The sequence below is a fragment of the Pistacia vera genome, unplaced genomic scaffold (assembly GCF_008641045.1).
Source record: "Pistacia vera cultivar Batoury unplaced genomic scaffold, PisVer_v2 Contig78, whole genome shotgun sequence".
NCBI lineage: Eukaryota > Viridiplantae > Streptophyta > Magnoliopsida > Sapindales > Anacardiaceae > Pistacia > Pistacia vera.
In genome coordinates this window covers 2000336-2064794 of record NW_022196645.1, presented here as the reverse complement: position 1 = coordinate 2064794, position 64459 = coordinate 2000336, and the positions used below count along the sequence as shown (strand labels likewise).

General features: G+C 35.5%; 4 protein-coding genes and 1 pseudogene across 4 annotated transcripts; 2 read left to right on the top strand and 3 right to left on the bottom strand.

Moving 5' to 3' along the window:
* Nucleotides 1-6983: 6983 nt before the first annotated feature.
* On the bottom strand, nt 6984-9569 carry LOC116116722 (inactive protein kinase SELMODRAFT_444075-like). Its single transcript, XM_031402787.1, has 7 exons — nt 9516-9569; nt 8741-9355; nt 8262-8425; nt 8068-8144; nt 7731-7878; nt 7454-7603; nt 6984-7370 (listed from the first exon to the last, which is right to left on the bottom strand). The coding sequence occupies exons 2-7, from the start codon at nt 9351-9353 to the stop codon at nt 7023-7025; spliced, it is 1500 nt and encodes a 499-aa protein (XP_031258647.1). The 5' UTR covers nt 9354-9355; nt 9516-9569; the 3' UTR covers nt 6984-7022.
* Nucleotides 9570-22573: 13004 nt separating this feature from the next.
* LOC116116648 (probable serine/threonine-protein kinase PBL24) lies at nt 22574-24803 on the bottom strand. The gene is made up of 4 exons (XM_031402701.1): nt 24516-24803; nt 24234-24423; nt 23593-23984; nt 22574-23350 (listed from the first exon to the last, which is right to left on the bottom strand). Exons 1-4 carry the CDS (start codon nt 24801-24803, stop codon nt 22574-22576), a joined length of 1647 nt encoding a protein of 548 aa, XP_031258561.1.
* Nucleotides 24804-27406: 2603 nt separating this feature from the next.
* On the bottom strand, nt 27407-28867 carry LOC116116647 (zinc finger MYM-type protein 1-like). The gene has a single exon (XM_031402700.1). The coding sequence runs from the start codon at nt 28865-28867 to the stop codon at nt 27407-27409; it is 1461 nt and encodes a 486-aa protein (XP_031258560.1).
* A 7108-nt stretch (nt 28868-35975) lies between these two features.
* On the top strand, nt 35976-37808 carry LOC116116725 (putative F-box protein PP2-B12). Its single transcript, XM_031402790.1, has 3 exons — nt 35976-36369; nt 36788-36906; nt 36991-37808. Exons 1-3 carry the CDS (start codon nt 36088-36090, stop codon nt 37472-37474), a joined length of 885 nt encoding a protein of 294 aa, XP_031258650.1. The 5' UTR covers nt 35976-36087; the 3' UTR covers nt 37475-37808.
* Nucleotides 37809-61562: 23754 nt separating this feature from the next.
* Nucleotides 61563-63846, top strand: LOC116116724 (annotated as a pseudogene).
* Nucleotides 63847-64459: the final 613 nt, after the last annotated feature.

The following is a 64459-nucleotide window of genomic DNA, read 5'->3' as shown; positions in this document are numbered from 1 at the left end:
GGGTAATTAGGAGTGCAATGTCTAGATAATTGTAAGCCATATGATCAGCAGCTATATCTCCTTCTAATATTTTAAGTACCTGAACAATATTTAACAAAACTAACTGAGAATTAAATTCTAATTTCTGACTAATAGTATATTATAAAATTAGAAAATAACCTTAGACATGGTAGGTCTTTGTTCGGGAATAGGAGAAATGCATAAGCTAGTTGCATACATCATGCTTCAACTTCCTTCTCACATAAATTGATCCATCTGGGGTCTATTATTTCATTCACCATTTTCGTTTCTAGTAATGGTTTCCCCTGCTCACCATATTCAAATAAATTAGCTCGACAATGACAACATGATCGATGACCAAAATTATGTACAATATTAATCGTACATTCGTATTATTTCAGATATGTAAACAAGAGTAAAGAAACTGACCCAATCCATTACAAATTGTTTTCCTGTGTTCTCGAAAATCGGTTGCTTTGAACCACTTAATACTCCAACAAAACAACTCCGAATGCATATACATCAGCTTTCTCTGTTATGAGTCCAGTCTGAGTGTATTCTGGCGCTAAATACCTAAATTAAAAAGGTAATGAAAATTCAATAGTAAAACATAAGTAAATAATTGTTGAAAATTCTCAACCAAATATGTTTTTTAAGGTCTAATTCATTCCTTACATAAAAAACTAAAGAATTGAATCAATATCACAAATTAAATAGGCCTTAAAGCTATATCAGCAAGACTGAGAATATTTTTGTACCCAAGCACCTACGACACGTGTCTCCTCTGCTAACTGTCCATCGGCCTGCCACCTTGCCAAACCGAAATCTCCCACCTGTTTGTGATAGTTGATGACACATAACAATCAATGTTGGTATATATTTCAGGGTATTTCTTGGAAAAATTAAATGAATCAAAATTTAATATGAATTGCAGAAGAAATGGAACTGACCATTGGTCTGAAGTCATGGGTGAGGAGGATGTTATTAGGTCTAAAATCTCTATGTACGATACAACCCACTCTCAATCTTCATGAAGATATCTCAACCTCTAGCTGCTCCCTTTGCAACCTTCATCCTGTTAGTCCAGGACATCACCTCATTCCTCTCTCTCCCTGCAAATTTAGTCAGTGAAAGTGCTTTCTCAAAAAATAATATATAATAATAATTATGCTATTCATCTCAGTGATGTAGTATTGATTATGATTTGCATGTGGATTTTATTATTATATGTTAATCCTGGGTCCAACTGGCTTCACCCCAATGTCCTTCACCAAAACACGTTTTCTTAGTTGTGATCCGAACCTAAAAACTGAATCTTACTCATTCGCTAGATGATGTGGATGTGACACGCAACTTGGATTATAGCATAACTCTTTCCAATTGATTTTAGTTACTAAACAAAGTAAACTACCATACAAATGCTTGTCTAAGGAACCATTGCAAGCAAACTCATATATCAAAGCCATTCTGTCTCAAAGCAATAGCCAACCACCATCACCAAATTTCGGTGCTGTGCACAGCTCAATACCTCAACCTCAGACACAAATTCTGAGCTCCTTGTGCACTCAACGTCTTATGTTGCTTCACTGCAACAACCTGCCCATCAGTAAGACTCCCCGATATATCTTACCATTCCACCCTCAGCCAAGAAGTTCTCGTTCACGAACCACCAGTTGCACTTGCAATCTCTTTGTAGCTGATTTCCTCGGTGTTTGCCGAAAATAGGGCATTGTGCTTGCAATTGAGCAAAGGGGTGGTGGCATAGGGATTTTTGATGGAAATAGACATTGCTTTTCTAATGCTTGAGGTTCTTTCTATAGTTGAAGAATTTGGTGAATTCAATGCTTCACTTTTGTAACTAACAAGGACTTTCTTCTTGTTATAAGCTGATCATATGACTGCTTTTGCAGGCCTTCAGGTTTTCGCTGCAGGCACGTGATCTACCGATCTTCGTGCTTGATTATTAGTGTGTGTCTTCATTGCCTTGACACTATTGAAATTTGTCATTTCTGTTTCAAAATTGTGCAAAAATCAATAACATTATGACCTTCTCTAAGGTGCAGCTTAAATGTAGCCAGGCCTTACTCGTTTCAAAATTTATCAGCAACATATCCAAAAATCATGAAAGTTTTCATAAACCTCGTCTAAAATAATCAGAAATCTAACCACTTTTTGTCTTCAAAGGCCACTGTGGCTTTTTATTTTGTTGTTTTCAAGGAGTTTGCTGGTGATTTTCTAGTAGTCAAGAACATCAAAACTTGATGCCTTAGTGATTAATTCTTGAGATTTACTATAGGAAGCAGAAGTACCGAATGTGACTTGATCATCATTTTATGTTCCCGGTGGGAGTTCAAATGAAGGAACAACGTCGCCGGCTGGTTTTAGATTTTTGGGAGAGGAGGAACCATCTGTGAAGAAACTTGGACTCCTGGCTAAGAGTACTTGAACTAGTGTTGTCAGTTGCACCATTTTTAGGCAAACTGACTCCGAGCATATCAGCAACAGTTGGATCGCTTTCATCTTCACTTGCATAATTTTTTTGACTGTCATCGATTAACCGCTCTCAGGATTTTTGGGATAGGCGTGGTCTATTACAACAACATTGCAGGCTAATTGCTTGAGACGCAATCTCCTTCTTTCTTCAAGCGCCTGCAATTTTTTTTTTTTTTTTTTTGGTAATGAAACTGAGTCAACAGAAAATAAGAATTGTTTATTGTTTATATTGCTTTAGTATTTAATATTTTAGTATGAAGAGATTATCTGAATGTAATCTCTGAATGTTGGTTGTTCAATCTCCACATTTTTTAATATTATATGTGGTCAAACAATTATATCACATATGAATAAGTTATTAGGAATTTGTTTATTGATACTTAATTTGTTGGAGTTGTCGACTACTTCAGCATAATGGGTAACGGAGACGCACTCGGGGTCCCCTGTCCGACACGGGCGGGGTCGCGGGGGCAGCGCCCCCGAGCCCGTAGGCGGTTTTGGGCTTTTCCATGTATAACCGCTGTAGGATTCCTTTTAAGTTATTAATTCCTTTTGGGTTGGGCTTAGGAATAGGAATTCTGTAACTAGGTTTAATCTCTTAACCTAGTATATAAAACTACTTTTCTCTTGTTATGTGTGGGAGAACAATTCATTCATTGTAAACGAGAGAATGAGGCTATTGCAATAATATTGACTCAGCTGGACGTAGCCTACATTGGGTGAACCAGGTAAATCGTGCGTATTACATTCTTTGTTTACTGTTTGTTTGTTTATTATTATATTTTTGTTCCTGTTGCTTCTCTATTCGTTCATAATTTTGGGTGAAGAAATTTTTGAAGTTTTTAATGATGGTGGAAATTGGTTTTGTTATATATTTTCATGGTAAATTAACTTTAATAAAGGGGTGTAAACGTTAATTTAATTTATCGTTTATCTTGCCAGGGAACATAGATATTTAATCTTCTTATACAGTTTTTAGAAAATTATCTCAGGTCCGTAAAAAATAGGGTTAGCTATTGGTAAGATTTTTAATCGAGTAAACAACTTTTGCCCACCCAATTTTGCCTTAATGACACTTTCCACCCAAAAAGTTTCCAAATTCCGCTTTCCCCATCCAATGTTTATATCCGCTGCATTAATACCCAAAATCACTTCACTTCTCAGCTGACGTTTGGCAAGTTACCAGGACCATAATAAGAGGATTTTGTAGATTGAAGGCTGGTGGATTAAATGGCCGTGACCAATTGAATATTCGCCGCCAAAAATCAGTTAAGAACAAGAAAACCTAACTTTACGGTGGCCGACAATCACTTAGAAATTAGTGCGGAGTGAGAGGTGTTTTGTAGCGAGAAAACCAGAGGTTCAAATGAGGGTGAAAGAGAGAATTTTTGTTGTCGATATCAGCTTTGGATAGTAACGAAATATTAACTTTAGTGGAAAGTAGTATTTGAACTTTTTGAGTGGAACGTATCATTAAGGAAAACATCGGGTGGAAAAATTATTAGTCATAAAAAATCTTACCAATAGCTTTGGATAGTAACGAATATATTTTGGATGAAAAAATATCATTAAGGCAAACCTTGGGTGGGAAAAATTCGTTTACTCCCAAAAAAAGTTTAGATCAAGAAAATCATATACATAAAAGCAGGTATGCTTCGAAGATATATACCTATCTAGAATGACCCAGGTGGCTTCAAGCTCTCGGCATGAGATGCAACGGAGCCCAGCGGTGCATCACTCACAACTTTTACTTCTGTATGCACCTGTTTTCAAGCCAGAACTGTTAGCTTCAGAATCTAAAAATATAAAAAGAATAAATAATGAATTCAAGCTTTTTTTAAGCAAACTAAACCATATATTTTCACCTTCTTGACATTGTAGGGTGCGTAGTTGCTGCAACATATGTTCACAAACATTGCTTATTCTCTGCAAGACGTCCTGTTGAATGCTCTGGTAAGCCTGATGAATTCTCAGACCTCAGCTTGGTGTTTGGGTAAAAGTGTTTAAAGAAAAAGTTTAAATTTGTTGCTTGAATTGAAGTGTGTTGGGTTTGTGTGCAATTTAATGGAGTCTTGGAGCCATGTTTCTGGGGGGAAAGGATCTATTGCAAATGATACAATTTCACCTTCGGATTCTTCTGCAAGAAGTAAAAACATATTGATGGGCTGGGAATTGAAAAGTTTTGGTAATAACATATTAGTCTCAGGTCAACAACAAGCTATTGAGAACCAAGGTTTTAGTGAATTTGGTATTCAAGAATTGGTAGTATAGGGTGAAATTAAAAACTAAAATCTAGAGAGAGAAAATACGGATCCACCCGCAGGTTCACCCGTACCCATATAGGGTAGGGCACGGGTCCAACATTTTGGACCCGTATATCTCGACCCGTATAAGAACCCATACCCGTTTGACCCGGACCGTACCCGGCCCACCCACCCATTTTGCCAGGTCTAATTTTTAGGGATAATTTTGTTATTGCACAAAGTTGGTGAACGGTTATATTTAACAGCAAAATCTGACCACAGGAGAGGTTGTTGGAATATTCGCATAAGCAAGGGACCACTTGTCAATTTCAGAAACCACAGGGGAGGAAATTGGTTTAAGCCCTTATTTTCTTAGAAAAGTATGAAATTTGAACTAGGGTACTATACCCACTTCAATTTTTTTTTTTTTAATAGCCATAATCTTTTTAAATTCATCTTTAAATGATTACATCTTTGCCTTTACTCTCAACTCAAGGCTATGCTTAATTCCATTTTAAAACTATCTAAGCAAGTTTAATATTCTCTTCAAACTTTAAGATGGAATCCAAAGCAACTTTAAGATTATGATTTATCAAACATATTTCAGATCATATTTTAAGTTAATTATTTTAAAACTTAAAGCTTCAATAATCACATATCAACCCTTGATTTTTTTTTTTTTTCCAAATTCAACAAATTATGATTGAATTGGGACATGGGTTTCCTAATATGTTTCTTATAGAATTGTAATCTCTTTAGGAAAAGAGAAATACAATTACGAATAGGAATATAAATTGTATTAGGACTTAACATAAAAGTAATAAAAGATTTGAGTCCTATTAAAAATAGTACTCATGTATAACCTCTAAAAACGGGTTAAATCATAGAGATAGGTACAATAGAGTACAATAGAAAACAAGACCAAAATAAGAGAGTCCATTAAAGAGGGGTTTTGTGAGACATTTAATTCGTGAGACTTGTGAGAGACTCTTGTAATTTTTTTTTCTCTTTATAATGAAATTTTGTAGCGGCAAAGTGGATGTACAGAGAATGAACCATTATAAATCTTATGTTTGTATGTTAACTTTTCTGATAACGAAAAATATAAAAGTGTACTGTAGCAGCTCCTTTTAAACAAATATATTTTTTTTCCTTAAAGAGTCAGACAAATGTATAAAAGCATAAAGCAATTGAAGTACAAAATAGATGAAATTATTCCATGCTTTGCCTTGGCTCTTGAGGCTTCTGTGGTTACATTCATGCAAGGTTATTCTTTTCTTTTATAAATGTTCTAAGTTAGAATCTAATATATATTCTTGTTTCTGAAACAATTACTTTGACATGATAAATTTACTTATTTCCCAAAGCGAAAGCATGAAGTAAGGAATTTGAAAAATTAACCATGACGTGAGTAAAGAATTTGTTGGGATATGTGGTTCGTTTCCAAATAATTCTTATATAAAATTGTATATCTTCAAGAAAACTATTTAATAATGAAATACAATTATAAATAGGAATAGAATTATAAGAATCTTATTAAGAACTGAAACATGAATTCTATTAAAAATAGAATGTCTCATATATAACCCATAAATATAGAGGTGAGAAAAATTTCGAGGTTATGAAAGAATGTGAGGACAAAATGCATTTGATGTAAAAGTTATTAAACACCATAGTTAGAGTGTCTTAGAAATTGAGATTGTTTCCGCTCTAAGTACTAGATTGAGCATGATTAGAAACTATGATTGTTTTCGCTCTGTTAATTATGTATTGGGTTTATAATATTGTGTACTCTTGTATACCGTGTTCATAAAACTACAGTGAAATTCTCTCATTCTTGTACAATATGAAAAGGAAAAGAATAATTAAACAAACAAAAAAATAACAAAAGATAAAGTCTGTAAAAGAAGCAAAGAAAAGAGAATGATTTGAGCAAGAAAGATATATGTAGATATCATTTGAAGTGATTCCATCCTGAAATTAATTGCCTTTGCTCTTTTAACTCTTCTTGGTTCCATTCTTAATTGCAAGGCTATTCTATTCTTTTGTATGATATTGTCTTCAGATACAAACTTGGAAAATATAACATCATCCTGAATATAATCCAAACTTTAGTCGATTAATAATTCAAACCGCATGCCATGCATGTACATGTAATATACAATTTTCTAAACAAAAGCTATATACAAAATGCTTCAACCCATCAAAGATACATGTCAAAACATGAAGAGGATCAAATATAGACAATTCTTTTACTCTGCTCTTATTGCATCTTCAGTAAGTTTTTCACTTTTCATTCAAATTTTGAATAAACTTGGCCAATGACACATGTAAATATTCTTGATATTCTTCACTGACAAGCTCATCAGACTTGTTCAAATCCCTTCCATTGCTTACCACTTTATGTTGTTTTAACGTTGTCAATGGCATCAATCTGGGAGGACTCAGATTCATTTTGTTCTTCGCTTGCAGGAGTAAATTTTGGGGATTTCTAGAGTTTGGTGTCTGGCAAATCGGAGTCTCTTCACCGTAGATGTTGTTTATGTATTTTTTTGGGTAATTAGGAGTGCAATGTCTAGATAAATTGTAAGCCATATGATCAGCAGCTATATCTCCTTCTAATATTTTAAGTACCTGAACAATATTTAACAAAACTAACTGAGAATTAAATTCTAATTTTCTGACTAATAGTAATATTATTAAAATTAGAAAATAACCTTAGACATGGTAGGTCTTTGTTCTGGAATAGGAGAAATGCATAAGCTAGTTGCATACATCATGCATTCAACTTCCTTCTCCACATAAAATTGATCCAATCTGGGGTCTATTATTTCATTCACCATTTTCTTTTCTAGTAATGGTTTCCCCTGCATCATCCATATTCAAATAAATTAGCTCGACAATGACAACATGATCGATGACCATAAATTATGTACAATATTAATCGTACATTCGTATTATTTCAGATATGTAAACAAGAGTAAAGAAACTGACCCAATCCATTACAAATTGTTTTCCTGTGTTTCTCGAAAAATCGGTTGCTTTGAAGCCACTTAATAGCTCCAACAAAACAACTCCGAATGCATATACATCAGCTTTCTCTGTTATGAGTCCAGTCTGAGTGTATTCTGGCGCTAAATACCTAAATTAAAAAAGGTAATGAAAATTCAATAGTAAAACATTAAGTAAATAATTGTTGAAAATTCTCAACCAAATATGTTTTCTTAAGGTCTAATTCATTACTTACATTAAAAAACTAAAGAATTGAATCAATATCACAAATTAAATAGGCCTTAAAGCTATATCAGCAAGACTGAGAAAATTTTAGTACCCAAAAGCACCTACGACACGAGTCTCCTCTGCTAACTGTCCATCGGCCTGCCACCTTGCCAAACCGAAATCTCCCACCTGTTTGTGATAGTGATGACACATAACAATCAATGTTGGTATATATATTCAGGGTATTTCTTGGAAAAATTAAATGAATCAAAATTTAATATGAATTGCAGAAGAAATGGAACTGACCATTGGTCTGAAGTCATGGGTGAGGAGGATGTTATTAGGTCTAAAATCTCTATGTACGATACAACCCACTCTGCAATCTTCATGAAGATATCTCAAACCTCTAGCTGCTCCCTTTGCAACCTTCATCCTGTTAGTCCAGGACATCACCTCATTACTCTCTCTCCCTGCAAATTTTAGTCAGTGAAAGTGCTTTTCTCAAAAAATAATAATAATAATAATAATTATGCTATTCATCTCAAGTGATGTAGTATTGATTATGATTTGCATGTGGATTTTATTATTATATGTTAATCCTGGGTCCAACTGGCTTCACCCCAATGTCCTTCACTCAAAACACGTTTTCTTAGTTAGGTAGATCCGAACCTAATAAACTGAATCTTAAACTCATTCGCTAGATGATGTGGGATGTGACACGCAACTTGGGATTATAGCATAACTCTTTCCAATTGATTTTAGTTACTAAACAAAGTAGAACTTACCATACAAATGCTTGTCTAAGGAACCATTGCAAGCAAACTCATATATCAGAAGCCATTCTGTCTCAAAGCAATAGCCAACCAACATCACCAAATTTCGGTGCTGTGCACAGCTCAATACCTCAACCTCAGACACAAATTCTGAGGCTCCTTGTGCACTCAACGTCTTATGTTGCTTCACTGCAACAACCTGCCCATCAGGTAAGACTCCCCGATATATCTTACCATATCCACCCTCAGCCAAGAAGTTCTCGTTCACGAAACCACCAGTTGCTCTTGCAATCTCTTTGTAGCTGAATTTCCTCGGTGTTTTGCCGAAAATAGGAGCATTGTGCTTGCAAATTGAGCAAAGGGGTGGTGGCATAGGTGGATTTTTGATGGAAATAGACATTGCTTTTCTAATGCTTGAGGTTCTTTCTATAGTTGAAGAAGTTGGTGATGATTCAAGTGTTTCACTTTTGTAACTAGACAAGGACTTTCTTCTTGTTATAAGCTGATCATATGACTGCTTTTGCAGGCCTTCAGGTTTTCGCTGCAGGCACGGTGAATCTATCGATCTTCGTGCTTGATTATTAGGTGGTGTCTTCATTGCCTTGACACTATTGAAATTTGTCATTTCTGTTTCAAAATTGTGCAAAAATCAATAACATTTATAGACCTTCTCTAAGGTGCAGCTTAAATGTAGCCAGGCCTTACTCGTTTCAAAATTTATCAGCAAATTATCCAAAAATCATGAAAAGTTTTCATAAACCTCGTCTAAAATAATCAGAAATCTTACCACTTTTTGTCTTCAAAAGGCCACTGTGGCTTTTTATTTTTGTTTTCAAGGAGTTTGCTGGTGATTTTCTAGGTGAGTCAAGAACATCAAAACTTGATGCCTTAGTGATTAATTCTTGAGATTTACTATAGGAAGCAGAAGTACCGAATGTGACTTGATCATCAGCTTTATGTTCCCGGTGGGAGTTCAAATGAAGGAACGAACGTCGCCGGCTGGTTTTAGATTTATTGGGAGAGGAGGAACCATCTGTGAAGAAACTTGGACTTCCTGAGCTAAGAGTACTTGAACTAGTGTTGTCAGTTGCACCATTTTTAGGCAAACTGACTCCGAGCATATCAGCAACAGTTGGATCGCTTTCATCTTCACTTGCATAAATTTTTTTGACTGTCATCGGATTAACCGCTCTCAGGATTTTTGGGATGGCGTGGTCTATTACAACAACATTGCAGGCTAATTGCTTGAGACAGCAATCTCCTTCTTTCTTCAAGCGCCTGCAATTTTTTTTTTTTTTTTTTTTGGTAAAAATGAAACTGAGTCAACAGAAAATAAGAAATGTGTTTATTGTTTATATTGCTTTAGTATTTAATATTTTAGTATGAAGAGATTATCTGAATGTAATCTCTGAATGTTGAGTTGTTCAATCTCCCAAAATTTTTTAATATTTATATGTGGTCAAACAATTATATCACATATGAAATAAGTTATTAGGAATTTGTTTATTGATACTTAATTTGTTGGAGTTGTCGACTAATTCAGCATTAAGGGTAACGGAGACGCACTCGGGGGTCCGCTGTCCGGACAGGGGCGGGGTGCGGGGGCAGCGCCCCCGAGCCCGTAGGCGGTTTTGGGCTTTCATGTTAACCGCTGTAGGATTCCTTTTAAGTTATTAATTCTTTTGGGTTGGGCTTAGGAATAGGAATTCTTGTAAAACTAGGTTTAATCTCTTAAACCTAGATATAAACATACTTTTCTCTTGTTATGTGTGGGAGAACAATTCATTCATTGTAAACGAGAGAAGTGAGGCATATTGCAATAATATTGACTCAGCGGACGTAGCCTACATTGGGTGAACCAGGGTAAATCGTGCGTTTACATTCTTTGTTTACTGTTGTTTTTGTTAATTATTATTTTGTCCTGTTGCTTCTCTTTCGTTCATAATTTTGGGTGAAGAAATTTGTGAAGTTTTTAATGATGGGTGAGAAATTGGTTTTGTTTATAATATGTTTTCATGGTAAATTAACTTTAATAAAGGGGGTGTAAACGTTAATTTAATTTAATCGTTTATCTTGCCAGGGAACATAGATATTTAATCTTCTTATACAGTTTTTAGAAAATTAATCTCATGGTCCGTAAAAAATAGGGTTAGCTATTGTGTAAGATTTTAATCGAGTAAACAACTTTGCCCACCCAAGGTTTGCCTTAATGACACTTTCCCACCCAAAAAGTTTCCAAATCCGCTTTCCCATCCAATGTTTATATTCCGCTGCATTAATACCCAAAATACACTTCACTTTCTCAGCTGACGTTTGGCAAGTTACCAGGAGCCATAATAAGAGGATTTTGTAGATTGAGGCTGGTGGATTAAATGGCCGTGACCAATTGAATATTCGCCGCCAAAAATCAGTTAAGAACAAGAAAACCTAACTTTACGGTGGCCGACAATCATTAGAAATTAAGTGCGGGAGTGAGAGGTGTTTTGTAGCGAGAAAACCAGAGGTTCAAATGATGGTGATAGAGAGAATTTTTGTTGTCGATATCAGCTTGGATAGTAACGAAATATTAACTTTAAGTGGAAAAGTAGTATTTGAAACTTTTGAGTGAGGAACGTAATTAAGGAAACATCGGGTGGGAAAAAATTATTTAGTCAATAAAAAATCTTACCAATAGCTTTGGATAGTAACGAAATATTAATTTGGATGAGAAAATATCATTAAGGCAAACCTGGGGTGGAAAAATTCGTTTACTCCCAAAAAAAGTTTAGATCAAGAGAAATCATATACATAAAAGCAGGTAATGCTTCGAAGATATTACCTATCTAGAATGCCCAGGTGGCTTCAAGCTCTCGGGCATGAGATGCAACGGAGCCCAGCTGTGCATCCACTCACAACTTTTACTTCTGTAGCACCTGTTTTCAAGCCAGAACTGTTAGCTTCAGAATCTAAAAAATATAAAAAAAGAATAAATAAGAAATCAAGCTATTTTTAAAGCAAACTGAAACATATATTTTCACCTTTGACATTGTAGGCTGTGCGTAGTTGCTGCAACATATGTTCACAAACATTGCTTATTCTCTGCAAGACGTCCTGTTGAAGTGCTCTGGTAAGCCTGATGAATTCTCAGACTCAGCTTTATCTGCACAAACCCCATTTTTGTAACAGGCCTGCAATGCAATTTAATTATTAGAACCTGCAGTCACGCCTTGAATATTTTATCTAAAAATGTAAATGAATGGGGAACTGATTACAGGAATTGATTTTTTTTTATTTTCAAGATTCTTAAATTCTTTTTTTTTTTTCCTGAAAACAATATGATAATAGTAATATTACATACAAAAAAATATAGAAGCTGACATGGTACTATTTTTTATTGATACACCATTTATCTGCATTTAATAAATTAATTTTTAATATGTATCTCATTCACTTTACATAATTATAGATATAAAATTTTTTGGATGATAATAAAAGAGTTACTCTTAGACATTTGTTACTAATAATTTTTTATTCGTATTTTTATTTACTAGTTAAAGATTAATGAAAATCCCAAAAAAAAAAAAAAAAAAAAAAAAAATCTTTCAACACTATGAAATCTATTATTAACAGTTTTCTCATTTCCTTTGCAAAGTTTTTTAAAAAAAAAAGCAGTTAAAGAAAATATTTATGACTGAAAAAACGTAAATTCATTTCAGGAAACAATGACAAACACTTTTTTTTTTTTTTTTTTTCAGGAAAAGAATGCAGAAGAAAACTCACTGGATAGAAACTGAGTGACCTGGCTCCCGGAAGCCGGAGGACGACCTCTAGATCCCGGAAGAACAGCAAGAAGAACCAGAGTATCCATTGCTTTAATCACATTGCAAACAGACCTTCCAAGGCATAATCATTGATTTCTTTACTTGCATCAACCGCGACGATTATCACCCTCCCTTCCATTATGATCTTTCAGGAATCACATCTCCAGGAACCAAGAAAATTAAACTAAAATTTTCCTGAAGCTCCACCCATTAATATTGTTATAAATTATTGTTCTCATTTGCAACATCAGAATAAATAAATGTGTTTAGAATGGACCAAACCAACACAAAAAACAGGTGAGAAGCCTAGAGGGTGGGGATATTGAAAATGTCTTGAGGGTGATGGGGAGAGTACCACGGCAGAAACAGGGTGAAGCATTTGAAATTTTCTGTTGTCTTTTAGCTTTTGGAGGGACATGAAAATGATTTATAATTGGATATTGGAACTTGCATTCTTCAACTCTCGCACTCAAATATACCTGATCAATATATAATAAGGTGAGAGACTTTTTAGGATTCTGACCTTTTGTATTAAATAGGTTTGTCTAAATCAAAGTTTAGAGTACTTATAAGGTGTATCCATTGTGACCATTTTGAACTAGTCCTCAAATTTTAGTGCTTTAACATTTTAATCCCGTCAATAGGAAATAGAATAATGTTATATATACAAACTATATGTATAAACTAATTAACCACAAAAAAAAAAAAAAAAAAAAATCGAGGTGAATGGATAAATGAAAAATTAAAAACAATATAAAATGAAATATTTTAGTAATTATAGATATAGATAGTTTAAATGTGTAACAATACTTCAGCATATGATATGAAATAATCCATAATTAAGACACGGTGAATTTTTCAGCCATTTCTTAAGGTTTGACCCAATTGTTAGTAGAGCCCTCTATATTTAATTAGTTAGTAGAGAATTCTCCTATCAGTAAAAAAACATTTATATATTTATAATAATATCACAGTATAAAAATAGGTGTGTTATTTCTATAATTGATATATATATAACTTTTTTTTTTTTTTTTCAAATCAGAGGTATCCGGTACAATTGTTAGCCAAGCTCGCCTAATCCTCAGGGTCACGGAGCATCTTACAAACCCAATGAACCAATATAATTGAACTCGAACACAAGCTCTGAGTATAGCTAACCCCAGTAGTTAAGGACTTACCACCAGCCATAACCCATAAGGAGAGAGGTTCTACTACATATTGATGATTTTATTGCTATTTAATTAGATCGACATTAGAAAAGTTAGTGATAAATACAAATGCAACATGCAAATAATTTTATGCAACATGATGCAAGGATAATAGTTTAATATAAATATTATTCAACAGTCTCACTCGTTAAATAGTTGTTATATAATGGATACAACAAATCCAACAATAGGGTAAATCCCAATTATTTTGTGCTGCGGCGAGATAGATACAAAATAGAATATTGCTTTGCAGTGTCTTCAGGATTAAAATCTTACTATGGATCACAAATTCTCAATTTCAAGATAAAAGAATGTTGTTTATGGAGTTGGCTATTGTTAGATTTTACCATATTGCCTCAGTCTGTCAAATGCCAGCTGCGTTGGATTTGGACTCCATTTTACCTATTGAGAGTCGAATAAACACTTGAAATTTCATCTTTAGGTACATTGACTTTCTTAACTGTTATACTTCAATCCAGAATCAACCAGCTCACAAAACTCACAAACACAATCAAATCACACATAAGAACACAAGATTTATCGTGATTCACTTGCTCAAGATTTGAGCAAGCTACGTCCACGTTGAGTTCTGGAAATGAGAGAGTCGTGCACTATTTCAAACGTGTCAAAGAGTACAAATCTACAAGAACTCACGAATCTTTCTCTTAACATGAACTACCCGTTACTTGACCCCTAGAGAGACTCAACCCGGAATCCCTAGATTAAGAGCAATTACACCCTTACCGAATGACTAATCCGTAATCACTCAAGATCCACTCAAGTTACAACTGAAATTTCAGAAAACAATTGCAATCCTAGCAGAGAACAATTGATGTAGTAAAGACCAAATGAAAGAGAAAAAAAAAAAAAAAAAAAAACTATTTGCCCTCTTTTAAATTGTTGACTTGAAAGTGGAATTGCAGCCGTTGGATAAGCTTTGGATGGAAGGTCAGGATCCAACCCAACTAAACTTCAAAGCGACAGCGTTCCACTAACTTCCCAATGCAGCACCGTTTCAAGCCTTCACTTCAACAATCTCCATCTTGAAGGCTTGAGACTCCTTTAATGTAGCAAGCTCATAAACCAAGTCCCTCATAGCTCTTGCCACCTCTGCCTACTTCACAGATAATAGGTCCAAGCAGTGCTTGAACTTGGTAAGATTGACTATCTTTGTGCCCATGTTTGCAGGATTGTCCTCGGTGGCAACTTTCTTTAAATCAATTACTCCTTGGTTGACTAGATCCCTCACAAAATGAAAGCGAACATCTATATGCCCTTTCGTGATAAACTGGATTCTTACTTAAATGGATTGCGCTTTGGCTGTCAGAGTAGATGATTACCTTCCCTTCAGTCAAACCTGCCTTAGATAATATCCCTTGCAACCATAAGGCCTCTTTGAACACATCGGCAATGGCGATGTACTCTGCTTCAATTGATGAAAGGGCTACTACTGGTTGTGTCTAAGATTTCTAGCTTATGCAATTTCCACCGCGAGTGAAATAATAAGACGTGGTTGATTTTCTTGAGTCTTTATCACCTGCAAAATCCGAATCTACAAAACCAACCAAATCAAGTGAAGCACGTCTTTTACAAAATTCTAACCCAACATCAAGTGAACTGTTAATATACCTTAAGCCCACTTTAGAGCAGCCCAATGCTCACTACCAGGGTTAGCCATAAATCTGTTCAGCATAGAGATAGCAAAAGATAAATCTGGCCTAGTGCTTATCATAACGTACATCACAGATCCAACTACATTAGCATATGGGACAGATTCCATTCTTATTAATTCAGCTTTAGTTTTGGGATATTGGGTTTTACTCAATAGAAAATGGTTAGCAAGAGGCATAGAAACCAGTTTGGAATCAGCCATTCCAAACTTTGTTACCAGTTTGTTAAGATATGAATGTTGACTAATTTTTAATTCACATTTTTCCCTATCTCTGGTTATAACCATACCTATGATTTTCTTAGCATTTTCTAAGTCTTTCATGTCAAATTCAAACTTGAGTTTATTCTTCAAATCATGTATTCTAGACTTAGACTCACTAATCAGCAACATATCATCCACATATAGCAATAGATATATAGGCATGCTCTCATTCATGGTAAAATAAAAACAGATATCATATCTACTTCTAGTAAACCCTATGCTCAAAATAAAGGTGTCAAACCTCTTGTACCGTTGCCTAGGGGACTGTTTTAGTCCATATAATGATTTATGTAAGAGGCAAACATGGTTCGGCACCCTATAATCTACAAAACCGATTGGCTGACACATGTAAATTTCTTCTTTTAGATTTCCATGTAAGAAGCAGTGGTCACGTCTAATTGTTCTAGTTCTAGATTATGGTGGGCAATAAAAGATAGCATTAGCCTAATTGTCTTATATTTTACTACTAGGGAAAAGACTTTATTGAAGTCTATTCCTTCTCTTTGAGTATACCCCTTGGCAACAAGCTGAGCTTTGTACCTAAGGGGGTTAGTAGATAAAATACCTTCTTTTACACTAAACAACCATTTGCACTGGATAAGTTTCTGGTCCTTTGGCTTGGGAACCAAGGACCAGGTCTTGTTTACCTCTAATGACCTCATTTCCTCTTCCATTGTTGCCCTCCACTTGTCCTTCTCCTTAGACCTCATAGCTTCTTTATATGAGTCTGGTTTTGTTCTCTGCACCTCTATACCTGCAAGTAAAGCAGTGTAAATTAGTTCAGCATATGAAAATCTAGCAGGGAGCCTTACCTCTCTCCTGGTTCTATCCCTTACAAGCTGGTAGTGCTCCAATTCATCATGTTGGGGTTCTAGTGTGTCTCATGCAACTTCTTCATCTTCTTGTTCAGAACCATTTGGTCCTGGTTCAGCTTCTGGAGGCTACTCAACTTCTGGTTGGGGTGGATCAACATGTTGTGGCACCTAATCCTGGATAGGGCTTGGTGTTTAGATTTTAGGAGATAGACCCACACTTTCCTACTATAATCATCGACAATAGACAGGAAGTAACTGTTACCACCATGGGACCTAATCTTCTCAGGCCCCCAAAAGTCAGCATGAAGGTACTCTAGGCAGCTAGTGGCTAAGTGAGTTCCCTTTGAGAAATTCACCCTATGTTGCTTACCTAAAACACAAAATTCTAAGGTAGAAACAAAATCCTTACCAAACATTCCCAGGTTACTAAGGATGTTCATCCCTTTCTGACTCATATGACCCATTCTAAGGTGTCATTTTTCAGTAACAGACAGGTTAGTAGAGAATAAAGCAGTGTTAAAACACTCAGAGCAGAAATCACCACATAGGATATAAAGACCATTCCTTTTTGCTCCTTTCAGAATTAAGTTTTGGTTTCTATACACATTTAGTCATAGGGGTGTTTGGTTCTGGGTACCCTGCATTTTTTGAAAGAACCGGAATCGAAATTGACTGTTCCTTGAAATTTGGAATCGAAACCGGAACCAACAATTCTGGTTCCTAGGTACCCAGAACCGGAACCTATAACAACGGTTTCGATTTTGGTTCTTGTTCTGGGTACCCTATAAATTATAATTAACCCCCAAAAGTTTTTAAAATGGCAAAAAAAAACTTTAAAAACTTAGAAATACCCCCCTACCTGGCACTTGTTAACAAAAATAAAATTATAAATTATAAATTACAAATTACAAACTCCATTACTTTGTAAAGGTAGATTCTCAAAAGTCAAACTAACTTACTTTAAATGTTATGAAATATAAATATAAATGTATTCACATTACTTTTTCTACAAAAGTTTTTATTAACCCCCCTACTCTTTAATTTTATTTTATATTAGTCTCGGTTCCTAGTTCTGGTTCCTAACTATAGGAACCGTTTTCGGAACCACATAGTAATGGTTCCAAAAATTTGGAACCGGAACCTACCCATTCACGACCGGTTCTGAATAGGAACTGGAACTAGAACCAAACCTCAGGTACCCATCGGTTCTGATTCCAATCGGTTCTTTTGAACACCCCTATTTAGCCACCTATTCTCAGCCCTGTAGTAACAACCAGCTTCATGTAAGCTTCCTAATGAGATAAGGTTCCTTTTTAGTTCAGGGATAAACCTAAACTTAGTTAGATTTATCAGTTTCCCCCCTCTAAGCCTTAGGGTTATACTGCCTATACCCTTCATGTAAGCTTCCTAATGAGATAAGGTTCCTTTTTAGTTCAGGGATAAACCTAAACTTAGTTAGTTTTATCAGTTTCCCCCCTCTAAGCCTTAGGGTTATACTGCCTATACCCTTCATTTTACAAGCATGGTTGTTTCCCATAAAAACAGTTTCATTTTCGTAGGTTTCAAACTCCTGAAACCAGTCTTTATTTGGGCTCATGTGGAAGGTGCATCATGAGTCTAATACCCACTCTCTAGCACAGTCTGAAGTGGACAGAGTAAGGACCTTAGGATCTTCTACTAGGCTACTTGTGGAGGCTATGTTACTCTCTATGTTGCCTTGCTTTTGTTTCTTAATCCATTCAAAACAGTTCCCTTTTAGGTGGCCAGGTTTATTACAGAAAAAACACTTTCTTGTTTATGCCTTTTGTTTATTATTCCCTTTAACCCTTTTCTTGTTTCTGGACCCCTGATTGTATTGATTTCCCTTTCCAGATTGGCTAGATTCAAGTTTCCCTCTCACAAACAAGTTGTTACCATTTCGTTTTTGGACCTTTAGTTCTAACTCCCTAGCTTTGAGCCCTACTACTATTAAGTCCAAGCTAGGTATAGTACTTGAGTACTGTAGTGCATTCTTGACTACTTGGTAGTCATCAGTTAGTGAATTTAGTAATATCATCGCAAGGCTGGTCTCTTTTAGCTCTTGATCTGTGCCTTTTAGAATCAAGGTCATTTTCAGAAATTCATCTAAGTTACCCTCTATAGTCTTTGAACTATCCATCTTATAAGAAAATAAAGCACCTTTAAGAAAAGCTAAATTTGGTGCAGACTGCAAGGCATACAAGGATTCAAGCTTACCCTACAATTCAAGAGGAGTTCTGATTCCGTCAACCTTCCTGGGTACGTTGTCGAAGAGATTCATCACGATCAGGTTGTATGCCTCCTCGTCAATCTCCTCCTTCTTCTTTAATTTTTCTTCAGACCACTTCTTGGGATCCTTTTCTAGCGCAAGACCAACCTTGTTGTGGGAGAGAAGTGCCTTCATCTTCTTCTTCCAACTACTGAAGTCAATCTTCCCATCATATTCGGCAATCTCCATTCGGGTAGTATTGTTTGTCATGTTGAGGTGTTTAGGTTTGATTTAATGGATCAAATGATCTAAGAACACATAACTGTTCTTGGCATTCCAAGATTCGGTAGACTCTAGATTTTTCTCTAGTTTGCAAAAATTGATAACAATTCACTCTAATTTCTGATCTACGGACTCCTAATTAGGTCGAGGACCACCAAAATCAAGAAAGCCCTAAATATTTTTGACAGCCTTAGAACCCTAGAATTTTCAAGCTAATTCAAGACCCTAATCAACCTAAGTCTAGACATCACACGCTCTAATACCACTGTTATACTTCAATCCAGAATCAACCAACTCACAAAACTCACAAACACAATCAGATCGCACACAAGAACACTAAGATTTACTGTGGTTCACTTGCTCAAGATTTGAGCAAGCTACATCCATGTTGAGCTCCAGAAATGAGAGAGCTTGCTGCACTATTATCAAACGTATCAAAAAGAACAAATCTTTACAAGAACTCACGAATCTTTCTCTTTAACGTGAAACTACCCGTAACTTGACCCCTAGAGAGACTCAACCCGGAATCCCTAGATTAAGAGCAATTACACCCTTACCGAATGACTAATCCATAATCACTCAAGATCCACTCAAGTTACAATTGAAATTTTAGAAAACAACTGCAATCCTAGCAGAGAACAATTGATGCAGTAAAGACCAAACGAAAGAGAAAAAAAAAAATCGTATGAACTAAACTGTTTGCCCTCTTTTAAATTGTTGACTTGAAGGTGGAATTGTAGCCGTTGTATAAGCTTTGGATGGAAGGTCAGGATCCAACCCAACTAAACCTCAAAACGACAGCGTTCCACTAACTTCCCAATGCAACGCCGTTTCAAGCCTTCACTTCAACATTAACAAACAATGCTAGTTCCATTTGGATCAAATTTGGTCTAGCCTCTCTAATGAACCAGACCATATATTCTAAGGAGTAATACTTTGTGTACAAAGAAATCTTATATGGCTCTGTTTGGTTAATTATTTAGAATAGCATTCTATGCTGAATAGCATTTTTGGAAAATAGGATAAGATTCTGAGAAGTTTTTGGTAATTTTCTGAATAGCATTTTCTAAAAATATTTAGATTATATTTTAACCCCTTAGGTTTGTTAATTTAACTAAACACCCTCCACAATAAAAGTTTATAAATTAACAAAAACACCCCCACCTACCCACATATTGTCGACAGCCAGCCACCACTGTCGGAAGATGGGAATCTACCGGAGTGATGCACGACCAGTTGGATCTAGTCGATCGTGCGTCGATCTAGCCTTTTCTGGATCTAGTCAGAAATGGTCAGATCTACGACCACAGATCTAACCGTCAATAGACAAGATAAACAATGGCCAAATTTTTAGTCGTCGTTTGTTTGTTAATAACGACCAAGATATGATCGTCAACAAGGACCAAGATATGGCCGCCGTTGACGGCCAGATCTAACCAAATTTGGCCATCAACGACCAAATCTTTGGTGGTAGACCTAGTTAGAAACTGACAGATCGATGCATGATTGGCCAGATCCAATCAGTTGTGCGACATTACGGCGGTGGCGGCCGACAACAGTGGCTATTAGCGGGTGATAGTGGCTTAGGTTTGTGCGGGTGTTTTTATTAATTTTAAAACTTTCATTGAGAAAGGTAATTGTTAATGATTTAAGTTGAATAGAATATGATTGGATTAGATTTTGAAGAGAATTTTAAATATTGAAACAAATATGTATTTGGATAGGATTGGATATGAAAGTGGAATAGGATAGGGTGAAAATATTGTACCAAACGGAGCCTATAAAGTTTTTATACAAAGTAATGTGACAAAAAATTAATAGATGAGTGAATATGATGAGTTTGACTTTTTATAGTTACTCTTTTATTCATTTTCTAACACATTACTTTATATGGAAATTTTTGTAAGATTTTTTTGTACGTGTAATATTATTGTATTTTAAGTTATGCTAGGACAGGAAGTAGCCCGATTCGACCAATTTGACATCTTTAATAATAGTGAAGTTGGGGTACTTTGATTATTTCTGTGAAACCATATAGTTTTATTAAAATGGGTCCTACATTCTTAGAAAACATCTAAACAAACAACAATTTATCTTTAGTTTCAATGTGATTTTGGAGAATCTTTTCACATTTTGAGAAGGTTTTTTTTTTTTTTTTTTTCAAAATGTGGTACTAAACACCTTTTTTATTTATTTATTTAAATTTGTTTTTGAAGTTTAAAGAAAATATGTGTTTAAACCTGCTGAAAATTGTTAGGAATTAAGATAACTCATAGAATTATTATATAAAGACTTTGACCTGCAAATTAATCAAAATAATTTCATATAGTGTTATATAGAGCCCTAAGGCATGATATAATAACTAAAATCCCCCTAAGGTTTCTGAAACCTGACCCAGAATGTAACCCGACCAAGGGACCAGGTCTTGGGTTGACCGATTAAACCGACAGTCTGACCGGTGATCCAGAAATTTTAAAATCTAGCAAACACACCCCTAATAAATATCATCAATCCCTATAGGTTTTAAATGCAGTAAACACACCGTTGTAATAGTTAGAAAGTCGCCTTTCATGGCCACATTTCGACTAATTTCAGTGACCAAAATTCAATCCAACACTACCACCTGAACCACTGGCCTTCACTCTACAAAACCCCTCTAACCCCAGCACTTGGTATCCCCCCATTCGCCGATCATGACTCACGTATACCGTTGCGATTGGGTTGATTTCTCCGACCAAATTCCGACTGATTCCGATGTCCAAAATTCAATCTGACACCACCACCTAAACTACCGGACTCTACTCTACAAAACCCATCTAACCCCGACACTTGTTAGCCCCTCTTTCGCTAGTCATGACTCGCATATACTATCGCGATTGGGTTAAAAAAGTAGAAAGCGGTAACTCAGCCTAGAGAAGGCATCAAGTCTCGGTCCCCAGTTAAATCGGCTGGGTCAAGCCGGATTTCAGAACAATGTCTGAAATAATAAAAATTCTTATGTCATTAATGAACCATTAGTGAGCCGTTAAACTTTACATGCTGTTATAAGTTAGTTAACATTACCAAATTGCTTTTATAACATTTATTTTAACACCTAAAACTTAACAATAGGAGATATTCACTCTGTTATTTCTGAAACCTCAAAGGATGCTTTGTTATTTTATCATACCTGGGGGGATTAATTTTAATTCTTTCATATATTTTCTGATTCTCGTATTCTAATGTATGATATTCACCATTGTCTTCTCTTCAATAAATTTCATTGCAATAACATTATAAATCTGCAGCAACATATAAATAAACAGAGTTTTCTCTTTTCTTCTGAGCAAATTAAGGAATTTTTTACAAATAATGAACAATCAACGATGTAAGTTTCTGAAACTCAAACATACGTGCAACAAACATTGAACTGAATTAAGCCTTTCATTTTTGTAACATGATCATCTTGTAACATCATTCTTAATTTGACTTCCTATCAATGTTTGCGCTCAGCACAAAATAATTTTACATTTTCTAATCACCAAGTTGAAGTGTATATGTACTGTTATGGTGATCGCTCGTTGGAATTCCTTGCTTGCTCCTATGGATAAAGAAGAGTAACTTCACTCAACGGATCTTCTGACATTCTTGAATGTGCAGATGTTGCTGTGTCATCTAAACTTTCGTAGGATTTCCTGACGCCTTTACGCCTGGAAGACATGGTTCTATCTTTTAATTTCATGCTTCTATGTCTTGAACCAATACTTCCCTCCTGTGATATTCTGGTGCTTATTTGTTTCGCTAAAGAAACTGTTTTATTAATTTGTTTCCTGCTGCCCAAGTAATCGCTTCCATTTCTCTTCAAAGTAAATGAACTTTGCAACTTTTTACTACCATTTTGGCCTGAAATGCCAAAACCTGATCCCTTGCTGCTTCTGTTACTTGAAATAACACCAACATCATTCGATTTGCGGCTGCTTTCGCTGTGTAAAGGAGCATTTCCCTCCTGTAAACTCTTGCTGGCTGCAAATGATCTTGAAGAAACACTTCCTTCGCTAATTTCAGGACGATTTGAAGATTCTCCCTTCGAAATTTCTTCATTCGAATAATCTTGTTCCTGATCGATCCCCGAATATTCACCATCCTGATCAAAATTCCTTTGCTCATTCCTATTTGAGCACATCTTTTCTGTATCTTCTGAAAGGAAACTTAGAGTTGTCACAACATCACTTATCAAAGGGCGAGTCGATGGTTCGTCTTGCAGGCACATGGCTGCTATTGCAACTGCTTGATTCAAACTTCTCTCTGGGAATTGCTTTTTAAGATGAGGATCTGCCATATCCGGAAATCTCTTGGGGTCCTTGAATATGGGTTCGGCCTGTTCAAACAAAAGCATACAAAAAGGGTCTAATTAGAAAATCTCAGTAAAGGAAAAGCTACATGAACCAACGCGAAGCCCGACACGGGTACCGAACGCCCAGTGCAGTTGCAATACGCCGACACCACCATGGCGTCAGGGTACATATACAATACCTCAACGTCATCTGGTATCGGCTTAGTGATATTCCCCCGACACAGGCACAATAAAATAGAGGTGATGTAGATGGATATATTTTTTACCCACGAAATTAGATTTTGTTCTTCTACTGGTCTTGTATTGTCTATGACTCTTCTTCCAGTAATGAGCTCTAGCAAAATGACTCCAAAACTGTAGACATCAGATTTGATAGTGAATTGGCCTGTTTTTGCATATTCTGGAGCACAGTAACCATATGTCCCCATCACCCTTGTAGAAAGACGAATATTGTTCCCAACAGGGCCAAGTTTTGCCAACCCGAAATCAGAGAGTTTCGGCACAAAATTTTTATCCAACAAGATGCTTGAAGCCTTTAAATCATGGTATATTACAGGAGGGTTGGCCTTGGTATGTAAATAATCCAAACCCTGAGCAGTTCCCAATGCTATTTTGATTCTTGCTACCCAATCTAAAGGCTTTTTGTCTTCTGTTAAATCTGCAGCATATATGAATTTCAATCATCAAAATGATAGGGAAGAATAAGGATCCTGTCTAAATCTGAACTCTCCTGAGCTTTCAACTATTTAGTGATAAGTGTACATTTATTTTCTGTATTTATACTTTTTACTAACCACTAATCACAACAACGTATTTTGTTTAGGTAAAGTTCAAATCAGGAGTGAATCTTGATCCAATAAGGAAGATCCTGGAAGGGAAAAAAAGAGAGAGCATTGAAGAGAAGTACCTATCAAACGGTCTTCTACTGTACCTCCTGGCATAAATTCATATACCAAAAGTCTCTGATCTCCATCAGCACAATATCCAATGAAATTTACTAAATTCGGATGATTCAGGAGACTCAGCCTCAAAACTTCCACAAGAAACTCCCTGTTTCCATGCTGGCCATTCCTGTCTAGTTGTTTCACTGCTACAACCTACTCGCATTGAATTCAATTCCAGGGCTTAATTTTTTTTCTGACCGAAATTTAAGCAAACAAAAAAGATGAAGTGGCTCAAATTTTTTTACCTGGCCGGTCGATTGAAGTGTCCCCTTATAAACTCTTCCGAATCCTCCTTCCCCCAACAAACATTCCTGCCGGAAGTTGTTTGTCGCAGTGGCTAACTCACGGAAAGTGAAATATTGGGCATTGATTTTTTTGCTGTCAATTTTTATAGTTTCCTCCATTTCGTTTCCATGAGCTTCTGCAGCTTTTTGTCTCTTAGTGTCTGCATACCAGAGGGTAAATAAGGTTTTAATATCGGCAAGTATGATCAGATTATGCGCAAAAGTAAAAGATCTTCGTTCTGATACCATGTTAAGTAAAACCCCAAATTTTTGAGAATGTTAAAGGATTTGGCTAGCATTAATCACGTCAAAATCCTTGATCATGATGCTTGTTCGAGTCCAATTATGTTGTTTAAGAAGCAATATTTAGATTTATAAACAAGTCATTCGAATTAATCAATTCCATTAAAGAATGCTTAACCAACACAATTTTTTTTCGATTTTAAAACATGTACACTAGACAAATATGACACAATTAATGATCGGATTGGTCAAAAATCTATCTTAAAATTTGTCAGAAATCTTTGTTACAAAAGTAATTCGATGAAACCAATCAAGTTTGTTTATTATAAACAAAAATATAAAGATATGATCAACTCCTTACAAATAAGAATGGACAATAATAAGAAGAAGAGATGAATATTAAATTGAAAAAAATGCATATATACAAAGGCTTACCAGGAGCTTTTGATTCATTAAAAGAACCTACACTCTCCGCATGATTTCTATTTGTTTTCTTGCTTCTCTGTGACTGCAAACAGGGAAAACAATAATTCATCTTCGCCTGATCGATCTTCCTCTCGAAAAATAACAATAATTATTCAGAGACGAATCTGTCAGCTCAAATGGCCTGCAGATGATGATGAGCTAGCCAAGGGAACACCTCCCCAAAAAAGAATGCATGGAAGGCCCCTGAAGGTGGACAGAAAGGTTGAAGAAGATTAAAGTCTAAACATGCAAGGAATGATATTCTAAACATGCATGCATATGATCAATAATGGAAGTTGGGGTTTTGAGATGAGAAAAAGGAGGAGAATTAAGTGGGCAAGATGTAATGTGTCCTTTGAAAGGACAGCATAAAAATGAGAGGATATTCAAAGTTTGTTTACATGTTTGGGGAGATTTCTTGAGCTTACAGGCTATTAGAAAAGGTGTTCAAACCAAATTGCGGTTATCAGTTAATTTAATTAACTTAGATTATTATTTTTTTTTTTTTTTTTTTTTTTTGGTAACAACCCATTTCAGTCCCATATTGCTAAGCAAAGATTTGGTGATTGACTTATAAACACTTGGGCACCTTTCCTTTAAAAGTTTGTCTTTTTAAGCGAATTCAATTCAATGTGTGCCTAACATTCTTTTATGGGTAGTGGAGCCAGTGGCGGACCCATGATTTTTGCCTAGGGGGACCCGTCGCTCCGCCACTTTTTGCCAATCAACTAGTGAAAACATAAGAAAATAACATCTAATTCACAAGGAAACACAAGAAAATTTTTACATGGAAAAACCTCTTCAATGTGAAGAGATAAAAAAAAACCACAGGAATCTAACGATCCATTTAAATCCAATATAATCAAAAGAGTTTACAATAACCGCAAATCCACTAAAAATATTCTACATAAATTTAGAGCTCAAGCACAACTCTATCAAAAGTAAAATACACAAAGGTTTATAAAGAGATAGATTACAATCACTCCAAATCCAAATCCAGATGTTAACATTCTAACTCAATCGTCTAGATTAAAGATCCATACATCCTTTGCGTATTGACCCAAAAATCAAGTTAGAATGGTATACCTAAAGATCTAAATAATATGAATATTGATTATTTAAAAATGAAAGCAAGTTAGAATAGTATACCTGAAGATCTTCAATTTAACACGATTTTCTGCTTCATTATGTTCTGAAAATGTTCAATGATATCTTCATTTTGAATTGTAGCAAAAACTTCATTTTCAATGTAAACTGCTAAGCAATTGTTCATCCACTCATCTCCCATTCGATTACGCAAAGTATTCTTAACGAGATTCATTGCAGAGAACACCCTTTCAACTGTTGCAGTAGCCACGGGCAAAACCAGTGCTAATTTAATAAGCAAAAAAACTTTGTCGTAAGCAACGTCCTTCTTAAACTCAACCATTTTTTTTGCAAGATCGGCAATCCCATCATCATGAGTGAAATTGGCGTTGGTGCTAACATCCTTATAATAGTTTTCAAGTTGATTATCGAGCAACCAAATATCGTGTTGAGGAAAATCAGCAGGATAGAACTTTGCAAACTCAAGTAATTTGTCTTTATTAAATGCAGCAAAAGAGTTACTTGGATCAAGAGATGTCATACGCTAAAGCAGCCTCATATTTACTTCATGAAAACAATTATTGAGTTCTTCTTAAATGTTATCTAAAACTGTGTACATCAATTCCACCTTAAAATGATGTTTATTCGTAATTGGCGCAATCCCTCGTTTTGTCCTCCCAAAATTATCTTATGTTCTCCCGGATTGGTATGTCATTATCTTTACATAGATCATAAGGTTCTTTCAACAATATGTCGAAGCAAGTGTCTTCATTTCTCTATTTATGCGATTGACGCTTCGAAATTTGTACAAACTGCATGGCATTAAGAAGATCTTGATCTTTTCTTTGTAATGCTTATGACAGTTCATATGTGATTCCCAATACTTTCTTCATCAAGAATAACAAAAAGACAAATTCAAAATTCTCCATGATTCGTAATAAAGTTCTTGCTTGACTTTTGTTTTGCCAATTATCTCCTTCAATCTCAATCACTCTGAGCACACCAACAACAAAAGAAAATAAGTTTATGACACTATGAATTGTCCCTATGTGTGAACCCTAACGTGTATCTCCTGGTCGTTTAATGGTGCATTCTTGATTCAAACCACGTCCTGTCAGAATATCACCATTAGAAATCAAAGATATCACATATTCATACTGTTTATCACGTAGAAGATCTCTGCGCTTGCAAGATGCTGCTATAGTGTTTGATAACATAGAAAGAGTTTGAAAAAATTCACCTAATGCTAAATGTTTGCTTACAACTTTGACTAGCGCCAATTGAAGTTGATGAGAGAAACAATGAATGTAGAAAGCAAATTTACTTTCTCTCAATATCAAAGTCTTCAAACTATTGAACTCAACCCTCATATTGCTTGCTCCATCGTAACCTTGCCCCCGTAAACTTGTCAAACTCAATCCATACTTTACAAAAAAGGCATCTATTGCAATTTTCAAAAACTTTGCAGAAGTATTCTTAACATGCACAATCCCAATAAAATGTTCAATAACACAACCTATTTTGTCCACATAGCAAAAAACAATAGCCATTTGTTCTTTCACTGCCACATCACGAGATTCATCAACTAGTAAAGAAAACAGTTGTTTATCTCTCACAATTTCTGCAATAATTTTCTTGGTCATCAAATAAGCACAAACACTAGTTAGTTGCCTCTGGATTTTGGGGGCCGTCATTTGATGGTTTTTCGGAGCATTTTCCAGTACAGCTTTCTTTATGTCATCATTGTGATTAGATAGAAACTTCAATAGTTCCATAAAGTTACCTTGATTTTCAGATTCAACCGACTCGTCGTGACCACGAAATGCTAATCCTTGATGTAAAAGGAATCTAATGCAATCAATTTCAATTGATGCATTCAAGCTAATACGATAGTCCAATTTGCTCTTTTTCGACATGCAAGCAAGATTCACATCGATGTGTTGCCTTTGGTTCATCAAATCAACACACTTGGCATGACATTGATTATGAGTACTAGAATGATCATCAACATGTTTTTTCACATTTGCTTTATCTTTCCAGTTATTATATCCCTTATTCACAAAAACTTCACTACCTGCTTGGTCACCATAATCGGGTTTGAAAATATAACAATTCAAACAGAAGATTGCATCTTTTGCCACACTATATTCCATCCAACGTGAACCTTCTTTGTACCACTCTGATGTAAACCTATGCTTTTTATCTCCAAAAAGAGTGAAAGGAAAGTTATGATCTTTAAGTTGGTAAGGACCTTTCAACAAGTATGCTCTTCGAACTTCCTCTTTTTGTTTGTCAGTACAAAAAAGCTCGTTAATTGGTATCCTCAATCCTGGGTCAGTTTCAAGCTCATCTAAATTGAACACCTCGATTAAAGGTTGAGCTTCTTTTACTAGGTGTTGTTGTCGCTGTTGTGGGGCTTCCTCTTCTAATGGGGTTTGATTAACCTCAATATCAGTAAAGTCTCCATCAACATTTTTTGCTGGACTTTTCTTCAATCTCTTGAAATAATTCGATATCATAATCTTATTTGTTAATGCTTTGGATTCCAAATCTGATAAGCATATAATGAGTTAGTACCAAAATGGGATCCCAAAAATAAGAGTCAAAGAGAGAAAAAAAAAAAAAAAAACTAATTAATTTAGCAACTTAATTAACTTTCTCTTGAATAAGATACATGAACAAACTATGATACATTTAAATACATGATACACGATACATAAGATATTTTAATTTAACACACCATACATGATACATTTATATATTTAATTGCATCCAATGAGAGATGGAGACCATTCGTTTTTATAGATTAGGCGCCCATAATTTGTGTGGTTTAGAAAGGAAGTTTTAAAAGTGATAATGATAATCCTTTTTCTCACATACAAACAAGAGCCATGAAAACAAAGATAAAAGATAAAGATTTCTTTAACCTATTCTTTGTCTCACCTCACTAAAACTTTTCACCCAAACAACCAAACCTAATACTCTAAAACTATAGGCGTTAATAATATTCTTCAAAAACAGTAGTTTGTCATTTTCTTGCATATTTTCCAGTAGTTTTCAATATAATTTTAACATCAATCTTACATACTTATTCCCTTGCCCTTTCTCCGCATTTTATAGCTTAAAGCACCCAAAATGATTAGCAGCAAAGCAGCCAATTCTTCATCTTCTTCGTTGTTCCTGCAAGGTTGAAACAATATAAATATTCCTGTAAAATTATAGATTTAACCATCTAAGGAGCTTATTTAAACTTAAAACTTCAATATTACTAACCTTCAGGAGACGTGAATGAGAAAAGTTGAGAGGGAGATTTTTTTAATTTCTAGTTGCAGGTTGAACCCAACAGTCACATGTAGTCTATAGAACTTTTACAGTAAAAGAGAATTGGGGAATTGGGGAAGAAAAAGTGGAATACGGAAAAAGACAAAACCTCACTTTTACATTTTTTAACTTTTTCTTTTTCTTAACCTTTAGAAAAAAAACTTTACATATTTTTTTTAAAAGTTGAGGGCAGGCCTAGGCCTACCCTCAAAGGGCCTGGGTCCGCCCCTAAGTGGAGCTATATGAGCCTACAAAAATGTATTCCAAAAACCATATATATATATATATATATATATAGGTAAGCGAGGGTATCCAAACCAATTTGCACATACTTCAACTAGTCTCTTGAGCCCCTGAAGTTAATGACTAGGTAATCCTCTAATGGCCACACTTATTAGCAACCAAAAGAAATCAAACTCATGACCTCTTAAGTAATACACTCAAAAGTCTCTATTACACCATTACTCAACTAAAACCTATCAACTGAATGCTCTAAACTATTCAACTGATTCAAAAGAGTCACACAAGCAACTACACGCAAATTCTCTTCAAATTTAAGGAAAAAAGAAAACACCTTATAAGTGACAAATGAAATGAAGTTCAAACATGATACATACAATTAGAAACTAGCCATTCTTGTATTACAAATATGGTTTGCCTTCGGCGAACACACAAAGCTATGGAAGGCAAATGAATTGTGAAAGGATTCGGGTGGCGATCGATAGGCACTTTGGGTTGGGGTTGTTAGGGGTTTTGAGTGAGGATGATAGTGATTCTATTTGTGGTCTCGAGGGTGATTTCTAGTGTTGAGATCGACTAAAATTTGTCTTGAAACCCATGAATCAACAATGAGCGGTGGCCGACGATTGGAGGTTGTAATCAGGCAAGAGTGAGAGGGGTTTTAGTGAGGGGGTTATAAGGAAGTTGTTGGTGGTGACAGGGAAGTCAGCGGCATCGGATTCAAACCAATTTTGCCTCTCTCTTTTGCTTTTGGTTGTTTTCAATATTGGGATTAAAAGTGGTTTTCAATATTGTGAGAGAATTAGGCTCTACTCTTTAGCCTTGAAAGGTTTGACAGGAGCCCAAGCCCTAAAGTCTGAAGCTAGCCGCTTGCCAAGTTCCTGATCTTGACACTTGAATTCTATCTAGTCGGCACTGGGTAAGGGTGTCGTTGTGAGATCTCAAACTTGTAGGTGTCGACAGGGGTGTGTTTATCATTTTTACAAATAGGTAAATTACATATAAACCCATAATAGTTGCAAAACTAGCATATATCCCCTCGATCTCGTTGAAGCTTGTGAGCTTGTGAAGTTAAATATTGGGCTGATCGAACTTAGCCCGAGACTACAGTCGAGCCACTTGAGCCGAAGCAGCTCGACTTAACTAACACCCCTAATCATCGCAAGCAGTAAGCTCTTAGGTTACCGCCTCTCTTTCACTTTTTTTTTTTAAACAAATTTTTTGCAGTTATTCTCTTTCTTTGATTTGTGTTATTAATCAAGATTTGAACTTGAATAGTACTGAATTATAGCCTATCACTTCCTAAAACTATGGGGGTGTGATTGATTTTTTTCCCATTTATATATAAATTGTAAATCTTGCTTAGCTAGAGTGACACCTTATAAAATGATATTATAGAAAATAAAATGAAAATGACATAACATGTGAAGGTGAAACGAAACCATTTTTTTTTTTCGAAATGAGTAAAGCTAAACTAACCAATCACATGCAAACCAATTACCATATCTTGCCACCTCATAAAGAAGATCTCCAACACCCATAAAGAAAAACCCCCCACATTCAATCAATTCAGGTGGCACACAACTTCTATTACTTTTGACGTAATTTTATCCACTACCACTACTTTTTCTTTTATTATTCTTTATTCCTCTTCTTATTTATAGTAATAAATTGTAAATTTATTATTGTTAGAACCCTAAAACTAATATATATATTTATCAATATACTTTTTTTGCCTTTTATTTTGGAAATATTACATTTTATCCCTTTTAATCTTAAATAAATTGTTTACCTCTAGTCTTTTACGTTCAATAATATTTATATTTCAACCCTCAAACATATTTTCTTGATTTTGCCACGATTAATGCTCCCGTCCTCTATAAACCCAACAGCAAACTGTTAATACACTAGTACTTTCTGAAAAAAGTAAGCACAAAAATACTTTTGAAAACAGTAAGCACATTTTTGTAAGGGCATAAATAACCTTTTATTTAGCATCTTATTCCTTTTAGGTTTTTATTTAGATTTACTTTTTAATCCTTTTATTTATTTATTTACTTAAAAAAGCCCCTAGTTTTTCGTCATCTACTCTAGCCTCGAGTCCTACATTTTAAGATACTGATTTCCCCCCATGATTTATAAACATTAACTTAATCAATTAATAAAAAGTTTTTTAATTTTTAGATATCAGAATACCCTCATTTGATATATCGCAGTTTAAAAACCCAAATTTTGTCTCTAATTATCTATTTTTTCTTAATATTTATTAAAATTAGAGGATATATATAAATACTTTAAACTTCGGGGCTTAGAAATAGTGAAGTTAAACTCCATGGGGGAAATAAAACTACCCTTTTTAGGTGTAGCGGCTAAAGAGCTTTTAATCTTTTCCCAAGATCTAGATTGAAAGTTGACGTGGAATCTTAAAAGCTTTCTACTTTTAATTTCCGCTGCTTTCGACACATCTTAGTAAAATCCACCGACCTACGTGTAAATTATTATTTTTTTATATTTAAATATATTTAACACCTCTTTTAAAAGCGCGCGCGCTTAAAACTTACTACGACTTTTTAAATTTTGAATCGGAATTTTAGTATGCTTTTGTTTAATATTTTTATCCCTATTCGGGATCCTATTTTTCAAATTGCGTTTGGTACAATTCTCAAAAATTACCCTATTTTTTTTAATTACTTTTAACCCCATAAGGTTATTAATTTCACTAAATACCCCCTGAAAAAAAAGTTTAAAAATTAACAAAAACACCCCCATCAACCCAACTTGTCAGATTCCGGCAACCACCGTCGGTGATAGCCGGAATCTGTACAACGGCCAAACTTCCGACCAGAATGGCGGAATTCACCGCTGTGGCCTTTTCCGGCCAGATCCACCACATCTGGCCGGAAAGGCCAGATCTGGCCGTCAGCGACGCCAAGAAAATGGCCGTCGTATGCGTCAACGACGGCCAAATATTGCCCTCGTGACCGAAAACGACGGCCACATCTTGGCCGTCGCTGACGGCCAAAGATGGCCGTCGTTTGGCCTTTTCCGCCGTCGACGGCAAAACAAACCGTAGATCTGGCCTTTTCCGGCCAGATCCACCATGGATCTAGCCGAAAAGGCCATAATTACGTTTTACGGCACAGATCCGACAAGTCTGTGCCGTAACGAAATTTTCCGGCCAGATTCCGGCGGTGGTGGCCGGAATCTGACACTGCAGATGGTGGGGGTGTTTTTGTCATTTTACATGTTAGGGTCTTTATTTAAATTAGTAAACCTAAGGGCTTTTTTATAAATTTTTAAAATTTACCTCGTAATACTCCCATATCCAATAACCTAATACTATCCCTAAAATCCTATCCAAAATACTAAACCAAACGCACCCTTAACTTTTGCGCTTACACATTCCTTAACTCTTAATCCAATATGAAACTTTTGTAACTTATATACAAAAATAAAATATCTCTATAATGATATTTTATATAAGAATAAATTCTACATAATCATAAAAAATTATAATCTCAATTTATGATAGTTATAAATAAGAATAAATTCTGCATTATAATAAGTAATATTTTTTCTAATTCTTACCTTAAAGAAAGTTGTCTCCAAATAATAATAATTATTTGTATATTATAAAAAATATATTTTATATTACATTAAAGGTTTTAGAGAAAATAAAATATTTATCTAAAATTGTTTGAGACAATAATTTATGTCTTGGAGTTGTTATCACATATTTTAACTTGCAAATACGTAATAATTCGCTAGCATGGACATCTTCTTGTTGAAACCAAAATATTTTTAGCTTCTCAAGCATATTTAGTGTTTAATGGCATAAAACTTTTTGTATTTCCGTACTATCATCCTCATGATTATTTACTTTCTCTTCTTGTCTAATTGTAGTAATGATTTCCTCAATTAAAGCATACACGAATTGATGCTCATTTGGATGATCGAGGAAAAAATTAATACTCATATGATTAGTGTAGAGAAGTTGTCGAATCTGATCACTCAATTCTGTAATGATTCTTTTATTCTTTTCATCCACTTCATTTGTAAATTGTAATTCATCGATATTAGAGGTCCTAATTTTGCAATGCTTAAAACCATTGACAATTGTCTGTGGCTTCACATCAATTAACTATGCATCAACTATATTTGCAGTTTCATCAATGACACTTATCTTTACTAGTTCCAAGACACGATCTTTTATCCATTTAAAAAATAGTCAATTGAAGTACTGAATTGAAATCTTAATACTACTAAAATATGAATTGAAATCCTAATATTGTATTACTAAAACATGACTTATAAAATAAGAAATCAAAATAATAATTTTTGTAACTACACCTCTAGTAGGTTATAACTTCTTCATAGTAATAAAATTAGTTGATCTCACTATTATGACTATAAAGAAGTTTTACTATATATGTGTGTTATTATGTAAATGGTTGGACAATGGTTTTTGAAATTTTTTTAATAAGACAAATTTAGGTTTACTTAACTCAAATGGATTGATTTGACGGTTAATGAGGTTTGATTTATTCCTTAAGTTCTTAGGTGCAACTATCTATCATAATAATATTTTGATTTATCTAATCCTTTGAGCTTGAAAAAAAAAAAAAAACATGTATGTTTGTTTGTTTATTTATAGTATCTCACATTAATAATCACGGACATTTTGGATACCAGAAATGGAAAATTTTCAATTAAATAGCTTTATGTTCTCTTATTTAACTATTGTATATCGCATCAATCAAGTCACACATAAATTATAAGAGAAGTGCTAAATGCGGGCATGTAATTGTGACAATCGCTAGCTCTTTCTATGACAAGTAAATTTTCTCACAAACACATACATATTCAACTCACGACATGCAGGTATTATAAGAAAAGCTAACGACTATGACATGTGACATCCTTAAATTATTATCATATAATTTTTTTTGACATTGATTATGAAACTTCTTTAATAAAACAAACGGATGTTCACTTGTTTAACTATACTACGTCAAATTAATCATGTCACATATAATTACTGTCATGCAAAGTATTGGACAATGATTATGAAAACATTTCATAAGACAGGTATATGTTCATACCTTGTTTTTAACGAATTTTTGGACATTTGTTATGAAAACCAGTAAATACGTGTTCGTTTAACTAGTGTAAGTCATCATCAATCATGTCATGCATGCATGCATTCTACTGTATGAACTATTAGAAGTTATTAAAAAAAAAAAAAATTTCCAATAAACATATAAGATTTAACAATTATATATCACATAAACGTGTATGAAATGTTTTCAATAATATAGCTTTATGCTCTCTTATTTAACTCTTGTATGTCGCATCAATCATGTTACATATAAATTATACGAAAAATGTTAAATACAGTTAAATCGCTAACCTTTTCATGACACGTGTAAATTTTCTCACAAACAAATACATATTCAACTCAAGTCATACATATGTTATGAAGAGAGTTATAAAATTTAACACGCGCAATTGTGATTGACACTCCTCTAACTATTATTATGTAGATTTTTTGGACATTAATAATGATGTTTCTTTAAAAAAAAAATCTATTTATTTTCGCTCGTATAACTATGATACGTCAAATTGATAACGCAACATATAATTATTATCATATGAAGTGTTGGAAAATGATTATGAAAATATTTTAAGAAGACAACATATAATGCATCAACATTTAATTAACTAACAAAATTTTTTTTAAAGTTTTTGAAATGACAAAAACCTCCTTCCTGTCAGTTAGTCTCTAAACTTATATTGTTAGTGATTGATCTTACGCGGTTTATTTGAACACATAAGGTTTAATGACCGACAGATTTTGTTATTTCCTAAAATTGTTGGCGTTTTCTAATTTAATAAATGTTTGAGGAGATTATTCTAATTAAAGTCTTTTAAAAATGTGGGTCCCACAAACGTTTTATCAAATAAATAATTAATATTAATTTTTCTAAAAAAGATCCATCTAAACGAGTCAAACGACATCCTAAATATAGCAAGCCTTAACCGCTAAGCTTTCGATTGAACCTCTCTCCTTTTTCTTTATAAAACCCCACCAAGATTCATCACCATCATTACTTCCATAGCAAGACACCTCCAACGAACCACTAACCACCCGCAACAACAACGCGAACCAGAAAGCCCCATGAGCTTATTACCAGAAGGCTGCATCGCCAACGTCATCTCCTGCACCACCCCCCGTGACGCCTGCCGCTTGTCTTTGGTTTCTTCCATTTTCAAGTCCGCCGCCGAATCCGACGCCGTTTGGGAGCGCTTCTTGCCCCCCGAGTACCAGTCCATCATTTCTAAGTCCTCCCCTTGCCCGCCGTCGTCGTCTTCTCCGTCTTCTTTGCTGTGTTTGCCTTCGAAGAAGGAGCTCTTTCTCAGCCTCTGTGACCACCCGATTCTCATTGATGATGGGAAAAAGGTTAGTTTTCGTGATTTTGTTTCTGGTTTTTCAATTTGAGGAGACTTTGATGGGTTGACTATTAAAACACCAATTCAAATTTAGAATAAATTAAATAATCATGAATTTCGCTTAGACGATTTAACACATATATTTAAGAGATAAAGCTTATAGATAAACTTATATCGCTTAAGCGAATGATTATTTAGTAAAGAATTTCAAACTGTATGACTATTTAATTCATTCTAAAACCTTAATTGAAATAATTGATGATGAAAATTTTAAGCTAATTAATGGCCTTGAAGGGAGGTTTTCTTACAATTCAAAACATTTTGGGTCTAATTAGCTTTTCTCCAAACTTTGGGCGTTTATTAAAACTATCCCTTCCTCTTTGGCAGTAATGTATTATGTATCTAATTGTGTTATTGACATTGAACAGGCCTTTTCCTTGGATAAGCAGAGTGGGAAGAAATGTTACATGATATCTGCTAGGGACCTCATCATTGTGTGGGGTGATACTCCCACATATTGGAGATGGACTTCTCTTCCTGGCACGAGGTTTATATCACGGCTTTTTCTTGTCGATCTTAGTTTTCTCCGAACTGTTTCTGGATGAGCTTAAGTTTATTGACAATTTTACAGGTTCCAAGAGGTTGCTGAGCTTATATGTGTGTGTTGGCTTGAGATACGTGGAAAGATTAGTACTTGCATTCTGTCCCCAGGGACACATTACACGGCTTATCTCGTGTTCAAGCTGACGGCAGGGTCTTATGGGTTTGAATGTCAACCTGTAGAGGTTAGTATTGGACTTGTGGGAAGCGAAAGCCAAAAGCGATCTGTCTATTTGGATGCAATAAGAGGGCGGAGAATGCAATATCGGTTAGGGAGGCGTGTTGGTCTATTTAATCGCAGCCGCAGTTTGGGATGGCAGGAATCTTTGCCGAGAGAGAATGACGACCATCATCCCAAGGAAAGAGGAGACGCGTGGCTTGAGGTTGAGTTAGGTGACTGTTACAATGCAGGAGATGAAGATGGTGAATTGGAAATGAGTATTTTGGAGGTGAGGGCTGGTGACTGGAAGGGTGGTCTCATTGTTCAAGGAATCGAGATAAGGCCAAAGCAGTAGATAAATAGGTGATCTTCTTCCTTAAGTATTGCCTATTGGTGTGGAAGAGAGCAGAATCAGAGGTTGAAGTTTGTTTATGGTCTTGTTCTCCAATAAGTCATTTTGTTTTGTGTGTTCGCAATAGCAAGAAATATAATAAATCCCTGAATTTGTGTTTAAAGGGAGACTTTTAGATAATTGGAGAAGGGTTTAACTATTAGCTAAGGTATCGGCTGGCAACATTACCATGCCCGGGGACCACCGGTTCTTAGAAACCGTCAAATTGATACCTTATCTGTTTTCATTTATAAAGCTAATCTACATTTGTGCTACCATTGCACATTTAAGATGATAACTATGGTTTCTGCATGGATTTGCAGAATCTTTTACAAAGCCTCTTTGGTAGCTTGAGATTTGCTTTAGTTATTGCTTTTGGCCGCAGATGCTGTTTTACTGAATTTTAGAATATGGTAGCATCAATCAATTGTGAGTTACTTTTGACCTAGCCATTGCTTTTGGCTTAAGAGCATCTTGAACGATACTTATTATTTAAAGAGCATATTTCATATTTCATATTGGACTCTTGTTTTTATAGACAAACTCTTTATAATAAAAAGTTTGGATTATATAAAGAGTTGGGTCATATATTTACAGTTTACTAATTTTGATTCAAAATGCCCAAGTTTTTGTTTAAAAGGTAGATTTAGCCATATTGAATCTAATAGTCCTCAACAAAAAATTACAGGAAACAAAAGTTGCTAGAATAAGTTTTGTACAATCTAGTATGCTTTAGTGTGTTTTTAGAGTCAATTTGGCTAAGTTTATGAAAATTAGCTTATGATATAATTTAAGCTTATACGGCTAGTGCTCATAAGGTAATTTAAGTTTATAAGCATTTAAAATTTATACAGTTATGTGTTTAGTTAAAATACTTTTAAGTAACTGATAAATAGTTAATACGTTTGGTAAAATGTGACTTAGAAGTATATTTTATAATTAAAATGACTAAAAAGGGCACTAGATTATTTTATCAAATAATAAATTATATCAACTAAATTTTGTTACTATAGTATTATCAAAATATATTTCAATCATATTGTAATATAATTTAATTTTAGAATTAAATAAACAAATACTTTACAGACAAAATTTCATTACAAATTTATATGAATAATTTTTAGATTCTTTAGACAAAATAAAATAATGAGCAAATATATAAATTATATTAAATATGAGTAATATGGTATATAATTGGTCAAAATAGTTTATAAGAGGAATGCTAATAAGCCAAAAAAAAAGGTAAGTTTCCCCAGCTTTTTTTTTCTAAAACCAAAAAACTATAAAACAAACATGTCAGTTTGATTTTAGAGCTTATAAACTGGGTGATGAGCTTACAAGCTCGACAACACCTGGTTAATTAGACTATTGGATTATATTTTCAAATGCTAGAGATATCATCTTTATAGTTTAAATATGTAAAAGATGTATTCTATGTATTTCATTAAAGGTATAATTGTGAAATCACAAGATTTTAAACTAAACTTTTCATTTATTTAAAACCTTCATTTTAGAAAATAATGATTATCTGGGTGTATATATCCAAACCCTTATAAAAAGGAGGCTTGCGTGAGTTTAATTTACTATATTATCTTTTTCTTAAGATGAAATGGAATTTACTTAACGAAAATGTGGGATTTATATAAATTGAGATTAATTATGTCACATTTAAAAACTAAAGTAATTTATCAACAAAAATAATGTCTTTACAGTCAAATACTAAATTAGTAGTTTAAAAAAAAAAAAAAAAATGATGACAACAGTTGGGTTAACAATGGGCCGTGAGGCCCTCAAGCCATAAAATTAAATTTTATTTTTATCTTTTACAAAAATTTTATACCCACTTTCATGTCATAAACCCTAATCTTTTATGCTATAAGAACAAAAGATAGTTTAATGGAAAAATAAACATACATATTACTTTGTTGGTGTGTATAAATAAGATCTATATATTAAATTTAAGTAATGTTACATATACAAACTATCCTTATAAACTCATTGACAACCATATATGTTTGACTATCATCTCCTTTAATTTGTTTAAATTATCGCTAATTTAGAATCATCAAATCCTGTTAAAACACATTTCTTTGTACGAGTAACTTTGTACATATAGGAGGCGTTTTGTTGGGGGTTATATGGGATTACTAGGGTTAAGTCATCTTATATTACTTAATTATCATGTTTGGTTGCAACTAATATAAGATACCAATAATCTTCAAATACCAATAGTGATTACTATTAGTAATATGGAAGTAATCTGATTCCTCCATTTTCTAAGTATTCTAAGATTATCAGAGTTATCTTTTTTGTTACAATTCTATCCCTTATTAATAAAATTTTAAGACAATAATGCCCTTATTTTTAATTTATTTACATAAATATAGGGTGCGTTTGGTTTATTATTTTGGTAAGATTTTGGGGATAGTATTGGAAATTGGATAGGGGAGTATTACGAGATAAAATTTAAAAATTTATGAAAAAGCCCCCAAGGTTTGCTAATTTAATAAAATCCCTAATATATTAAATATTTATAAAATGACAAAAAACCCCTTACCACCCGCAGTGCCAGATTCCGGCCACCACCACTGGAATCTGACCGAAAAATGGAAATGGCCACACATACCTGTCGGATCTAGACTGTATTCGATCGATATGGCCTTTTCCGACCTTATCCACCACGGATCTAGCCGGAAAAGGCCAAATCTAAGGCCGGATATGGGCTTCGACGACCGAAAAAGGCAGATATGGCCGTCATTGTCTGTCAACGATGGCCAAGATTTGGCCGTCGTTGACAGTCAACGACAGCCATTTCTTTGGCCATCGGTGATTGCCAGATCCGCCATTACCGGCAATTTCCGAGTGTGTTGTGATGTTTTGATAGATTCTATTTACCACCGGCAGTGGTTGCCCGAATCTGACAAGTATTGGCGGGTGGGGGTGTTTTTGTTAGTTTTTAAACTTTTTTTGGGGGGTATTTAATGAAATTAATAAACTTATAGGGTCTAAAAGTAATTAAAAAATAGACTAATATTTGGGAATAACGTGCCAAACAACATTTGAAGAATAGGATCCAGAATATGGATAAAAACAATAAGCCAAATGCACCCATAGCTTTTACTATTTCACCCCAATTAATTAACTTTTTTGACAAATATAACCTTGAATTCAAAACAAATTGCAACCCACCCAAGCCACCACCCCCACCCACCTGCCGTCGACAACCACCACCGCGGCCAGCTGCGTAGAAACGACGCATGGAAGGCCGAAAATAGTTGCCGTGCATCGATATAGCCAGAATGGCTAGATCTTACCAGATCTGGCCGTTGATGGCCAGATCTAATATGGCCATAAAAGGCCAGATTCGTCAATAGCCAAATCTGTCCGTCAGGCATACGATGCACGAGGCCATTCCTGCCTTTGTGCGCCGTTAGGTTGCTGGCTGTCGGTGGCCGCAGTGGTGGGTTGATGGGGGTGTTTGGTTGATTTTCCAAAATTTATTATGGGGTTGTTTTTGCTAAGTTTTTAAATGTAAGGGGTTATGTAATCCAACTAATAGTCAATATTAAAAATAATATAATAAATATTTAATTAGAGGACAATTCAATAATTTAAAAAAACATACCCACCAATCTATTCCTTCAACTAAACATATTAATATACATACCCACCAATTAACCAAACATATTTTCTTAAGATTCTAGTAATCTTAAGTAATCTAACTTTCCAATAATCCAACATCCCTAACCAAACGCGTCATAATATTACATTAAATTGTAATCGCTCACCTTACAGAGAATTTTCTCTTTGGTGTTTTGTGCCTTACACGCTTCTTTTAGGTTTAAGGTTTTTCATTTTTTTTTTTTTTTTTTTACTAGTTGTAGATTATGGAGAATTAGCTTTCTTTGTGTTAATTTCCTCTTTATCTGACTTTTCTAAAATATAAATCATTGGGAACTTTCCTAGGAGATAGAAATCTTGAAATTCTTCCTAAACAACCTCTCCAAAACTGGGGAAAAGATCCTTTAAAATTGGCAAATTCATATTCTAATGAACCCTTGCTATGGCAAAGCTTGTTTTGCTACGTGAATTGGCAACCAAAATTGAAAAGAATATAACTAGTTATAGATAATTCACAACTTATTTGCTATAGTTCACTATAGCCAAAAACTTTTTGCTACTTGTCGGAATAAGGGTGTCAAGTGAGTCGAGTCGCTTGCAAGCAGCTTGAGCAACTACACTGCTGAGTCGAATCAAGTTAAGCTTCCCAATACTTGGCTTGAGCTGCTCGCGAGCTACTCAAATCCAATAGGGGACTATGCAAGTTTTGCAACATTAGGGGATGTCATAATTTAACATATAGCCAAAAACTTGTTGCTACTTGTTCGGAATAGGGGTGTCAAGGGAGTTGAGCCACTTGCGAGCTTACTCGAGCTCAATAGGGGATATATGCAAGTTTTTCAACTATTAGGGGGATGTCGTAATTTACCATTTTGCCTTCTAAATTATGTCAAAGTGACGTTTGCATCCTATTTAATTTGAATATCAAACTTAAATTCTAATTCCTTCGTCACCACGACTCTGGTCGCTTCATCTCTCGAAGACGATGACTTATGTCATTCCTCTCTCGGCGATTGCGACTCCGCCGCTCACTTCATCTCCGAACTATAATCTTTTTTCTCCCCACCAAGTCTTCATCTGTTTTAGGGATAGAGTAGGAACAAGAAGAGGTGGATATGTGTTTAATGATGTTGTCCAGGGATTCTAGTTATAAAAAAGGCTTGAATTCTTTGGTGATTATTCTGATAACCTTCAATAGTTTTGGAAGCTAAGTCCTTGTTTTCATATGAAAATTATTGGGAAGAATGGTGTGAATGATGTCTTGCATTGTAATGAGTTTGTGGAAATGAAGAAAGCAAGACATGAAAAGTCTAAATCTGTTGATTGATGCTTCTAATAATTTTGATTTTGGCCGGGTATTTTAGACGTGGACCGAAGAAGGTTGAAAATGATGCTTCTGTTGATCGGTTTATTAGGAATGGTGAATTCAAGAAGTCTAGAGAGGAATACGAATCTCGATTTGAGGACTGTGGTGTAAAATGGGGGAAAGTTCTACCAAATTAATTGAGTTTGGGAAGGATTTGACCAAAACGAAGATTTCAATCTTGAGTTCAAACTCGAGCTTATTCGACATTAGTTATGAAAACTAAATACTTATTCGTTTAACTATTATAAGTCATGCCAACCACACGTCATGTATACATGTTATCGCATGAATATTTAGATATTAATTATAAAAAAATTCAATAAAAAAAGTTTATATTCACTCATTTAACAGTTATATGTACATAAACAAGTATGATATAACATCCACTCCACCGTAATCAAACTTACAAGTAGATATATAAGTGTTTGGACAAATACATTTTACTTCTTAGTTAGATTAATGCATCAATATAATAATTAATAAAAATTTCTTTAAAAATTTTGAAATGATAAAAATCTCTATTCTGTTAGTTAGTCGCTAAACTTATATCACTAATATTATTATTTGATTGATCTCATTCTGTTTATTTGAACACCTAAAATTTAACGATTTTTTATCTCGTAAAGTTGTAGACATTGTTCTAGTTTGAATAAAAGAAATTTACGCACCCAAGGTTTGATGAATCTACTATTCCCACCGTGGTTTCATAAATTGCAAATTCCCACCCAATTTAATTTTAAACATTACATTTAACAGTTAAAATGGTATTTAGGTCTTTTTATTCAATAATAGTAAACCCTAATCTCTCTCACTCCCCAAATTAGTAAAATTTTAAAAAACCCTCCACATTTAAAAATTTTTTTCTCAAACTAAACCCTTGCTCTCTGCCTCCAACCCTCCACCACCACCAACACCAACACCATCGACAGCCAGATTTGGCCGTCGCATGAAGAAGAAAGGAGAAAGAGAAAAGAAAAGAGAGAGAGGTAGAGAAGAGATAAGGAGAAAGAGAGAAGAAAAGAGGCAGCGGCAGCCTATGTAGCTACTAAGATGGGACGCACATGATGAAGAAGAGGAAAGGAGGAAGAGGGAAAAAGGGAAGAAAGAGGTGGAGAGAGAGAGAGAGAGAAGAGAGGATCCTAGTAGCCCGATCTGGCTGTCGAGATCTGGCAATCTGGAGATGAAGGTTTGAAGAATCTGGTGTTATTGAAATAAATTTGAAAGAAAGATGGTTATTTTGTTAATTCTATTAATTTGAGGGTTAAAAGTAATTTATTAATTTACTATTATATAACAAGGGATGAAAAGGGATTTGACTCATCAAACCTAGTCAAGAAAAACTTCATCTAAACAGGTTTTAAATTGGGTAGGAATTTCAATTTATGAACCACGGGTGGAAACTATAGATTTGCCAAACCGGGTGGGTAAAGTTTTTTTACTCATTCTAATTTAATAAACACTTGAGCAAATATGTAATTAACTCTTTAAATATATGGGTCCCACAAACATTTTATCAAAAATAATTAATATTCATTTTTCTAAAAAAGATCCTTCCAAACAACATCCAAAATTTTAGCAAGCCTTAACTAGGGGTGGCGAAATCCAGTTACTGAACCACAATCCGGTTTGAGTGGAAAACCGACCTAAAATCAAATCGATTTTTCACTTGAACCAGTAACTAACCAAACAAATTTTTGGTTTGATTAATTGGTTTTAAACCGATTTGATTAGGAAGGGTATGTTTGATTAGAACAGTACTAGGGTCACTCGATTTCCTACTTCTTCCTCAATCGCTCTTGTGCTTAAGACATGTGGACAATTCTTACTTGAAAGCCTGCAAACTAAAAGCGTAGGATTTGTTTGGTAGATTATTTGAAAATTGTTATTCTAAAAAGTGTTTAAGTTGAGTGAATTGGATTAAATCCAATAGAATCAAATTTTGAAAATGTGTTGGTAAAATATTTGAAAATTATATCAGAGTTGGATAATACTGGAATAGTTGTTGGTACATTTTTTGAAAAAGGTTTTTAAGACAAAATAGTTGTTTGGTACATTTTTTGAAAATATTTATTATTGTTTTTTTGTCCTATATGTGTTAATTAGTCAACACCCATAATAAAAGTTTAAAAATTAACAAAGCACCACAACCACCTAGAGGATAGCCGGCTATTGGCCTCACTGTCTGATGGCAGCTGATAGTCGCTAAAACAGCGCATGACCGGCTAGATCTGGCTGGTCAGGTCGATATGGATCTGGCCAAAAATGGCTAGATTGGCAAATCCAGCTGGTCATGCACTGTTCGCGGCATGTTGACTGACGGTGGTGCTGGTAGGGGGTAATCGTCTTGGTGGATTATTTTCAATTGGAAGGAAAGAAAAATGAGGAGAGAAAAAAAAAATGTTTTGAGTTGAAGAGAGTTGGATAGGAAATGTTTTAAGTTGAATAGAGTAGAATAATCTAAAAACAAGTCCTACCTCTTTTCATTTTTAGACAAAAAAAGTTATTTGATTTCGATTAATTTTAAAATAATGATTCTAATAAGTAAACAAACACATATTCTATTTTTTAATTCAAATAGGATAACAAAATATGATCCAGAATAGTATAATAAACAAGGGCTGTATCTTTTCATGCTTGCTTTCTTATTTACATCATGTCATCATATAAAAACCATTCTTGTTGTATATTTACAAGTTTTGCCATTCATTGCTTTTCCTTTCATTTTACTTGAACGACTTCTTTTCAAAGTTGTTTCCTTTCTTCTTCACAAAGATGAGCAATTGTACCAACAAGTTTACACAATTGTTCTATGGTATTTCTTACCTTTTGTATTGAATCCTAAAGAGTATGAAGGGACTAATCACGAACAACGTAAGGCATAAATTGTGAAAGTGATGATTGAATGAGTGAAGACCGTCGTAGACTTCGATGGACGGTGGGCGCGACGGTGGCTGGTTGTGAAGTTGAAAGGAAGAAAGCAAGGCAGTAGGAAAAATAGGAGGAAATTAACTCCCCGGACCCCAAGTTGCATTTAAAAAAATGACCCTAAAAATTTTGCAATTTTTTTTTTTTTAATTTAGAAAAAAGACATGGCACACTTAGGATTCATTAAACATGTAAATAAACTAAAAAGATTTAAACATATGGGTAATATTATAATTAACAGAAGTTTGTTAAATTTTGAAAGTTATAAAACGAGCCCCACCCTTCAAATCGCTTAATGAGCCAAATACCTAAAAAAACGACTATCGAACACCTTTGATTTCTCTGTCATTTCTGGCAGTGCCCTATTCGCGACAATATCGATCCTAAAGCTTCCTTACACAAAATCATGTTGATACACATAAATAGGAGAAAAACACAACCCTAATCAATCTTAGACCCAGTGACTGCGGTGGTAGTTCAATGGCTGTCGAAGAAGATGTCCGGTGGATCATCCGATGAGTGAAGATGGTCCAGAGGTAGAGAGACAACAAACAACATAAGAATAGAGAGAAGAATCAGAAAACGGTTCTAAAGAGGAGGACACTGGCAAGAATTCAAGCGAGAAGAAGGAAGCAATGAGGAAAGAGTAGGTTTTTACTTTTTTTTTTTTTTTTTTAATTTGATGAGAAATTGATTGATTTGTGTGAATTTGGGGGATATGTAGGGTTTTATTGTTAGGTGGTGTGGCATTTGTCGAGCAATGGCAACATTGGAGGGTGGCTTTGTTTAGGTTCCAAAGGATAGGGGAAGGCAAGAAGACCGTAGGGAGGTTGTTTGTGGGAGGTTGGAGGGCTAGGGATGTGTAGGATGTAGCGGATAAGGAGGCTGGAAGGCTACCCTGCATATGCAGAGCTGGCCACGACATGGAGAGCTGCCCTACATATTGTAGAGCTTGCCATGCACAACAAGCGTTGTGCGTGGCCAGTCGCAATATGCAGGGTAGCCTTCTAGCCCCCCTATTCCGCCACCTCTGCCATCCTTAGCCCTCCAATCTCATGGAACCTACCACAACAGCCTCTGTAGGGTCGTTGGCTTCCCGATCCTCTCGAGCCAAAAAACACCCACTCCCTGTGCCCTCAAAGCCCATATCCCCAAATTGGAAGATTGGTTGTTTTGGTTTCTTTTTTTTTTTTTTTTTTTTTTTTTTTTTTTGCTGATATTTAGTTTATATCAATTGTGCAAAATTTTCTTAAGCGTAAATTATAAAGACTATGGGTTAGAGGTTGTAAGCGATAAGTTACCGTACTTCCCCATAAGGGTGACAGTTAGGTCAAGTTGATAAGTTTTTACAAGAATAATGGAGATTTTACAGGAACATAAGAGGGTATGGGCCGATTCAAAGAAAGTTTTTTCAGTCATTTGTGAACATTGGAGAAATTTAAAAAAATGTGTCTGGGGACAAGGAGAGCATTATATGTTGCTGCACTCAGTTAAAGCCAAAAAAAAATGAAATGTAGTTCGTGGTGGATAGGAAGCCACTATTTTGGGATGCTAGAATATGCCCTAATGATAGGCTTAGATGTGGGGCATTTCCAAAAGCAAAAGAGCAATGGAGAATAAGAAGAGTCGAGCAGCTGATACTTGGCTACAAAGGTTTTGGGGGGAAGGCCTCCATTACAAGACACGATTTAGAGGAGAGGTTAGGAGAAGGGGTATACCTCTTCAGAAAGGTTTAAGATGTGCCTGGTACGGTTCGTGCATTTGACCTAATTGCTTTTGACTCAACAAAAGTCGTTAATTAGATTGGGTGAAGTTTGCAAGCAACATGGCCCTCTTAATGCTTATCCATGAGGACGGGTATCATTTCAGCTAACCATGGACTCCCTACAAGGAAAGACATGGCGTTAGGTAGCACCAATCTGTCGAGAAGAATAGACCGAGCAGTACAATTTATTTGGCTTCCCATGGGTAATGCAAGTAAATATTAATAGCTTTTTATTATATTTTTATATTATTGTGTTTTAATATGATATAGATTATTTTTTACGATGTAGGCTTAGATGTATGAGGTCGTCCCTATCCTGGCTAAGGCAGGGGGGAGGATGAAGACTTTGGATGAGCAACCGCAATTTCCTAGGATGTTGCAGTGGCACATCGAGAAGTGTACCCCATTGGGATTGCGAAATAGCATGAAAATTCAAGCGGCTTGAGTAAGATTAAATTATTATTTTTGAATATGCACTTGCTTTTAATGTAGCTTAAATTTGATTAATTTTTTTTTTCTTATTGCAGGGAGTCGTCCATCCCTTCCTCACTGTTACTAGGAGTGAAGTGGAGAAGAGTATGTTACATCATTCAAAGCATAGAGGATGCAACAGATGAAGGGATAGACCACCTAATGTGGGACCTGAAAGGGTCACGCATGTGAATGAGTTGCAGGGCCACTGCTTGAGAAGTGTTGTGACGCCGAAGATGATGAAGCTCAATCGAGGGAGGGAAGAGAAGAGGGATGAAGAGGTTTGTACACCCTCCACCCAATTGCCAAACCGCTACAATAGGTATCGTTTTGCAGTGCCTTAGGTCAGGAGAATGAGGTGGTTGACCTCATAAACAGTCGTTTGAGAGTTTTACAATAGTCGTTTATGAAGGTTTGAGAGGATGGAAGGCGGATGAAAAAAGTGGGGGAGAAGTTGATAGGGTGGCAGAGAAAGTTAATAGGGTGGAGGAGGAAGTTGGTAGGGTATTTAAAGTGGTTGAAGCTCAACGGTTAAAGTTCAACCTGAGCATAAAAGAGAGAGCCGAAAGAGTAGCATGTAATTTCTCCTTACATGGCAATAACGCATGGAAAAAAGAGGAAAACGAAGAAAAAAAAGAGGTCCGTGAAAGTGGAGAGTCAAAATGGAGGAGAGGGTAGAAGGAAGACGGAGACAGTGGGGAAGTGAAAATGGAGGAGGAAGGTAGAGGAAGTGGGCAAGTGAAAACGGAGGAGTTAAATGTCGATTGTTATAGGCTAATAGATGAGAAAAAGAAAAAATTCTATATGCCTATTACAATGATTCTAGAAAGTGATAGCATATGAAGGCAAGATTGGGATTATTTCCAGAAGCGGTTTGAAAAGTGTTAACGATAGGTAGGTGGCTCGACGACTCAATGAGTTATTCCCTTATTTTTGCTTATGTTTTTTATGAGGTATTATATACTTATCATGTTGTTTTATTTGATGCAGCACATCATGAGGTATTGGCACTTATAAGGCTATGACATAGCAGTAATGGTGATATTTGTATTCGCATGTGCCATCACCGATTGGGCCTTTAGCCAAACGCTAGTAACTACATATGACACTTTAATGAAAAAGGCCAATGGTGAGGTGCAACAAGGGGAGGCAAATGGAAAAGATTGGCCACAGATGACTTCGACGGTGTCCTTGATGATTTTCATTAATGATAGGATGATGTAGTATGTACGGGGGAAAGACCCAATATGGCAACAGTTGGGAAAACATTAAAGATTATACTGCATTATGAACATCAAGGATATGCATTGGATAACATCGTTGCACTATCAAAGGAGGGCTTGCTGCAGATCCTAACTACAACCTAAGTATTTATTGAGAGAGATAGTTGTAGATAGAGTTGCAGACTAATGTGTATTGTTCCTACGACTGTTGCACGATAGTGGGATGTTTTAGCACTTGGGTGATGAATACTGACGGAAAGTTGTCACTCAAGTGCCTTCCCGTCCCTACAAATGACTCAAGGTAAATTTGTATAAAACTTACATAATATAATTGTTCTATAAGCTGATTCTAATGTAATGTCTTCCTCTTATTGTAGTACTGATTGTAGGACTATGCACTAAAATTTATTGAGTTGACATGACCAACACCCCGATGAACGGCTTGAATGATGAAACAATAAGCATTGTCAGGAGCACTTGGCTGTTGAGTGCTTTTATAGGCATATGGATCCCTTTGACTGACCATAACCCAATCCAAGTCCATTGTTGTGCTGTCATCAAAAGGTATAGAAGTTGGACTTAGAATTTATAGTTTATATGATGCTGTCTTATTGGTGGTCTGAATAATTGGATTGTCTTGAATTGGATCAGTTAGTGTTGTTAGGTGTCAGGCTATTGATACTTGGGTGTGGTGCGTGAGGTATACTGGATAATTTGGAGGATGAGGAAGTGGCTAAAGAGAAATGGAGAGGGGGGATGGAGGCTGCCGGCTTGCTTTTGTTTTGGGGTATATAGGACATTTATTTGTTGTATATAATGTTGTAATTTAATGTAATTGACACATTTCAGATTTGTACAAAAGCAATTCAGTATTTATTTCCCTTCTTTGAGTTTGAGTTTATTTAGTATTCTTGTTACATGGCATTGATTTTGATGCAATTAGGTTATCAATTCAGGAGAAATATGGAATTAATATGTGTTGGTGATTTAGTTTGTCAAAATTCAAGTGAAAAGCTAGAAAAAATATGTAATGCCCATGATCACTAAGCGATATATAAGCGCTACATATATCACTTAAGACCAGGGGTTTTCTATAAAGGATTGCTTAAGCGAGACAATAAATCGCTTAAGCAATCGTGCATTGGCAGAACTTTATTCTGCCATGGACTTGATCGCTTAAGTGATACCAAATTGCTTAAGCAATCAAGGGTAAAGTGAAGAATCGCTTAAGCGAGACATAAATTGCTAAATGATCGTGCATCTAGGCAGATGTTGATTCTACCTCATACTTGATCGCTTAAGCAATCCCAAATCTCTTAAACGAGACAGTAAATCGCTTAAACGATCGTGCATCTGGCAAATATTGATTTGCCTCGAACTTGATGGCTTAAAATCCAAAATCGCTTAAGCGACCAAGGGTAAAAGTGAAGAATCGCTTAAACAAGAGCATAAATCGCTTAAGCGATTGTGCATTGAGTAGATCTTGATTCTGCCATGGACTTGATCGTTAGCGATACCAAATCGCTTAAATGACCAAGGGTAAAAGCGAAGAATCGATTAAGCGAGACCATAAATCACTTAAACGATGCGTATCTGGGAAATGTTGACTCTGCCTCGAATTTGATCGCTTAAGTATCCAAAACTACTTAAGCAACCAAGGGTAAAAGCGAAGAATCACTTAAGTGAGACAATAATCACTTAGCGACGTGTATCAGGGATGATGTTGATTCTGCCACGGACTTGATCATTAAGCGATCCCAAATCGCTTAAGCAACAGGGTAAAAGCGAAGAATCACTTAAGCGAGACAGTAAACGCTTAAGCGAGCATGTATCTGGGAAGATATTGATTCTACTACAGACTTGATCGCCAAATCGCTTAAGCGATCAAGGGTAAAGCAAAGAATCCTAAGTGAGACAGTAAATCGCTTAAGCGATCATGCATCTGGGCAGATCTTCATTCTACTTCAGACTTGATTCTTAAACAATCCCAAATCGCTTAAGCGACCAAAGGTAAAAGTGAAGAATCACTTAAGTGAGACAGTAAATCCTAAAGCGATTTGTGCATCTGGGCAGATCTTCATTCTGCTCGGACTGGATCACTTAAGCAACTAGGGTAAAAGCGAAGAATCGCTTAGCAAGACAGTAAATCGCTTAGTGATCATGCATCTAGGCAGATATTGATCTGCCTTGTACATGATCGCTTAAGCAACCAAGGGTAAAGTGAAGCATCGCTTAAGTGATCTTGATTTTTGCTTGTACGTAATCGCTAAGCGACTAAGTACTAGATCATTAAGCGACTAAGGTTAAAAACACAAGATCGCTTAAGTGAGAAATGAAATCTCTTAAGCGATTCGTATTTGGGTTATTTTATTATGCCTTTCACAAGATCGCTCAAGCATTACATTATCGCTTAAGCATGAAAGCTTATAAACACTTAATCGCTTAGCGATGATAAGCGATTCCTTTTATTTTTTTTGGAATAGATTGTCAACCCCATATAAGGAATTAATGTGATTAGACATTCACAACATCACATGATTAATGTTAACTGTTAAGCGACATCAGTTAGTAACACTTATTAATGCCGATTAAGAAGGATTATTTGCAACCTAATTCCATCAACACATATTAAGGTTACAACCATATGATAAATGGATGAATGTCATAGCACCTAGTGTGACATAGTAGAAACGTACTTGATTCATAAATGGATGATGTATTTGAGAATGATTAGATTGAAATAACCTTCAATTTTGACTGTACGATTAGTTCAGGGACATGATCTATCTTGTGTCAATTGATTTGATTATTTATACCACTTAATCGATTTTTTTTTTCAAAATTATATTTTAATTAAATTAATTCTTTTACGTCTGTACATAAACATAGAAAAGAAATAAAGTATAGAATGCTTTTAAAGTACCAAAGTAAATTACCTTTAATCGCTTAAGCGATATATGGTGTCGCTTAAGTGATCCTATCTATTTAGCTTTGGTCACTTAAGTGATAATATCTTGTCAAAGGCTGAATAAAGGTCATCCAACTATACTGGATAGCTTAAGCGATCTAGGCTCTCTTAAGCTATCTTGTATGCTCGCTTATTCGCTTAAGTGATCATGTAGTCGCTTAAGCGATCACGTACAAGTGAGGATCAGGATCATTTAATGATACTTCACTTTACCTTTGGTCGCTCAAGCGATCATGTGCAAGGAAGAATAAGTCACCCTAGTTACATGACACTTAAGCAATTCTTCACTTTTACCCTTGGTCACTTAAGGGATTTATGGTCGCTGAAGCAACCATGTCTAAGGCAGAATCAATATACTTAAGCGATTCTTCACTTTTGGCCTTGGTCGCTTAAGCGATTCATAATTGCTTGAGCGACCAAGGACATTTTGCTTCTATCTCGCCGATCTTTTGATATTGTGCACTTTTCAGTGAGAAATTATATTCTGTATTGTAGGTGAGCTCTATATTCAATCATAACCATCCATATTTGTGAAATGAGGTACGTTTCTACTAACGTCCCACACTCGTGATAATTCAGTAAATTGATTGATGATTGATTGTCTTGATCAAACAATAATGTTGATAATATTTATTTGCGTGTCTTACTTCTTTGGGCGGCAATCAGTGTCGTACAGAGGTAATATGCGAAATTTTACTAACTTAAACCCTTTTTAAAGTTGATGAAAATGAAATATAATATTTGATTTAATACGTTATAAAGGATGATTTATTCAAGGTAACAATTAAATTTAAAACATAAAAAATTAAAACAACAACTCTTCATGGTTGGCCTTGGCAACTCTCTCGATTTCATCCTTCTTCTTGATCGCTTAAACTATCTACTATTCAGATCTACAGATAACAGTCGATCTCTTAAGCGATCCGATCTTATCTGCAATTGCTTGGTTCTTGCTACTGATCAATTTGAACCTAATTTTCTAGATCTGCATGTGGTCAATTCTAGCAACTACTTCTCTTATAGCCAGGTTGCATGCAAATTGAGCATTTATTCATGCTCGAAGGAACCTCACAGGTTGATGGAATCACTTAACTCTTTTTCTCCTTTTCTATCTTCTGAATGGTGGATGGATGATAATGTAACAACTCTGCTGGCACCACCCATTGCTCTTTTGGGGAACTGGATATATCGTTTCCAAAATAGCTAACATATAGTGATTTGCCATATAGAGAGGGGGCAAAGTTCTATGTAATTCTTGAACAAAAATATGGCTACTGTTGGTGTTCAATGGTGCTAGTGCATGAGGACAAGGTAAATTTGAATGTCAAGCACTTATAACTGCAAGTTTTACTTAGAAGGTTAACTAGGGCATCCAGACCATAGCGCACGGTGACTCTTGAGCATTAGAGGATAGGCAACAGTGCATTTGACGGTTCTATACATTTCGCAATAATTTTTTAGGACTAAACAAGGGTTGTGGTAAAATTATCTAACTCCGTACAACGCTTATAGAACCTCATGATAATGTCCTTGGATTGCACTGAAAAAGGCAACTATGGAACTCTCTTTCTATTAACAACTTCTACTTTATGGACTCGACTATGTTTGTGGTCATGACATCAAAACCTTCTTCCAAGAAAGTAAGCTCTATTCCATTGCTCGAAACCAACATCAGTTCAAGATACTTAGCATTCTATCTTCCTTGATTCAGATTTAGCCGAAGTGCTCCTTGAGTATGTCTGAAGGAGGCCAGCATATTTAAATTTTGTTTTATGTTCTCACCAAGGTGTCTCATACAGAATCCGTGATGTGCTTGAGGGTAAATAGTGGCAATCTCCTTCTTATAGAGTTATGCCTATCAGATATTATGCACAATCTCATCGCTGTCAGGCACTACGTACGTAATTGCTGAAAAATCAAGTCCACAACTTGTGTTCTCAGAGTCAACCACACACTATGCAACGAGATATGTGTGATTCTTGTTGTCCTATGTAGTGGCCACTAACAATGTATCTCTATACTTTCCTGTCAAAAAGAAACCATCAACAACCAACACCTTTCTCATGTTTACAAAACCCCTTATAGAACAACCGTAAGCAACAAAAATATTTAAACCATATTCGTCCCACTTCAAAGTCATCATGCTACCTTGGTTTGTCAACTAAAGCATATAACTGTACGCTTCTAATACTGCGTACCCGTGCTCCAACATGCCCCTCATAAACTTGTACATGTTGTCCCCTTTCCAGCATTTTCAGTAACTAACAGTGCATCCCAACTCTGTGCGCACAAGTATTAAATGTCCTTAGGAGATGGACTTTTCCCTCAAATGAACTGACTTTTGACAAATTGTCCAATACATCAATAGAGGCTTGTCGATGCTCACCTGAAATATGTCACAAACCACACTGTGCTCACGGGTATACGTGCTAACAATAAATTTTTCGAACCCGTCAACCTTTTATAATAAACCCGCCACTTGCACTTTCGGTCACAACATGCAACTGTCACTACTGATGAATTAGACTTTTGGTGATGAACTCAAAATTACCTCTCACGGCAACAAGTTTTAGCTTCCTACCCACTTTCTCTTTGTTGTCAAATAAATATCCTATGCGCAAGTCCAATCCATCAGAAAAACATGAGCTTGATTCACTACTACCTGCAATTGCCACCTCTGAACCTACTTAAAGGACCTTAATGTTCTCTTTCTCACAAACAACACCTTTTGCATAATCGATTTAAAGGAATCACTACTACCTGTAATTGCCACCTCTGAACTAAGAAATAATGCCCTCATAGTTCAAATAAAACCAGCATTTTCTCCACTAGTTTCCTCGTTATCCCCTTCTTTTGAACCAACTTCCAACGGTTTATACAAAAGAAACCCTTAAATCGGCCTTGAACCATTATGCCCACATCAATTATATATAACTTCACACATTAACCAACTTTAATATAGTAGAAGGTACCTTATAATGTCTAGGAACTCTGCTTTAAACATACTTCACAACTATATCACTACGTGAGCAACTCAATCACCTCTTCTAATTATTTCATAAATCAACTCATCAAAACTAACCTCTGTGCTCACAACAATTGTATAACTTCTTTGCTCTTCTAATCCACTTCTGGCAACTTTCTTCCTCCACCCACTCACCAAAATATTCACACCCAAAACAACTTATCTCATGTCTAAAATAGCCAAGTACCTATAATGCAAGAAAACAAAAATTATTAATGATGTATTAAGAATTGAAGATTTTAAAAAGCATCTGCAGAGTCACTTGAGCGATCTGGGTGTTTCGCTTAAGCAATTGGTATATCGCGACTGGATTTCTTAAGCGATGAATGGATTGCCTAAGCGACCTGGTATAAATAAGCTGATCATTAAGCAATTTGCTGCCATATACCAGACTTATAGCAGATCGCTTAAACGATCTTTTGCTTATAGCTGATCGCATAAGCGATCTACAATCTCTGCATTATACCAGACATAACTAGTCACTTAAGCGATCCATCATATCCAAAACACATTTTCAGTTATTTCACCTACAATCGGTGCTACCACCCCCAGCTACCCACAATATTCAATAAATTTCACTCATTTCAACTTGCATTACATCAAACACAACCCAACAACCTAAACAACTAAATCAAAATCATAACTCAAACCCAATCCATCATAAATCTTTGTAAATCGAAATTAAAATGGAAAGGGAGATACACATACCTGGACGAAATGTCAGGAGGAGGAGGAGGAGGAGGAGAGGAAAGATCTATGGCGAGAAGATGTTAATGGCGGAGGAAGAAGATAGTGTTAATGGCGGGAAGAAGAAGATGTACATGAAGGAGGAAGAAGAAGATGAGACGAAGTTAGAATAAACAGCAACCAGAGGTGGGATGTGTAATGGCGGAGGTAGAAGAAGAAGATGTTATGTTTGGGTTTGTTTGCAAGAATTTCAGGTCTCTGGGGACATATTATAATTTTTAAAAATTACACAATACTTCATTAGTTCTAATTAGCCATGATTAGTGTTTAATGTCATTAGGTTGTTTTAATAAAAAATAAGGTCATTAGTAAGACTAAAAAACTAGATGGCCTTTAGTTAAATTCAAAGCCATATGGCATTTTAATATTTGCCCCCAAAAATAGTTAAAAGAGGGCAGATATAAAATTGAAATTTGAAAGTTAGGATTTAGGTTGAAATTACATACTTTATAATTTAGGATTTTTAATAAAAACTAGTTTAGTGACCAATTTTTCAGATTTTTAACCCAAAAAACCGATTAGAGAATTTTTTAAACCAAAAATCCGATTTTTCGGTTCGGTTTTTGGGTTCGTTTCGGTTTTCAGTTTTTTTTTACCCCGCGTAGCTTGGGACATTTTCTTAAAGGCCAAATCAAATTCATTTAATTAAAAGGTCATCTAGTTTGAAAGTGTTAAGTAAATAGCCTATTATTGATTAAGGAATTAATATGATTAGTGGTTAATTAGGATAATGAAGTATTGTGTAATCTTTTAAAATTATAACATGTTCCCAAAGATCGAAATTCTTGCAACAACCCCAACACCTTCTTCTTTTCCTCCCGCCATTAACACATCCTCCCTGGTCGTTGTTTCTTCTAAGCTTCGTTTACATTTCTTCTCTTCTTTCTACATCTTCTTCTTCCTCCGCCATTTACATTTTCTTCATCTGCATTAAAACTTTCTCGTCCTCGCCATTAACATCTTCTCTGCCAAGATCCGCCTCTTCCTCCTCTTGACATTTGTCTAGGTATGTGTATCTCCTCTTGCATTTATTTAAGATTAATGATGGATTGGGTTTGGGTTATGATTTCGATTTAGTGGTTTAGGTTCTTGCGTTGTGTTTGATGTAATGCAAGTTGAAAGGAGTGTGATTTGTTGATGTTTTCTTACATTGTGGATAGCTGGGGGTGGTAGCACTGATTATAGGTGGAAGATGAGAAAATGATTTGGACTAGGGATACACTTAAGCAATCTGGTGTAAGTCTGGTATAGCACAGATCGCTTAAGCGATCACTATACTCTTAAGTGATCTAGTATAAGTCCGTATGGCAGCAAATTGCTTAAGCGATCTAGATATATCTTAAGTGATCTGGTTAAGTCTCGTAAATGGCAACAAATTGCTTAAGTGATCGGGTATATGAGGTAGATTGCTTAGTGATACACTAGATCACTTATGCGACTTTATAGAATTTTTTAAAATCTGTCAACCCTAATGTATTGGTTATATTCTTTTCTTGCATTATAGGCACTTGGCGATTATTAGACATGGGACAAGTGTGTTTGGGCATTGAAATTTTGGTGAGTGGCTAGATTCTGTTCCGTTTACTTGTTCACTTGTTTCTCTGGCTGGTGTGTTAATCCTTCGTGGTGCATTAAACTGATTTATATCCTTGTATTTTCAACTATGCCATCAAGAGAATGATAAAATGGAGAGTTGCCAAGGCCAACCGTTGAAGGCTTAGTGTGAATCATAAAATAATTTTAATGGTTTTGATGAGTACTTTATGAGATTATCTTTTCGTCTCATGGACTTGTTATGAATGCTTTGTCTTTTCAATTTTTTATGTAACAATTGGATATCTTTTTGTTTGAAGTTTTGAATAGATAATAGCAAGGATGCTTCTAGTTCTTAATTGTTGCTCTTATTGTACTACTAAATTCATTCAATATTGAGTTGCTATTGTGCTAACTAAATTAATTCAATATTGAGATGTTTTGTGAATATAAAATTACAACATTGAGATGTTATCATATAGGTTGCTTAAGCAGCAATGACATCGCTAAGCTAATCTTGAATTTGAGAAGGAAATGTCAAGTACAAATAAAATTAGCCTTGGTCACTTAAGCGACGTGGCTATCGCTTAAACAATCACGGCTTATCTGTACAGGATGCTTAAGCGAGAGCTGGCATTGCTTAAGCAATCTTGAATTTGAGAAGGAATAGTCAGTACAAAGAAAATTGGCCTTGGTCACTCAAGTGATGTCGGCTATCGCTTAAGCGATCACGGTTTATCTGTATAGGTTCGCTTAAGCAAGAACTAATATCGCTTAAGCGATCTGAATTTGAGAAGGAATAGTCAAGTACAAAGAAAATTGGCCTTGGTTGCTTAAGCGACATAGGCTATCGCTTAAGCGATCGACTTATCTGTATGGATCGCTTAAGTGAGAGCTGACATCGCTTAAGCGATTAAGGGTAATTTGCTTTCGTACTTAGAATATCCTTCTCAAAACACAATTGCTTAAGCGATGTCAGCTCTCACTTAAGCGATCCAGTATAGATAAGTCGTGATCACTTAAGCGATAGCTTATGTCGCTTAAGCGACTAAGGCTAATTTGCTTCTTTTCTCCTCAATCTTTTGATACTAGAATGTTTGGTGGAGAAATATATTCATAATGTGGAATGAGTGAAATTATATCCTTCTCAAATAAATATTTGTGAAATGAGATTGTTTCTACTAACGTGTCACACTAGTGTGCTATGACATTTTTCCATATATCATAAGGTTGTTAGTCACATATCGTAGCTATTAATTTTGATATGTGAACGTCCGAGGTTTAAATTAACAATAATAATCTTCTTAAATGGCCTTAATAATGTGTGAAGGAATTAGGTTGTCAATAATCCTCCATAATGGCCTTATAGTGTTATAACCGATGTCGCTTAAGCGATCAAGGCTAATTTGCTTATTTTCTCCCGAATCTTGTGATGTTGTGAACGTCCCAAGTTAACATTAACGTTACTTAATATGGGGTTGTTAAATAATCATATAAAAAAACAGATTACTTAAGCAATGCATCTCTCATTTAAGCTATCCAAATATTAAGCCTTGATTGCTTAAGCGATAACCCACATCGCTTAAGAACCAAGGCTAATTTGTGTCTAAATAACCCTAAGTACATGATCGCTTAGTGAAGCAGCTCCGCTAAGCGATCTAATGTATAAAGCCTTGTGCGTAAGCGATAGCCCACATCGCTTAAGCAACCAAGGCTAATTTGTGTCTAAATAATCCTCAAGTACACAGTCGCTTAAACGATGTCAGCTCTCGCTTAAACGACCAACATAAATAAGTCTTGATCGCTTAAGCGATAACTGACATCGCTTAAATGACCGAGGCTATTTGTGTCTAAATAATCCTTTGTACACGATCGCTTAAGTGATCCAGCATATATAAGCCTTGATCGCTTAAGCGATAGCACATCGCTTAAGTGACCAAGGCTAATTTGGTCAAACAATCCTCAAGTACACGATCGCTTAAGCGATGTTAGCTCTCGCTTAAGCGATCAAGCATAGATAAGCCTCGATCGCTTAAGCGACAACCACATCGCTTGATTGACCAGGGCTAATTTGTTCAGTAATCCTCAAGTATACGATCGCTTAAGTGAGTAACTCTCATTTAAGCGATACCGTATATGTAAGTCTTGATGCTTAAGCGATAGCTCACATCGTTAAGCGACCAAGACTAATTTGTGTCTAAATAATCCTTAAGTACACGATTGCCTAAGCAGTCAACTCTTGCTAAGCGATCCAACATAGATAGCCTTGATTGCTTAAGCGATAGCCCACATCGCTTAAGCAACCAAGACTAATTTGGTCTAAATAATCCTCAAGTACACGATCGCTTAAGCGATGCAGCTCTTGCTTAAGCGATCCAAATATATAAGCCTTGATCGCTTAGCTGATTTGTGTCTATACAAATTAAGTACACGATTGATAAGTGATATCAACCAAGATCTCACTCACTAAACAATTGATAAGGGAAAAATTAAGGAAATTATTATTAACAAGAAGCAAATACATAAAGAAATCTGGAAAATGATAGTTTAGCAGTTCTAGCAGTTCCAAAATAACAACTTACCAAAACATGCATTTTGTCTCAACTAAATACACTTTAGTGCCTACTCTAAAGATTCAATAGATCCAACCAGCCCTATCTAACTAAATACACTTGCTGACTCAAAAAACACAGCTAAATTATCCAAGCTTTTGTATCTCCACTAGCTTCAAATGCCTTCCTTCCTTCCTCCCTTCGTTGCTTCAAAGTTTTAAACCATTAATAGACAAATCGCCAGACCTGCAGAAAAAGCAATGTCAAATTCCTCATCATAATAGACAAAAAAAGACATGAACCATGAGGCTTGGAAAGAGTATGCAACTAACTCTTGTTTGCTTGACAAGTTTTGTTTCTTGCTAGCATTACATGCAATAATCGACCTGGAAAATTGAATTATGTACTTCTACAATAGCCCTGCACAATCAACCAAAATGTTAATAAATGACTAAAATAAACAGGTAGAAAATGTACTCTTGTTTGCTTGACAGATTCTTGTTTCTTGCTGGCATAATATACAAGAGAGTGATGAAAGGCAAGCCAGGGCTGACTGGCGTGGACAGCCCTATATATGCAGGCAAGCCCCCAGCCCCCTTACTCCGCTCTATTGCCAATAAAAGCCATCCAACCTACCATAAACAACCTCCCTAGGGCCTTGCTTTGCTTCCCCGGTCCTCTGGAAGCCCAAAACACCCACTCCTCTGTGCTTTCCAACTGCTCGACAAAATGTAAAAATGAACTTAAAAAAAACCCAACCAAATATCCTTAAATTGGCACCAACAAGCAATAATTTCATAAAATTATAGATTATCCCTATTCTTCCTCTTCTTCCACCTCCTTGCTGGAATTTGCGCTGGTCCTCCTCCTCATTTTCATTTCGAATCTTGTCGTCCCTCTTCTGCCGAGGGATGTTTCTGCCAATGCCGTCTCCTTTACCGATGGGGTGTCCTCTGCCGATGGAGAACGTCGGTCATCAGAAGTTGCTCCACACACCTCTTTTTCCATTTTTGGTAAACCCAATGGTGCCTACAATTTGGAGAGTGGATGGGTTTTTCGGTTTTTTGAGGATCTCAACATTATAACTAAAGGGAATGGCAAAAATGCAAGAGTAAAGACATTGAGAAATGGTAGAAAATTAAAAGAAAAAACGAGAGAGAGGAAGATGTTTGAATCATGTTTTGAGAAAGAGAAACTGAAATAAATGTGTTTTGTCTTTCAAATTTTAAATCAACTTCTTATTATTATATTTTAACCTACAATGTTTAATCTTTTCATTCAAACTTTTGGCTGCGTTTGGTTGAATTTTGGGAATACTACTTTTAGTATTCTCAAAAAAGTTAAACAGTAAAATACCAAAAAACTCACAATATTATTCAACATTTTTTAAACCCCCTAAATTTGTTAATTCAATTAATACCCTAAATATTTTTAATGTTTTTGTACGGCGACCCGGCACCCTCCGGCGGTGGTGGTGGCAGCTGTCCGTATTTGAGGGTGAATAGGGGGTTTTTGTGTAACTTTTAAGTTTTATATAAGGGGTGTTTTGTAAAAAACAAACATAGGGAGTATTTTATCAATTTGTAAATTACCTCGTTATACCCGCCCAATTCAACTTTTTTTACTATTTTCAAAAAACTTTTCCCAAAAACATAAAATTGTGAACCAAACGGAGCTCTTTTTTTCCTGCTTAATCACGCTTTGCTGGCCAGGTCAGATTTTTTATACAAACCTTCTCAAGGATATATCTCAATTCGAAACTGGGGAAGGCAAATATCAGTTAAACTTCCTCGCGTAGAACTAACCTTAGCTTTCGACTGAATCTCTCTTATTGTTATAAAAACCTACCAAGATACATCACCATCATCACTTCATGGCGACCACACTCCAGCGAACCACTGACCACCCTCAACAAAAACGTGAAACAGACAGCCCCATGAGCTTATTATCCGAAGGCTGCATCGCCGCCGTATTCCTGCACCACCCCCCATGACGCCTGCCGCTTGTCTTTGGTTTCTTCCATTTTCAAGTCCGCCGCCGAGTCCGACGCCGTGTGGAGCGCTTCTTGCCCCCCGAGTACCAGTCCATCATTCTATGTCTTCCTTGCCCCCGTCGTCGTCTTCTCCGTCTTCTTTGCTGTGTTTGCCTTCGAAGAAGGGCTCTTTCTCAGCCTTTGTGACCACCCGATTCTCATTGATGATGGGAAAAAGGTTTATTTTCGTGTTTTGTTTCTGGGTTCAATTTCAGGAGATTTGATTCGGAATTTCTATTATTTTTGGATGGATCTGAATTGGGTTTTTTTTTTTTAATTATATATTTGTTTGGTGTGGGAATATAATTTTTCAATTAGATCAGTTAGTTGGAATTTCTGTGCACAGCGCCTCCGTGAGGTTTGGGAAGTGTCAATTAGATCCCTAAACCCTGATTGACATAATTGAAGATGAAAATTTTAAGCTAATTAATGGCCTTGAAGGGAGGTTCTCTTACAATTGAAAGCATTTTGGCCCTCATTGTCTTTTCTTCAAACTTTGGGGTTTTATTATATTATCCTTTCCTCTTTGGCAGTGATGTATCTAATTGTATTATTGACTTTGAACAGGCCTTTTCCTTGGATAAGCAGAGTGGGAAGAAATGTTACATGATATCTGCTAGGGATCTCATGATTGTGTGGGTTGATACTCCCGCATATTGGAGATGGACTTCTCTTCCTGGCGCGAGGTTTATATCAAGGCTTTTTCTTGTCTCTTTTAGTTTTCTCCTAACTGTTTCCGGATGAGCTTTAGTTTATTGACAATTTACAGGTTCCAAGAGGTTGCTGAGCTTAGAGATGTGTGTTGGCTTGAGATATGTGGAAAGATTAGTACTTGCATTCTGTCCCCAGGGACAGATTACACGACCTATCTCGTGTTCAAGCTGACGGAAGGGTCTTATGGGTTTGAATGTCTACCTGTAGAGGTGCATATTGGACTTGTGGGAAGTGAAAGCCAAAAACAATTTGTCTATTTGGATGCAGTGAGAGGGCGGAGAATGCAATATCGGTTAGGGAGGCGTGCTGGTCTATTTAATCGCAGCCGCAGTTTAGGATGGCAGGCATCTTTGCCGAGCCAGAATGATGGCCATCATCCCAAGGAGAGAGGAGACAGGTGGCTTGAGGTCGAGATAGGTGACTTTTACAATGCAGGAAATGAAGATGGTGAATTAGAAATGAGTATTTTGGAGGTGAGGGCTGGTAACTGGAAGCGTGGCCTTATTGTTCAAGGAATCGAGATAAGGCCAAAGCAGGGTAAATAAATAAGTGATCTTCTTCCTTAAGTATTGCCATTGACATAATAATAATGGCATTTATTAGTACTACAGCTTGTCTCTTGTGTCAAAACCTTCTGTTTGTGTATTTACTTTTGTTTAGCATGTGATGTTCCCTTTAGTGATATGGTAATTTGTTTGTGCATTGGGATTAATTTGAGCTTTTGTGCTAATTGAAGTTTCTTTGAGATCTTTCTTTTCTCAGCTTGCTTTCAAGTAAGAGTCCATTTATCAGGCAGATGGTGGTGATATATTTAGATTCATTGATTTCATGGAATCTTTGTATCGGGCAGATTCTGATGACATATTTAGGTTGATTAATTCCATGGTAGTACAATAGGTTATTATTATCATGTGCTGAAAATTGAAAGTGAATGGGATCGCGTCATATAATCTGCGAAAGAGGAAGCGATGGTGGAGCTTGCAATATCCCAGAAACAAAAAGAAAGTAGTTGAATGCTAAGGTAGCCTTTTGTTGTGGAAGAAAGAAGAATCAGAGTTTGAAGTTTGTTTATGGTTTTGTTCTCCAATAAGTCATTTTGTTTTGTGTGTTCGCAAATAGCAAGAAGTATAATAAATCCCTGAATTTGTGTTTAAAGGGAGACTTTTAGATTATTGGAGAAGGCTTTAACTATTAGCTAAGCCCTAAGGTATCGGCTGGCAATGTTACTGTGCCTGGGGACCATTGAATCTTTTCTGAATGTAATCCAATGGTTTGAGACTAGTCAAGGCATTGGCGATAACATTACCGGTCCTTAGAAACCGTCAAATCAATACCTTGTGTTCATTTATAAAACTAATCTACATTTGTGCTACCATTGCACCTTTAAGTTGATACCATGGTTTGCGCATGGATTTGCAGACTCGGAATCTTGTTGAAAGCCTCTTTGGTAGCTTGAGATTTGCTTTAGTCATTGCTTTTGTTTGCAGATTTTAGAATATGGTAGCATCAATCAATTGTGCCCTTAGAGATACTTTTGACCTAGCCATTGCTTTTGGCCAAACATTATATTCTACAAAAAGTTTTCAAAAAGAGAAATTCCTACATTTTACTAATTTTGATTTTCAAAATGTCAAGGTTTTTGTTTAAAAGATCGATTTTGTCATAATGTTACATAATTGAATCCTCAACAAAAAAATGACGAAGGACAAAAGTCGTTGGAATAAGTTTTATGTAATCTAGCATGATTTATTGTGCCTTTAATTAGACTATTAAATTATATTGTTAAATGTTTGATTATCTAATCTTGTATAATCTAGTGTTATATATTAAAAAAAAAAAAATCTTATAAGGGTATAATTGTAAAGTTATTGGAATTTATGACTAAATTTGTCATTTATTTAAAACCTTTTTATTTTAGAAACTAATGATTATCGGGTTATATATATCCAAACCCCTTATAAGATGGATATTGTCTTTTTCTTCATATGAAAATGGAATTTACTTAAC

Excerpts from the sequence above, each read along its gene's own strand:
- LOC116116722 (XM_031402787.1), bottom strand. The coding sequence starts at position 9,353 with ATGACAAATTTCAATAGTGTCAAGGCAATGAAGACACCACCTAATAAT. Across the intron at positions 7,879-8,067 it reads CGTGTCGTAGGTGCTTTTGG|GTATTTAGCGCCAGAATACA; the intron begins GTACTAAAATTT and ends TTTTTAATTTAG. Across the intron at positions 7,604-7,730 it reads AACAATTTGTAATGGATTGG|GGGAAACCATTACTAGAAAA; the intron begins GTCAGTTTCTTT and ends TGGATGATGCAG.
- LOC116116648 (XM_031402701.1), bottom strand. The coding sequence starts at position 24,803 with ATGGTATCAGAACGAAGATCTTTTACTTTTGCGCATAATCTGATCATA. Across the intron at positions 24,424-24,515 it reads CACTTCAATCGACCGGCCAG|GTTGTAGCAGTGAAACAACT; the intron begins GTAAAAAAATTT and ends CAATGCGAGTAG. Across the intron at positions 23,985-24,233 it reads AGTAGAAGACCGTTTGATAG|ATTTAACAGAAGACAAAAAG; the intron begins GTACTTCTCTTC and ends TATATGCTGCAG.
- LOC116116647 (XM_031402700.1), bottom strand. The coding sequence starts at position 28,867 with ATGATATCGAATTATTTCAAGAGATTGAAGAAAAGTCCAGCAAAAAAT.
- LOC116116725 (XM_031402790.1), top strand. The coding sequence starts at position 36,088 with ATGAGCTTATTACCAGAAGGCTGCATCGCCAACGTCATCTCCTGCACC. Across the intron at positions 36,370-36,787 it reads TCATTGATGATGGGAAAAAG|GCCTTTTCCTTGGATAAGCA; the intron begins GTTAGTTTTCGT and ends GACATTGAACAG. Across the intron at positions 36,907-36,990 it reads ACTTCTCTTCCTGGCACGAG|GTTCCAAGAGGTTGCTGAGC; the intron begins GTTTATATCACG and ends ACAATTTTACAG.